The sequence below is a fragment of the Siniperca chuatsi genome, linkage group LG17, assembly GCF_020085105.1.
Source record: "Siniperca chuatsi isolate FFG_IHB_CAS linkage group LG17, ASM2008510v1, whole genome shotgun sequence".
Lineage (NCBI taxonomy): Eukaryota > Metazoa > Chordata > Actinopteri > Centrarchiformes > Sinipercidae > Siniperca > Siniperca chuatsi.
This window is the reverse complement of record NC_058058.1, coordinates 1-62,500: the sequence shown is the minus strand read 5'-3', so window position 1 is coordinate 62,500 and position 62,500 is coordinate 1. Positions and strand designations below refer to the sequence as shown.

Here is a 62,500-nt window from a genome sequence, read left to right as displayed (position 1 = left end):
AGTGTGAATTTGTTGTTTAATATTATTCACGTAATCAAACCTTTTTCTCTCAATGATGATGTGTGATGATTGTCAATGAAGAGAACCATTAATCATTGAAAAGTTAATATTTAACATTAATAAAGTGAATAATATTTATTGTTAATAGTAATAACTTTATTGATAAATGATGATGTCATAGCTTACCTGAGACTGGAGCTGCGAGAGAAATACCAGCAAGAACAACGAGCATCAACACAACACACCTGTAACACACACACACACACACACACACACACACACACACACACACACACACACACACACAGAAAACAGGTTGATTTGACTGCAGCCTGTTTGTAGTTTTCCTTCGTTCAAGAAGAGAGAAGGAAAAAAACTTTGCACTCTGTCAAAGTCTGAAATATTGTTTCCATTTCATAAAGATTCAGAAATATCTTCCATGGTTGTTGACAGCAAAATATAAACATCACATCACAAAATAAATGAACAATATCACAAAAATCTAAACAATCGCATACAGTTTTATCAAGAATAAAGTCTGCAGCATTGATTTAACGTTTCCACTGCCTCCAACAACAAGAGGAGTGAACTAAACAGAAGCTAGAGGACGTAACTGAAGAACATGAAGCGATGACTGTCAGGTGTGTTGAGCAGCCGGTGGCTGAAACCGGTCTTTAGCAGGAAGGTTAAATGACTGTTTCTTTGTGTTTCCTCCACAGAGAAAAAAAACAAAGCGTCTCTTCTTTTCCAATGTATAGAGAGAAACGAGCTGCAAGAGAAAACCAGCTCAGATCCTCAAAGAGACAGAAAAGCTTTAAGGTTCATTATGAGAGTCGAGTGTCGGGTGAAAACCCAGAGAAGACTGCTGCTTTATGCTGAAACACTAAAGTCCTTCTGCATTTATGCAGACCTGACTCACAAACAGACCAACAAACTAAACCTGAATACTGATGTCAGCAGCAGAGAGAACAAAGTAAAAGTCCTGAACTTTAATAAAAGTAAACACATTTCAGCAGGAAAGTTCAGTTAGTTATTAAAGAAGTGTAGGTTTACACGGTTTACTTTAAACTGCAGCTTCTCATCATAATGTGTCAGCTGATCACGTGTGCTGAGTATAAAATCTGATAAATATCACTATGGAAAAAAGTTAAATATTTCCTTTTGAAAAGTCAAATGTCCCAAAAAGGAAAAACTCAAGTTAAGTATCAGACATATAAAAACAGTAGTGAAGTACAGGATTGCTGTGAGATCATCATTAGTCTAATTAGAAACATCAGATAATCATCAGCTGTCATTAACTCACATTAAAAACTAAATGCTTAAACATGAGAGGAATGTCAGATAATTACTTCATTACAGTGGTTATAATGTCACACGAGAAAGTTTCATAAAAATGATAAAGTTTCTTAATGTTTCTCAAAGTTTTATGACGTATTATAAACTTTCAGAAAGTTTTGTTAAGTGTTACGTTTAGCAGCAGTCGTAATTGTGTGTTTGTTACGTAGAATTCATTTTGTTCCTTCAGTAGTCGGATCTGTCAACTGAAGTCAAATCTCTCTCAGAGTCAAACTGTTTAATAAAGTGAATTATTTAAAGTTTATCAGAAGAACCAAACAATAAACTCACCGTTGGAACATGTTGTTGTTCGGCAGGTCGACAGGAAACAAACTTTAATGTGACGAAACTTCAGTGTTGAGTTTCTGAACTCAGCTGAAAGAGAGCAGCAGCTTTTTATATATTTAGACTCTCTCCTCCTCCCATTCTTCCTCCCTCCTCCTCCCTCCTCCCTCTGATCACCTGTCTACCTGTCTGTCTGAACGTCTACACTCAGTTTAACACAGTTGAATCCAGTTTAAATACACGGATTCAATCTGAATGGTTTAAGTTGAAGTATAAAAGATCAGATGACAGCAGCTCTTGTTGTTTCTACTTACATCACATTATTCAGAGCAGATTTACACTGAGTTAGAACCAGATTCAGAACAGAGTTTAGACCAGATTTAGACCACATTTATACTGGGTATAGACCAAGACTGGATTATTAACTGGGCAAAGTGGGCACCTGCCCCAGGGGTCCCAAAAGCTTCACGCCCACATGTCATCTGGTTTGTGTTAATGCAATTGAATATTTTGGGGGAATATTCAGCACTAAAGCATAACAACCACAGGTGGAAGAAGTTATGTTAATTTAATTTCATTTCCCTTTATTTTATCAGGTAAAAGTCTCATTGAGATTAAAATAAAGGCATAAAAACATAGTTACAGCAATAAATACAAACAACTGTCACACATGAGTAAAGGCAAAATCCAGTTAAGATGCATAAACCAGTATGATTTTGTCATGGTTTTGGGTTTGTGTTCAGTCATTTCCTGTTTTATTTTGAAATAGTCTCCTTCCCTCATGTGTCTTGTAGTTTTACTTCCTGTCTGTGATTGCTTTGATTGTTTTCACCTGTGTCTTGATCAGTTTCACCTGTGTCTCGTTGTCTTCCCTAGCTGTGTGTATTTAAGTCTGTGTTGTCCTTTGTTTTGTGGCAGATCGTCGTTGTACTTGTGTTAAGTTTCCTGACTCTAGTGTTCTGTGTTTTGGATTTATGCTCTAGTTCTTGTGTGGTTTTTGGACTTGTTTGCCTCCTTTAGACTGCTCACCTGGTTGTGACCACTGCCTGCCTGTAACCTGAGTAAGCCTTGTATATTCATTAAAAATTGTTGAACTGAACCTGCTCTGCCTGCTGTCTGCATTTGGGTCCTCTCCCTGTTTCTTGACACTTAAATGTAACAGATTTGCCAAAACCTTTTAAAAAATAAAATAAGAACATTAAGTTTAAAGTTTAGTTACATTTTAAGGATCCTTAACATTTAAAGTATTCAGATCTGAGATCTTAGACCAGATTTGCAGTGGAAGCTTCCTGAGTTCCAGTCTGACTGTAAACTGACTACAGACATGTTTCTTACCAGGAAATGTAAAACAAATTGTGTGTGTATTATGTGTGGTGTGGTATGTTCTCATTTAGAGGGGAACTGCTTGGCGATATTTACCAGGAACAGAATTTGAGAAGAATCCCTGACCTTGACACTTGACTTACTTGACCACGTGTTTACATTTAGTTGTCAGATATTACAGGATTTTACACACAAAACATGAATACACACATCTGCTCACACCTACATTAATGTGTTATAAACCAGTTATTACATATTTATATACTGATTATATATGATCAATAGGGGAATGTTACCAAGTTATTAATAATTATATATATAGTGGTGAATAATGATGCACAAACATTAATAACTCAGATTTAGGTCTTTTGTTTTACAATAACTGACCTGCCAATCATGGTGGTGAATGGGACTGCACTATGATTAAGACTTAAACTCTTTACAGTTAAGTGTTTCTACCATCCGTAGCAGCAGTGAGACAGTTTGTGATTTAAAAACCTGAAACACACCTGGGCATTTCTTTTCAGGATTAATATCAATGACCTTGTTTTAATGCTGCAGTCCTGGATTTAGACCAGGACCGAGAACCAGGGGCCTTTATAAAATCGTGTGTAGGAACAAACTAAACACTTACATGGGCACAAAAGACATAAATGATGTAAATCAGATTTATAAAACTTTATTTAACACAAACCTTCCTTCATAAATCACAACTGAGCCTCAGATCCCAAAGTTACAATTAGGACATGCCAGAGGTCTGGGGTCAAAGGTCAGGGGTCAATCATCAGGTTTAATGAAGGGCCAATGTAGTTTAACTGGCACGGTGGAGATGTAGCCCTATATGTTGTCAATGTTTATCTCAGATTATTTTATTTCATTTTATTTTTATTTTATTAAGACTAAAACAGATTTATAAAACTGGTTGTTTAAGGTCTTAAGTTATTACGGTAAGTTCATTTTTCCCTCATTAGGAAGTTAAACAATGACAGCAGCTTCGGTTAAAACCCAAACCCTTTTGGTTCTCGCGCCGTATGAGCGGCAGCCAGCAACAGTTGCTCTGTCTTTTCCTACTCAGTACAGGGGATGTAGGGCAGGAGTGAAACACTGGGCGAAGAAAAGGAGATACAAACCGCATCTGCCTTCCATCACCATGGGAAATGTGAGATTGCTGGCTAACAAGATGGATGAGCTAGCAACCCTGGTTGAGGAGTCAGAGAGAGTATTGTGAGACCAGTGTTTTGTGTTTCATGGCAACATGGACACAAGGACATCCCTGACTGCAACGTGTCTTTAGACGGCTTCCAGACTGTACGGGCGGACAGGAATTACAGGGAAAGTGGCAAGAGGAAAGTTGGGGGATTTGCTATTCTTGTAAACAACAAATGATGCATTCTTGGTCATACCACCGTTAAAGAACGTGTGTGTAGCCTGGACAGTGAAGTGCTTGCTGTGAGAGTTTTCCCATGCAATCATCCTGGTTGTTTTTATTCCTCTCTCGGGCAACGTGACGCTCGTGATTGATGTGATACATTCAGTCATCACGAGACTACAGACGCAGCACAATCCTTCATTGCAACATCTGTCCAACCAGGGGAAATAAGACACTGAATGTGCTGTTTGCCAATGTTAATGAGGCATAGAGCTCCATAGCCCTCCCTCCCCTTGGAAGATCCCCACCTTCTGCCCCGGTATAAGCTTTAGGGCCCTGTTCACTCCTCCCCCAGCTCTTCGACCATCTGCCTCCCTCAACTTCCCTGTCCTACTTTCCCCCCTCCCTCATCTCCCCCCAACAACATTACAGGACCCATCAGTCACTGCACACCGACCATCACAGCAGAGCAGTTGAGAAGAGCTGAGTAGACTCCGCCCAGGCTAGGCTAAACATTTAAGTGTGACAAACACGCAAAAAAAAAAAAAGAATCAGGAAGGGGGCAAACACTTTCACACCTCTGTATATATGCTTCCTCTAGGCAATATTATTAGGAAACACTCCATAAACATTCATTGTCATGCAGATGATACCCAATTATATCTATTGATCAAGCCAGATGAAACTAAACAGTTAGCAAAAGTTCAAGCATGCCTTAAGAACATAAAGACCTGGATGACCTGCAATTTTCTGACAAAACTGAAGTTATTGTACTTGGCCCCAAACACCTCAGAGACACGTTATCTAAAGATATAGTTACTCTAGATGGCATTGCCCTGGTCTCCAGCACCACTGTGAGGAACCTCAGAGTTATCTTTGATCAGGATTTATCCTTTAACTCCCGCATGAAACGAACTTCAAGGACTGCCTTTTTTTTTTTACCTACCTAACATTGCAAAAATCAGGCGCATCCTGTCTCAAAATGATGTAGAAAAACTAGTCCATGCATTTGTTACTTCTAGGTTGGACTACTGCAATTCCTTATTGTCCGGCTGCCCGAATAAGTCCCTTAAGACTCTCCATTTGATCCAGAATGCTGCGGCATGTGTACTGACAAGAACTAGGAAAAGAGATCATATTTCTCCAATATTAGCCTCTCTGCACTGGCTCCCTGTAAAATCCAGAACAGAATTTAAAATCCTTCTCCTCACCTACAAAGCTCTTAATGGTCTGGCACCATCGTATCTTAAAGAGCTCATAATACCTCATTACCCCACTAGAACACTGCACGGAAATATTGGCTGTTGCCCCCAGAGGCTAAAACATCATCACACAATAGCCGATGGGTTTCAAGATTGTCACTACCATTGCTATTACCATTATTTTAAATCTTTATGTGGAATTTGCAATTTCGCCACCAGCTTGCTCTCCAGCAGGGCAAATTGAATGGTGTTGAACGCACTGGTGAAATCAAAGAACATGACTCTCACAGTGCTACGCAGCCCATCCAGGTGAGCATAGGCACAGTGAAGCAGGAAGATAATGGCGTCTTCCACCCCCCACCTTTGGCTGGTAGGCAAACTGAAGAGGGTCCTGTGATGGTTTAACCAGGGGCCAAAGGTGTAATAGGACCAGTCTCTCAGGGACTTCATCAGGTGACTAGTCATTGAAGGTGCTAGGGTGCACCTTATTAGGGACTGGAATCAGGCAGGATTCAATTCAATTCAATTTTATTAATATAGCGCCACTTCGTAACAGAAGTTATCTCATTGCACTTTTCCTATAGAGCAGGTCTAGATCAAACTCTTTATAATATTAATTACAGAGACCCAACAAATCCCACTATGAGCAAGCATTTGGCTGGCATTAGGATGTCTTCCACAGCACAGGCACCCTCTTGCTTATGGTGGAGTCATGAACACTGACCTTAACTGAGGCAAGTGAGGCCTGCAGTTCTTTGGATGTTGTTGTGGGGTCTCTGAATGGCTGAAGAAGAACTAAATGAAGACTTTGGAGTGGCCTAGTCAAAGTCCTGACCTGAATCCTATTGAGATGCTGTGGCATGACCTTAAAAATGCAGTTCATGCTCAAAAACCCTCCAATGTGGCTGAATTACAACAATTCTGCAAAGATGGGTGGGCCAAAATTCCTCCACAGCGCTGTAAAAGACTCATTACAAGTTATTGCAAATGCTTGATTGCAGTTGTTGCTGCTAAGGGTGGCCCAACCAGTTATTAGGTTTAGGGGGCAATCACTATTTCACACAGGGCCATGTAGGTTTGGATTTTGTTTTCCCTTAATAATAACAACCTTCATTTAAAAACTGCATTTTGTGTTCACTTGTGTTATGTTTGACCAATATTTAAATTTGTTTGATGATCTGAAACATTTAAGTGTGACAAACATGCAAAAAAATAAGAAATCAGGAAGGAGGCAAACACTTTTTCACACCACTGTATAAGGTGAATAGAATCGGTCCAAGCTCCGAACCTTGTGGAACTCTGTGACTAACTTTGCCATGCACGGATGACTCACCGTTAACATGTACAAACTGAGATCGATCTGATAGATAGGATTTAAACCAGCTTAGTGTTGTTCCTTTAATGCCAATTAAATGTTCCAGTCTCTGTAATAGGATGTGATGGTCAATGGTGTCGACTGCAGCACTAAGATCTAACAAGACAAGTACAGAGACAAGTCCGTTGTCTGATGCAATTAAAAGGTCATTTGTCATTTTCACCAGTGCTGTGTGTGTGCTATGATGCACTCTAAATCCTGACTAAAAATCCTCAAACTATTGTTATGTAGAAAGTCACACAACTGATTGGCGACTGCTTTCTCAAGGATCTTAGAGAGAAAAGCAAGGTTACAAGAAGGGCCAGAGCCGACTTTACTTTCTGCGAAGGCTCCGTTATTCAATGTCTGCAGTACCATGCTGAGGATATTCTACCAGGCTGTGGTAGCCAGTGCTATTTTCTGTGCTGTCATGTGCTGGGGCAGCAGGGTGAGGGCAGTCGATGCCAACAGAATCAACAAGCTCATCAGAAAGAGTGGCTCTGTCCTCGTGGAGCTTGACTCTTTGGTGGTGGTGTCAGAGAGGAGGATTCTGCTCAAACTACGGAGCATCATACACAATGACTCTCACCCTCACAATGCTGGTCAAACACAGGAGCACCAGTAAGCACAGAGTACCACAGGAAGTAATTTTTTCCTCAAATTTTACAACTTATCTACAGGCAGAGAGATGGACAGCAGAGGCCGAGGGGCTGAGGTGGCTCCAGCCTCCATTTCAGTTCTGCTCTGTTTAGTCTTCCTCTTTCTCTGTGGATTACTGTCTCACTGTAGATTACAATCATTACAACTCTCTAATTTACAGGACACTATGGGTCATAATGTGTAGTATGTAGTGTGCCTGACTGCTGACCAGGTGAGAGGACAGCTGATGAAACTCGACTCAAACAAGGCTGCAGGCCCTGATGGTTTGCCCCGGGGTGCTAGAAGCCTGTACCCTCCAGCTATGTGGAGTCCTTCAACATGTCTTCAACCTGAGCCTGAGTCTTCAAAGGGTCCCTATTCCGTGGAAGACATCTTGCCTCGTTCCTGTGCCGAAGACGCCACGTCCCAGTCTCTCCAAGGACTACAGATCGGTGGCACTGACCTCCCACATAATGAAGACCCTGGAGAGACTGGTGCTGGACCCCCTTCTGTTCGCCTACCAGCCCTGACTGGGAGTTGAGGACGCCATCATCTTCATGCTGAACCACATCTACACCCATCTTGACAAGCCGGCAAGCACGGTGAGGATCATGTTTTTTGACTTCTCCAGTGCTTTCAACACCATCCGGCCTGCCCTGCTGGGTGAGAAGCTGGCAGCGATGCAGGTGGATGCCCCCCTCGTGTCCTGGATTGTTGACTACTTGACTGGCAGACCATGGCATGTGCGTCTGCAGCACTGTGTGTCGGACAGCGTGGTCAGCAACACTGGGGCCCCTCAGGGGACTGTCCTCTCTCCCTTCCTCTTCACCATCTACACCACGGACTTCAGCCACCACATAGAGTCCTGTCACCTTCAGAAGTTTTCTGATGACTCTGCTGTGGTGGGATGTATCAGCGGTGATGATGAGTCTGAGTACAGGGCTGTGGTTGGTAACTTTGTCTCATGGTGTGAGCAGAACCATCTGCAGTTCAATGCGACAAAGTCTAAGGAGCTGGTTGTGGATCTACAAAGGGCCAAGGCAACAGTGACCCCGGTTTCCATCCAGGGGGTCAGTGTGGACATTGTTGAGGACTACAAGTACCTGGGAGTACACATGGACAATAAACTGGACTGGGCTAAGAACACTCAAGCTGTTTACAGGAAGGGCCAGAGCCGCCTCTATTTTCTGAGGAGGCTGAGGTCCTTCAACATCTGCCGGACAATGCTGAGGATGTTTTATGAGTCTGTGGTGGCCAGTGCTATCCTGTATGCTGTTGCATGCTGGGGCAGCAGGTTGAGGGTAGCGGACGCTAACAGGCTCAACAAACTGATCCGTAAGGCCGGTGAATTGTGGGGATGGAGCTGGACTCTCTGGCGGTGGTGTCAGAGAGGAGGATGCTGGCCAAACTACATGCCATCTTGGACAGTGTCTCCCACCCGCTCCATGACGTGCTGGTCAAGCAAAAGAGCACCTTCAGCGGAAGACTCATCCCCCCACAATGCACCACAGAGTGCCACAGGAAGTCATTCCTGCCTGAGTCCATCAATCTCTTCAACTCCTCCCTCTAAGTGTTAGCCTATATGACCCTAAGTCATTAAACTGGAAATTGATCATTAACATCTCTGCCATATTTGAAATAATTGTGCAATATTCTCTGTTTAATACTGCTGTGCAATATACTGTTTTCAGTTTAGAATTCCCTATTTATTGATATTTATTAATACTTTTATTACTGCTGTGCAATATCCACAGTCTCATAATCATCTTAATAAGCTACACTTAACTTGACAGTACTCATTATTGCACTATTAGTTATTACTTAAATTATTACTTTGTATTATACCATACATACTTATCAACCTCTAAATCCACTTTGGCAACTTATTTTAGCTTTCATACTTATATCCACTTTGTACTTAATTTATCTTACCTGTATTAAAGTGTATTATATTCTGATTTGCTTAGTACTTCTATTCCTGTGTGCACTGACGTGACAGTGAGCAGCTGCAACAAAAGAGTTTCCCCTCTGGGATCAATAAAGTATTTCTGATTCTGTATCATGGACATAATCATTGAACATTTTGAATTAACCATATACACTTACCTCTATTTCAGATTTGATATTGTTTATGCATTGCTAAATGCACTTGTCATACATATTTGTGGTCCTTACCATTAACCTGTTACATTTCTGGCATTGTGTACGTTTGGTTTGTGCACCTTATTGATAATCTTTGTTTATATTTTGTTTTTATTTGCACTCTTTCCTACTTACTGTAACTGCAACTGCTGCAAAACAATTTCCATATCCAAATTTCAAAAGTGGCCAGTTTCATTTATAATTGATTAAAATAAAATGTTGCCGTTGAGGCTTTTATCGTTATCAATATGCTTTTCCACTAAAAGTACCAGAAACTTTTATCCCCAGGAACTTTTCAAGGAACTAAAAAGTTCCATCAGCCCATTGTTGTGTGCGTTTCCACCGTAGTCTAAAAACCCAGGAAGATTAGGCAAATTACACCCATTAGGTTACACCCATCACACAAATGCATTTTTATTCGCTTTGGTACTATTTTCACAAGTAAGGTGTACAAACTCTTAGTACAAAATCCAAACTGATCACACTTGTAACGCAGCTAGTCATTCTTTCAAAACCTGATGGAATGCTTTCAGTCAGTTGCACATGTTTTCAGTCCACATAATCATTGTTTCAAACACATGTTTATTGTAATATGTAATGGGAACATTTGGTTTAATCACCGAAACACATGGAAAAAAAGTTTATCAGCAACTCCATCCCTTTTAAGCAACAATGAAATATTCAAAGTTTTTCAATCTGGTTTTAGGGAGCACCATAGCACTGAATCGGTTAACAATGATTTGTCACTAGCAGCGGACAATCGGGACTGTGCTGTTCTAATACTTCTAGACCTTAGCGCAAAGTTTGATATGGGCAATCATTAGGTACTTATTACCAGACTTGAGCAATGGGTTGGGATCCAAGGAACAGCCCTAAAATGGTTTAAGTCATATCTGGAAAATAGAAGCTTCTCTGTTAGTGTGGGGAATGCTTCTTCCTCCTTGGCCCCCTTTACCTGCCGGGTTCCTCAGGGTTCTGTTCTTGCGCCTCTTCTCTTCTCTCTGTATATGGTTCCACTGGGCCCTCGTATTAGGAAGCATGGCATCTCCTTCCATTGTTGAGGATGATAACCAGCTATACCTCCCTGCTACAATGCCAAAACCCTCGGTTATTACGGCCTCTATTTGACTGTTTCCAGGACAAGTCTGGATGTCCCAAAGCTTCTTGATGCTAAACAAACTGGAAACTGAGGTGGTTCTCTTTGGCCCCCCCAAAATCCACCAGCATTCTGTGTGGGAAGCTCAGCCCACTGTCAGCCTTTGTGAAACCCTACGCAGAAAAACCTTGGGATAATTCTTGATTGTGCATTTAAGTTTGACAAACAGAAAAACTCTGTAGTGAGAGGCAGTTTTTGACAACTGCGAGTCTTAGCAAAAGTAAAACTCCTCTTATCATTACAAGATTGTGAAAAAGTAATCCATGCTTTTACTACTGACTACTGCAACTCCTTGTACATGGGAGCCAGTCAGTCTTCACTCTCACGTTTGCAGTGCTTGGTCCGTTTTCAAGCAGGAAAAATGGCGGTCTGATCACAAACCTTCTCACATTACAGCTAAACAGTACACTAAAATGTGTTTCTGAAAACATTTGAAATAGATGATGCAGTAACAGAATATTGATTCATAGTTGATCAGCACTCCTAGTTTGACAGTTTGATCTGAGTTTTGTGAGCCTGGTGCGTTGCACTGGACAGACCTGCAGACTGGACACAGGCCCAGACCTACAACCAATCAGAGCAGCGAATGTGTGACATGTGACTTTTCAAGTCTGGACTGGTAACGCTCCTCTGTCATTGTATCAAACCCACCCCATATTAGATAAACGGTGGTGATTGGCCTGACCAGATCCAGGGCGGGTGGAAATATGTCTGAATGGGAGAGGGGCCAGAGCAAATGAAACATGAGCATCTGCAGATTTTTCTGGTTCCCAGGCTACCTCTTACTTATCTGACCTTCAACTTCCTTTTACCCAACCCAGGTCACTCGGGTCCTCTGACCAGTCATTTCTGCTCATCCCTCGGGCTTGGCGGAAGCTCAGGGGTTGCGAGCCCCAGTTTGTGGAACAAACTGCCCCACCACATCAGATCAGTCCCCTCTACTGAGTCTACTTGATTATATGTATTACTGTCCTCATACCTTTGACCATATAGTGTCTGAGCATACTGTATATTTAATTGTAATTTAAACATGCATTCATAAATGATATATTTACTATTTAACTTGTGTGTGTTCTGATCTATCTGATTTATTGTTTTGTCGTGAATTTGTTTCTTGTTCAGCAACTATAAACTGTTCATGTAAATAACTTTTATTTGAACACACACAGACACAGAAATTGAGACTGAGTTTGTTTTTAGAAAGAGTTGTTCAGTTGATTAATCTGTCAAACTGAAGAAGATTATCTTTCAGATCTCCTCTTCCCTCCATCATCCTGTCTAATGTAAGGTCTCTCTGGAATTAAGTGGACGTACTACACACTAAATGGAAAAGGGACTTCAGGGACGCCTGCATCATCGCTGTGACTGAGACCTGGCTCGACGAGGTAGTCTCAGATGCTGAAATCAATCTCGACAACTTCACCATCTTCAGGGCGGACAGAATGAGGGAGTTGGGGCATGAAAGGGGCGGTGGAGTCTGCATTTGTGTTAACAAGAGGTGGTGTAACAACATTAAAATCCACAGTCAGATCTGCTCTCCCAACTCTGTCCCTCCGCTCCTTCTGTCCCCCAAGAGCTGTGTTTATATTCCACCTAGCGCTAACATCAAGGCAAGCAGCACAGCGGTTAGCTGAAGGGGCTAATGGTATGCTAGTCAGATACCCCGAGGCACCCCTGTTTATTATGGGGGACTTCAACAGTTGCAGACTGGACAGTGTTTTGCCATCATTTCATTAGTATGTCGACACTTTGACAAGGAGGGAAAACCCCCTGGACTTATGCTATGGTAACATTACTTTCACCAAAGCTCACCCTCCACTTGGTTGTGCTGATCACAATGTTATTTTCCTGTTTCCACGTTACTGGAACTGAAGCTTCACAAGCCCCAGACATCAACAAACAACAACAGGCATCAACAGAGACCAAGAGAAAGCAACAGACAGCAAAAGGCATTAACAGACATGCACAGACATCAACATAAACCAACAGAGAGCAAAAGGCATCAACAGACACAAGAAACACAACAGACATCAACATAAAGCGACAGACAGCAATAGACATCAGCAGACATCAACATGTATTAACAGACACCAGCAGAGAGCAACAAACAGGACTAAAGAGAGGATTATTGGTGCTGACCACCTCTCCAGGAGTTATACACTTCCAGAGTCAAGAAATCATCACACACCCTGAACATGAACTGTTCCATCTTCTTTCCTCTGGGAGGCACTATGGAGCTTTGAACACCAACAACAGCACTTTGTTTCTTGTATTACAGATACCCAATAACCACTTGTTATAACCAAGGCATGCAGAAGAGCATCTCTGAACGCACAACACGTCGAACCTTGAAGCAGATAGGTTACAGCAGCAGAAGACCACACTCCTGCCACTCCTGTCAGCTAAGAACAGGAAACTCAACAAAACTGTACAATAGAAGGTTGGAAAAACATTTCCTGGTCTGATGAGTCTCTAATATCTGCTGCAACATTCAGATGGTAGGGTCAGAATTTGGTGGAAACAACATGAAAGCATGGATCCATCCCTTTATGACCTCAGTATAACTATCTTCTAATGGCTACTTCTAGCACGATAACGTGCCATGTCACAAAGCTCAAGTCATCTCAAACTGGTTTCTTGAACATGACAATGAGTTCACTGTACTCAGATGGCCTCCACAGTCACCAGATCTCAATCCAGCAGAGTACCTTTGGGTTGTGGTGGAATGGGAGATTCACATCATGGATGTAAAGCAGACAACTCTGCAGCAACTGCATGATGCTGTCATGTCAATGTGGACCAAAATCCCTGATGAATGTTTCCAGCACCTTGTTGAATCTATGCCACAAATAATTAAGGCAGTTCTGAAGGCAAAAGGGGGTCCAACCCATGTCTTTGAGTAAAACACTGAACCCACAACTGTGTGTGTGTGTTATGTTCAAACGCCACTTGATTCAGGAACATGTATAATAATATGATCTCAATGTCTGCTGCAGATCAGTTTATATTAAAATTTTATGGTTTCAATTCTGAATGTTTAATTTAATTAAATTCATGACCAAGTGAAGGAATCTGAACCTGCTGCTGTGAGAACAGACTGACGACAAATCTGTCTGAACATCTTTCATTTTCACTTCCTGGTGTTTTGAGGGAAAATCCCTTCACCCCTGGGTGATGCTGGATAATTTGATCCTGACAGGCAGAGCTGAGGGTAAACTGGGTCAGAGGTCAGTGGGAGTTCATGTTCAGTTAAACTTTATTCAAATATGACAAAAGTAACAAACAGAACATGTGAACATCATGTTGTTTAAATGTGTTTGTTTATAGTTATGAATTTATGAATGAATGAAAGTAAAAAACATATAACAGCATATAAACTGAGCTGATTTAACACAGTAATGTCTGCAGGGAGTCCAGGGGCCCAATTAATTAACATATCAGGGGACAAAGTGGCTCCCAACTGACAGACTGAGAAACTGACTGAAAATAATTAAATCAGTGTGAACTTTGAGTCAGAAAACATTTTAGTTTATTTCTCTAAGTCATCTGATGAACCTGTTTGTCACAACTTTGACCAAAAAATCAAACACAAACTCACAAACAGTTCAGATAATTAATTCATTAGTTTTTTCTCACAGCTGTGATTAAAATAAAGTGACTTTTATCTCCTGAAGATTATTTTCTTTTTTTAGAGGAGTAATTGTGTCCAAACACGCTGCACAAATAAACTTAGTTCGAATACAGCCCCTGGATCCTGGACACCTGTAATCATTCTGGTCGACCAATCAGACGACCAATCAGATGGCTCGGTGTGTCTGCAGAGTGGAGTTTTTCAGACTGAAGGTGAACATGAACCTGATATGTGTTTATCTGAGTTTATGTGTTCACATGTGTGACTGTTTTTATACCTACGTGTGTGTTACTTTGTGTGTTACTGTGTGCGTTGATGTCTTATATCTGACGCCGGTTGGTCCTGGATCGTCTCTTGGACGTTCGGTTTCTCACCAGAGCTTTCGGCTGAGGAATGATTGGCTGGGGAGGAAGGGCGGGGCTCTGAGGGGTGTGGGCGGGGCTTTGGATAACATGGGCGGGGCTCTGTGGTGGGAAGGAAGGGCTCTGAGGTTTGGCTGAGCGAGAGCTGAACTTTTTCTTTCCTCCTTCTTCAGAGTCGGAGCTCTCATCCTCTGTGAGAAAAACAGTTTGAAACAAACAGAAGTGTTCAATATTAAATCATTAAAAAAGACATTGTGAAATAAATAATCATATGAATAGAATTAAATATATAAATGAACCAAGAATTTGTGAAATACCGTAAGAAATAATGAAACTTAACTTATTATTATGAAATGTTATTTCATCCTTCTCATTTTCATAAAACATTTTTATTTCATTAAACATGTTTTTATTTGAAAATGTCCTTTAAAAGTCTGTTTTAATTTCAGAATTGCATTTTTCATGACAGTGGTGATGTCACCGCCCTCTTACCTTTCAGCCAGTCACATTGCTCCTGCCTCTTAAACTAGCAAGCTCAACAACGGCTACCAGAATTAGCCCGTTAGCTCCTGTTAGCTAGAGCAACAACAATGTCAAAGTAATTCTGAATCTACAATCTGCTGTAAATAAACACACAACACAGACACATAAACTAAACCTCTATAGATTTTCAGCCTCAGCTTAAAAAGGCTACTAATGCTGCTAACTAGCTAGGCCAGCTCTTTGGCTTGGTTTATTACTCAGTATCAAAGTGATGAATTTTATCAAACTAACACTACACTGTGTTGTTTCTGATAAAGTATATGTTATGTTACAGTGCGTTAAGTCAAACCCTCTCTTACATGTATTCCTGTACATATTTATGTAAACGTAGGTCATGATAACCCTGTGTGGAGTCTGCTTCCTTTATTTTCTGCTGTACTGTGTTACGTGGTGTGCAGGGACGTAGACAGGATTTTAGAAATACTGAGGTCAGGAGTTTAAACCCTGCTCCCCCCAAAAACTAACCCAAAAACAAAAATGAAGTTTCAAATATAGATATATTTTTTAAAGATTATTTTTTGGGCCTTTTGCCTTGATTTGACAGGAACAGCTGAAGAGAGACAAGAAATGTGGGAGAGAGAGAGAGTGCAGCAAAGGTGAGCTACCGGGCGCCCAAAGTTTCAAATATATCTTTACTATTATTTGTTGATTTTATTTTATTCATTGAGTGTTCAGTCATTTTGTTCTCTGTCCAGTGAAAACTATGTCGCCTTTTTATTTGCTGTTGTCAGTTTTTTGACGATGTATTTCTCAGATAATCTGATGGGTTTCTGGATATTTTATTCAACCAGAGAAGAAGATAATTCTCTCAAACCAACACTTGAGTTCATGTGAAAAATGTTGAAGTACTGTCAGTAAGTTTATTTTAACACCACCTTTCTAGTGTTTCACAAGTCAATAAAAATCACCAAATCTGGAGATACACGGTTTTCACTGGACATGGACAATGCACACTGCCCCTAACCCTGTATATAAATATTGAAGCCTTAAAATAGTTAAAATTGAACTGACTCTATAAAAACAAATGAATGCAAAATATAAACTCTCCAGCAGGTTCTTAAAAGACATAAATTAAAAATAGAGTAGAACTATCTACAGAACATAAATAATAATTATTGGTGATATTGTGTGATATGGTAAAATGTAGTATAGTATCTTAGAATATTTATTATTATAACATTTTGTCTCACCATCTTCTTCCTCCACACTGTTTGCAGCAGCTGCAGCAGGTTCTGAAACCAACAGAAACGTTTAGAAACTCACTCAGATTTAAACAGATATTCAGAGGTAGAAGAAGAAAAAAGGACGTACCAGGTGCTGTCACCTGATTGGCTGGTGGAGCTACAAAAAACACAACATTAAAATCAAATGATTGAATGAGTAAATACATGTAGGATAGGTATCGAATGGATAGGTGGACGATGAGTGAGCAGATTTCTAGATGAATGGATGAATAAGTAGATAAATGTACGGAGGATTCACCCTTTAGATATATGAATAGATGACTGGATGAATTAATGAGTATATATTATGTAGCCTGGGTTATACACATATATATACGTACAGTGTATATATATATATATAGTGTTCTCACCCTCTGCAGTCTCTGAACTGGAGCTGCTGGTATCTGAAACACATCAACGCACACACATGAACAGGTGAGCAGGTGAACAGGTGAGTTTCAGCATCAGGTACAGAAATCTGACCAACCAGCTCACAGGAACGTGATCATGAATGTTGGAACAGAAACTTTGCTGCAAGATGCTCTGATGTATCTGATATCAGGAAATAACTTCCGCTTCAGGTTCTTTGCTCAGTTTATTCATCCTGACAGTAACATCATCATCATCATCATCATCATCATCATGTTCCTACCTGAAGGTCCTCCTCCATAATACTGGGATTCATCTGGAATCAATCAATTCAAACAAAGATTATTTATAAATATATCTATTCTCTTTTATCTGGAAAGACAATTGATTTTTGACATTAAAGCTGTAAACGTTCATCAGACCTCATTCTCGATTCAGTGCCGACTATTAAAGAATCCCTCACCGTGTATGTTTTTACGTGGTAAAACTGCAGCCCTGTTTTAATAACCCTGCTTCCATCAGACATGTTGAACATGTGACAGCAGGTAAATCACAGGTGTGAATAATCAAATGAATTCAGTTTCAGGGTCCTGGTTCATGCGGATTCAGTGTCACACTGTTGTGGTTTATGTGGACACTGTTAGTAACACTTTACTACTGAGACAAGTCAAAATGTCTGCTGTGAAGGAAAAGGATCATTTATCAGGTTAAACCACTAGATGTCAGAGTAACACAGGAAGGAAACCTCCGTAGAAACTTCATGAACAGCCACACACATCTGAAGAATGCACTTTGACTCTTTATGACATAATGTACGCTGTGTTGTTGGATATTGTTGGTCGGCCGCTGCCATTAACTCTTGTGTATTTCAGCTTTCTAACGTTGTCATATTTGTATTTTTTAATCAGTTTTTCTGTTTGTAAATGAATCGTTTGTGTTTTCAAGCCCCTTGAAGGATGAATAACATATTTTTAATTGAACTGATACTTCTGTGGGACGTTTAGTGTGAACTCTGCTCCTGTATTTATCAAATTTAAGTGAAAGATAAAAGTAAAAATCCTTCTCTTTTACTTACAGACAGGAATACAAGTTATTAATTTATGGTCCTAAATATCTGCAGGACACAAACAGAGGAGAACATGGACCCTGTAAAATAAACAAAAGAAAATCACTTTTGTTTGTGTTGCATATTGTTGGTCAGTTGCGGATCAGCCGCTGCCATTAACCCTTCAAAATTTGTATTATCATCTTTTTAGATTGTTTTTCTGTGTGTGAATGAATATGTGGTCGCCTACTGAGATGAATAAAGTAAGAAAGTTTACTGATCCTTACTGGTCAGTGGATATTTGGTCTTTATTCCACCGGTGTGTTTCTACTGTGACTGTTAAATTTCACTTTATTGATCCCTGTTTGGACATTCATTCGTTCATCCACACTCTAAATTTGACATGTGATAAATTCTCTTTATCTTTGCCTTTATTTTAGTCAGATAACTCATCAATAAATGTTTTATAGAAAATAAAGTTTCTTTTTAAACCTGCACTAACTGATCGTTTATCTGTGTGTTCACCAGCTAATGTCTAACCCACTGTCTCTGACCACGAGCTATGAGAGCAGAGAGAGCCAATGAAAACAGTGAAGTCGTGGGCCGGACAGATAAACAGTGAGCTGAAACTCACTATAAAGCTGCGTAAAGCCGAGGGACACTCCCAGAGACCCGACACACAGTTAGTTCCTGCACTGCTATTATAAACATATACATTATAGCTGCTGTAACACTGGGTTTGATATTTCTCTGCAGAGTTCAGTCTGATGAAACTAACAAAAAGGTTTCAGATCTGTAGTCTTACCGGGCTGATCAGGAGAGACGGCGTTCATACTCTCTGAAACAGCAAAAACAACATCATCATCATCATCATCATCATCATCAACGACAGCGTCACAGCTCAGTCAGAACGTGTTCAGACGTTACACTCAGCAGAAACTGACTACATGTCGATGATGGTGACACAGTTTCATCCTGTTTGTCTGCGGTGCGAAACTTCGCTCATATGGAAAGGTTATTAAATAAACGTTTGAATCAGCGGACTTGACTGAGAAACACTTGTGTCTGGTGTATTGCTGACTGGTTCCGCTCATAATGTAAGACAAGATGAAGATTACTGACAAACAAGATTTGGTTGATTAAAAAAAACGATTCTACTTGTTGGATCAAAAGCAGGATGACTGAAAGTTTCTGGCCACTCAGATTCAGACACAAGTGACTCTGACAAAACTTTAATTTCTCATTTTAACAACAAAAACCATCTTTTTTAGATCACAGAAACATCTCCAGTGAGAACATTTGAACTTAGAACGCAGCTGAAATGCTGATTCATGATTTTATTGCACGTCGTTTATTAAGTGGACGGTTTGTGGCTCACCTGTGGGGGCTTCATCAGAGGTGGAGTCTTTATCTGACAGACAGAGAGGACAGACAGGTGAGACAGAGACAGGTTAGAGGACAGACAGACATGTCCAGTGTATCTATGGGTGATGGGAGACAGACAGGTGATTTACCTGTCGACATGGCTTGTATTCCAGCATCTGCAAACACAAAACAGTTTCAGTACATCAGTCAAATTACCTTCTAATCAAACTGTGGTGTCATCTGATTTACTCTGAGTCAGGGTTTAGTCTGATCACCAATCAGAAGAGATTAGATTTACTCTGACCGTTGGAGTCGAGGTCTCCCTCCACCAGCAGGACGAACAGAGAGAACAGAAGAACAACGTTCCTGCAGAACAGACACAACCTTCAGTGTGACACATTTGTGTCCTCCCAGGGCCACCGTCCACAGGTCGGACCGAACACTCTGCAGCAGCTGCTTCATGTTGTGTTATGCTTCAGGCTGAGCTGTGACTGGCTCGTTACATTACTACATTTTCTTACTTTGAGAGCGAGGTGCCGGCCAGCGTGAGCTTCACTGCAAGTCCATCAAAATTAAAACGCGTCTACAACTCTTCTCCAGTGCACCACGCATTATTCACCACACGTTAAAATCTAACGTTTGTCCTGAAGGTGGCACTAGAGGAAAGGGCATGGGTCATTAACTAAAGAACAGGACAAACTGAGAGCTGGTTTAAGACTTTAAGAATAAATAAATCATCAGGATGCTGTTTGTTCATATTGTGGCTGTAATGACGTCTGCAGCCTGTAGAGGACACTAACGGCACTTTAGCTGTAAACTGAAGAAGTTCAGTACTGACACAAAGTGGTCCATCATATAATCAGATAATTATGATTAAAACCAAAGAGATGAACAGAAACAGACTCAGAAGGATCAATTTAATAAAACATGCATTCTGACAGGAAACATCTGTATGAGCTGATTTAAATTTGGTCACTGTGAAGTTTTATTTAATAATTAGACATTTGTTACAAAGTTTGAAAAGTGAATTTGATCTCTTTGAATCTGTTCCACCATTTCAGTTTTTAACATTCAAAAGTGAATTCAGTTTGATCAAATTTATATTAAAAATAATTCAGAAACATTAAAGTTCATTAAAGAAACTAATTTAACTGATTTATGTCTCTGTTTCAGCCTATCAGCAGTCAGAACATGATGACACGCCTCTGATGTCACATGTCTCGTTATTATTTAAATAGTTTTATTTTTAAATGTTTCTGAACAAACAAATCTCATTTTCTACTGGATTCAGTTCAGCTTTAAAATTAATACATTCACAATTTACAATTTCATTACATTACATACATTACATTACACAGAAGTCTGCTGACCTTTGACCTCTGAATCAAACTGACAACTTGACAAACACAACATGACAACACACACACACACACACACACACACACACTAAAACAGTGAACTCATGTAACAAACAGTAGAAGAGAAACATTGAAGTCAACGTAAAAAACGAAACACATATCAGACAAATGTTTCTGTTTCCTGTTTGTATTCTCCTCCATGTCTGTGGAGCATTGCATTGTGGGACGAGACACACAGAGAGGAAACGATGTACATACCTAGTGAGCATGATGCTGTGAGGTCAGACGGTCCCTGGATCAGTGTGACAGGTAGGCAGACAGGTGAGTGTTACAGTACTTCAGTATTGCACTGCAGGAGTCTTCTGGCTCTGAGCGTCTGGCACGGCGGTTTATATATCTGCCTAAATGTCAGCGGGACAGAGGACGGCCCAGAGACTGTGTGAGTATCAGGTTTCTGTGTTAATATTCTGCTGGAAGAGTTGAAGAAGACTCCCACACAGGTTAGTAGTTCTGAATCTGTGTGGACCCGGACATAAACTCAGCATAAACTCAAGTCTAACTTTAGACTAAAGGTGGGCCAGGTTTACACGCTGTTTTCCATTCTCTATAATCCCCCACAGCTGATCTCATCTTTGATCGATTTTCAAATTCAACGTCAGTTCTCAATTCCTAAAAGTTTATTTAGATATTTGTATGAACGTGTCTCTGCTTTGTTCGCATCATGTCAGAAAACTGTCAGCATTATGTTTCTGCTGAGTGAAACTTTCCAAAGAAAAACATCCTCCGCACAAGAACAGAGAAAAAATCAAAAGCAAAGCGATTAAAAATAATTTCCATATGTATTCAAAACCTTAAGAAGACCTTAAAAAATAATTTGATAATAACTTCACACTAACTGATTTATAGATTTAGGTTTTAGTAAGGTCTGTGCCAAACGCTGCCCTTTAACTTTGAAGGCGTAACAAGGATTTAAGTTATATGTCCTCACCTCATAGAAATGTCCTCACCTTATAGAGATGTCTCATTGTATAGAAATGTCCTTAGCTTGTGTAAATCTCAAAGTGGTCCTCACAGTGGCAGAAATACAACACACAGACACACACTATGCGTCTTTGTGGAGTTTCCTGACGTCCTCACAGTTCAGGGAATTCCCCCCGAACAAACACACCCAGTGAGTCTGAACATTAGCAGCAGGTCAAGTTACAACAGAACACCGAATCCTCCAGACTCAGATCCATCTGATAGAACCTGATAAACAATTAGAGCAGAACAATGATGCTTCACCTGGAAGTCCTGAACCAGTACAGACCAGAACCAGACCAGGTCCTGTATATGAAGTATCTCAGATTAGGAAATCAGTCTTAACTGCCCCACAAATTCTCACTTGGTCACAATTTCATGGAGGAGAAAAAGTATTTTAGAAAATGAGTGTTTCTGCTGATATTTATATTATCATTATTATTTAATATTTAGGAGACGTCAGAGCTGTCCTCACCTGTCCTCACCTGTCCTCACCTGCCAGAAGTCTCAGTCTGATGAAGCACAGAGACTTTCTGTAGGAGCATAGACAGTTATTAATGACACTGATGAACTTACAAATGAAAAGAGACAGTTTGGACCAAAACTGAATGAATTTTGTGACAGAGCTTGTGTTGGACACGGAGGGGGGCGATTCCCGTTCCTGTGGAGAGTACTGTAATCACCCGCAGGTAGTTTGGACAAACAGCGGAGTGATAATAAAGGCATAATACATGCAGCGCTACTTGTCAGCACTAATAGTTCACCTGTCTGTCATCAGTGATAGCTTACAGGTGTGTACAGGTGTGTACAGGTGCGTACAGGTGCGTACAGGTGTGTACAGGTGCGTACAGGTGTGTACAGGTGCGAACAGGTGTGTACAGGTGCGTGCCCTCGCCTTGAGGCCATCTTGTTTTGTCCTCAGATTGGTTGTTAATGTTTAGACTTTTCTGTTTTCTGTACTGTTTCAACATAAACCCAACTGTTAGCTGTTGCTATGGTTACCTGCAGTTTAATAAACATTTACTCCACATGTATTCCACATTACTGCAGCCAATCAGAGAGCAGTATCTTCCCTGACATGAATTGTGATTTATAGTTATATAGATAGATATATATGTATTTGACATTAATAGTGCAAAAACAGCTGTCAAAAGCAGACACAGCAAAGAACAATAGTCACACACACACACACACACACAGCTGCAGCAAAACATTAGAAATATAAATACAATAAATACTTATATTAACACTAAATATTTATTATTATTATTATTATGTTTAATTGTAGCGTGTGGAAAGATGCAGATAGTTGTGTGTGTGTGTGTGTGTGTGTGTGTTGTAAAGGAAAAGCAGGTAGATTGGCTTCTGTCCTAAAGGAAAAGCACACACACACACACACACACACACACACACACACACACACACACACACACACACACACACAGTGATAATGGCGGCGGGGGTGGGGGTGGTATTTGAGTATCAAAGCCTCTTCTGTCTGAAAACGTCTTTCTGTGTAAACGGAGAGTCGACTGAACGGCTGAAGAAGCTTTTTAAAGCAGCGCTGCTTCATTCAGCCAACGCTGCGGCTTTGAAACACTGTAAGGTCAGATTTACATGTTTATAGAGCTTCCATCCATTAATCAGTCCACCATCCCTCCATCCTCTGTTTGTCTGAGGGCGTCCCACAGAAGGAAGGACGGACCTGAAACACAGGATGACTGTAAAATACCATCTATGAACACGAGTAAATACACTGTTTCATACCTGAAATAATCACTGTTAATGTGACGTGAACCAGGACCATAAGAAACTAATAAAGACTGGTAAAGACCAGTAGAGAACCTTACAGACTAGTAGAGACTGGTGTCGTGCCAATCAGAAAACCTGATGCTGTCTAGTGCTGAAGAGATGCTTCTTCTTTTCCTTTCGGCTGTTCCCTTTCAGGGGTCGCCACAGCGAATCATGTGCCTCCATCTAACCCTGTCCTCTGCGTCCTCTTCACTCACACCAGTTAGCTTCATGTCCTCTCTCACTACATCCATAAACCTCCTCTCTGGTCTTCCTCTAGACCTCCTGCCTGGCAGCTCCAACCTCAGCATCCTTCTACCAATATATTCACAGTCTCTCCTCTGAACACGTCCAAACCACCTCGATCTGGCCTCTCTGACTTTATCTCCGAAACATCTAACATGAGCTGTCCCTCTGATGTCCTCGTTCCTGATCCTGTCCGTCCTCGTCCCTCCCAAAGAGAACCTCAACATCTTCAGCTCTGCTGCCTCCAGCTCTGCCTCTTGTCTTTTCTTCAGCGCCGCTGTCTCTAAGCTGTCCAACATCGCTGGTCTCACCGCCGTCTTCAACACCTTTCCTTTCATTCTTGCTGAGACTCTTTTATCACACAACACACCTGACACTTTTCTCCACCCGCTCCAACCTGCTCGCACTCGCCTCTTCACCTCTTCTCCACAGTCTCCATCGCTCTGAACCGTTGACCCTAAGTACTTAAAGTCCTGCACCTTCTTCACCTCTGCTCCCTGTAACCTCACCGTCCCACCTGGGTCCCTCTCATTGACGCACCTGTATTCTGTCTTACTGCGGCTGAGCTTCATTCCTCTGTTTTCCAGAGCAGACCTCCATCTCTCTAGATTTTCCTCCACCTGCTCCCTGCTCTCACTACAAATCACAATGTCATCCGCAAACATCATAGTCCATGGAGATTCCTGTCTCTCATCTGTCAGCCTGTCCATCACCAGAGCAAACAAGAAGGGGCTCAGAGCCGATCCTTGATGCAGACCCACCTCCACCTTGAACTCCTCCGTCACACCTACAGCACACCTCACCACGGTCTTACAGCTGTCATACCTGTCCTGCACCACCCTAACATACTTCTCTGCCACTCCAGACTTTCTCATACAATACCACAGCTCCTCTCTCGGCACCCTGTCATACGCTTTCTCTAAATCTACGAAGACACAATGCAACTCCCTATGACCTTCTCTGTGCTTCTCCTTCAGCATCCTCAAGGCAAATACTGCATCTGTTGTACTCTTTCTAGGCATGAAACCATGTTGCTGCTCACAGATGCTCACCTCTGCCCTTAGCCTAGCTTCCACTACTCTTTCCCACAGCTTCACTGTATCATCGGCTTTATTCCTCTGTAGCTGCCACAGCTCTGCACATCTCCCTTGTTCTTAAAAACTGGCACCAGTACACTTCTCCTCCATTCCTCAGGCATCCTCTCACTCTCCAAGATCTGTTAAACAAACTAGTCAGAAACTCTACTGCCACCTCTCCTAGACACTTCCATACCTGCACAGGTATGTCATCAGGACCAACTGCCTTTCCACTCTTCATCCTCTTCATCGTCCTCCTCACTTCACTCTGCTAATCTTTGCCACTTCCTGCTCCACACCAGTCACCTCTTCTACTCTTCGTTCCCTTTCATTTTCCTCATTCATCAACTCTTCAAAGTACTCCTTCCATCTTCCCATCACACTCCTGGCACCTGTCAATACATTTCCATCCTTATCTTTAATCACCCTCACCTGCTGCACATCCTTCCCATCTCTATCTCTTTGTCTGGCCAACCTGTACAAATCCACCTCTCCCTCTTTAGTGTCCAACCTAGCATACAAGTCCTCATATGCTCTTTGTTTGGCCTTTGCCACCTCTACCTCCACCTTACGCTGCATCTCCCTGTACTCCTGTCTACTCTCTTCAGTCCTCTCAGTGTCCCTCTTCTTCTTAGCTAACCTCTTTCTCTGTATACACTCCTGAACTTCCTCGTTCCACCACCAAGTCTGCTTGTCCGCTTTCCTCTTTCCAGATGACACACCAAGTACCCTCCTACCTGTCTCCCTGATCACATTAGCTGTAGTGGTCCAGTCATCTGGGAGCACTTCCTTACCACCCAGAGTCTGTCTCAGCTTCTCCCTGAAAACTACACGACATTCTTCCTTTTTCAACTTCCACCACTTCGTCCTCTGCTCTGCCTTTGTCCTCTTCATCTTCCTTTTACACACTACCATCCTGTGTTGTCTGGCTACACTCTCCCCTACCACTACTTTACAGTCACTGGTCTCTTTCAGATTACAACGACTACACAAGATGTAGTCCACCTGTACTCCACCTGAGTGCTTCTACCTCCGCTCTTATATGTCACCCTATGTTCCTGCCTCTTCTGGAAGAAAGTGTTCACTACAGCCATTTCCATCCTCTTTGCAAAGTCTAGCACCATCTGTCCTTCTGCGTTCCTGTCCTGAAGACCAAACCTGCCCATCACATTCTCATCACCTCTGTTCCCTTCACCTTCATGCCCATTGAAATCTGCACCAATCACCACTCTCTCACCTCTGGGGATGCTCTGCATCACTTCATCTAACTCACTCCAGATTTTCTCCTTCTCTTCTAACTCACATCCTACCTGTGGGGCATAACCACCCACAACACTGAACATCACCCCTTCAATTTCCAGCTTCAGACTCATCAACCTGTCTGATATTCTTTTCACCTCTAGAACATTCCTCACAAACTCCTCTTTCAGGATAACTCCTACTCCGTTTCTCTTCCTATCTGACCCATGGTAGAACAACTTGAACCCTGCTCCTAAGCTTCTAGCCTTGCTACCTTTCCACCTGGACTCCTGGACACACAGTATGTCCACCTTCCTTCTCTGCATCATGTCGATCAACTCTCTAGCCTTCCCTGTCATAGTCCCAACATTCAAAGTCCCTACTGTCAGTCCTACATTCTTAGCTTTCCTCTTCTCTCTCTGCCTACGAACACACCTTCCTCCTCTCCTTCTTCGTCTTCGACCAACAGTAGTCCAATTTCCACCGGTACCCTGTAGGTCAACAGCACCGGTGGTGGTCGTTGTTAACCCGGGCCTCGACCGATCCGGTATGGAAGTCATTGTCATGATTCGCATTTTTAATTTGGCATGTGTTTTACGTTGGATGCCCTTCCTGACACAACCCTCTGCATTTATCCAGACTTGGGACTGGCACAAGAAGACACTGGCTTGTGCCCCCTTGCGGTTGCATTTAGTGCTGATGAGATGATGGTAATGAAATACCCAAACACAATACCTGTCTTAGTCTCTCGTTCCTAATAATTCTTTATTGCCTGCAAGCAGCAGTTACCCCATACATAACCAGGAGAAACTGCCTGACAAACACCAACATTATCATTGGAGGTGATTTTAACACAGTTCTTAACCCAGCAATACACAGATCAGGAACAGCAAGCAGAAAATGTCAATCCACCGAAATAATAAAACGGTATGTGGAGGAGTTTGGACTAAATAATCCAACAACAAAAGTATTTTCACATTTCTCATCATCCCATATAGAATTCTTCCTCATAAGTAAGTATATCATTCAAGACATATACCTCAATATGGGATTATGCTGCTATCTCCTTAAATCTCCATAGCAAGCAATTCCATAAACAACCCCCAGATGGCGCTTCAACGTCTCACTGCTCCAGATCCAGATTTGACAGTTTCTTAAGGAGAGAATGCGAATAACTGTTTCAACAATACTACCATAACTATAGCTCTGACAGCTTGGTGGAAAGCTCACAAAATCATGCATTTTACACACACACACCTTGTAAATACACACCACTATGGAATAATCCAGACTTCCTTCAGGACAAAAAAACCACTGAATTTCACCACTTGGACAGACAAAGGCATCACACAGCTCGGATGGATAGACCTCCTTAAAGAACACATAGCAATGGAAAACCTGACTGCATCTATTAACCATGAAACACATCAGTTCCAGAAAGCATGACATGCTGGTACTGGTTGAAAATTTTATGCGCTGTAATCCTGACCTCAGCCAAAGGAAACTGGAAGCCCAGGGATTAATGCCACAGCAATTGAGAAATGGTTCCAGCAGTATCAAGATCTTCTTACTGAGCTGGGAATCAAGGATGTGCCTTCCCACATTTGGAATTACGATGAGACAGGAGTGCAGGACCATTTTCTGTCGGCCACTGTGATTTCAGAGGTTGGGAGTGCCTGCTGCGAGGTCACGTCAGGCGAAAAGGGGGAGATGACAACAGCTTTGGCCAGCTTTAATGCTGCAGGGGACTACTGTCCCCTCTTGGTCATCTTCAAAGCCAAGAGGCTAAAAGCAGAATGGTTTATAACGTTACCCCCAACACAGTGGTGAAGGTGTCCGATAACGGCTGGATAACAACTGCGCTGTTATTGGTTTGGGGGAAGCAGTTTGTGGACATGCTTCCTAAGGATGACCACACCAGCCATGTATTCAACATCAATTCATGCGACTAACAGGAGGGAGAAAGCTCCTTAAGGGGGAGGTTTTTTTTCCATGTTTGGGAGGGCATGGAGGAGGGCAGTCACAGTCCAGACTGCCCAAGCTGGCTTGCTGGTGGACTGGGATGTAGCCAGTAAATCCTACAGCCATACACCCCACTGTGTATAAGCCAGAATCGTTACTCATGCAACTATTAGCCCCCTGACACGCATAAACATACAACAAACACATTACTTTACATTACAACCCTCTCCTATTATCACTATTATTGATGTACACCATTGTGAAATACATACAAACTAATCAGCACACCAACAGCACTCCAGTATCTCTTCATTACTTATTTATTTTTAACCCTAACCTTTATATGTCACTGTCCACCTCCCCATCTCACCTCCACTTCCACTCTATCAAGTATTACCGTCCATCACTGTAATATGTGAACATATTTACCACCCTCCCCTTTTCTAAATGAACTACTTCATTTTTTAAACTAATCTTTTCTTCTCTTTTTTTCTGTTTAACTGCATCATTCATGCTGGGGGTGGCCTGAGAGAACATTAGAGACTGGTAAAGTCCAGTAGAGAACATTAGAGACTGGTAAAGTCCAGTAGAGAACATTAGAGACTAGTAGAGACTGGTAAAGACTACTACAGACTGGTAGAGAACATTAGAGACTGGTAAAGTCCAGTAGAGAACATTAGAGACTGGTAAAGTCCAGTAGAGAACATGAGAGACTAGTAGAGACTGGTAAAGACTACTACAGACTGGTAGAGAACATTAGAGACTGGTAAAGTCCAGTAGAGAACATTAGAGACTGGTAAAGTCCAGTAGAGAACATTAGAGACTAGTAGAGACTGGTAAAGACTACTACAGACTGGTAGAGAACATTAGAGACTGGTAAAGTCCAGTAGAGAACATTAGAGACTGGTAAAGTCCAGTAGAGAACATGAGAGACTAGTAGAGACTGGTAAAGACTACTACAGACTGGTAGAGAACATTAGAGACTGGTAAAGTCCAGTAGAGAACATTAGAGACTGGTAAAGTCCAGTAGAGAACATGAGAGACTAGTAGAGACTGGTAAAGACTACTACAGACTGGTAGAGAACATTAGAGACTGGTAAAGTCCAGTAGAGAGTGTGTGTGTGTGTGCACGTGTGAATGTGAGAGTGTGTGTGTGCGCGTGTGAATGTGAGAGTGTGTGTGTGAGCGTGTGAATGTGAGAGTGTGTGTGTGAGCGTGTGAATGTGAGAGTGTGTGTGTGAGCGTGTGAATGTGAGTGTGTGTGTGTGTTTCTTTGTCCTGCCTTCGTATGTTCTGCATGTACGGGAAGGAGCACACGTGTTAGGTCAGGAACGAAAGAGTGTTTAAACTGTGTTTAAAAGGGAATAAGATGTGACCAGCATTTTAGTTTATAACATTTTAAAAAATGAACTAACTTTATCAACAGAATGTGAAGAACTGTTCTGACGTCATGTCAAAGACGTCTATGTATTGTGTTGCAATTTATTGAGTTCAATACAATAAAATTTTATTTATATAGCGCCAATTCACAACAGAAGTTATCTCATTGCACTTTTCCTATAGAGCAGGTTGAGACCGAACTCTTTATAATGTTATTTACAGAGACCTAACAAATCCCACCATGAGCAAGCATTTGGCCACAGTGGCAAGAAAAAACTTCCTTTAACAGGCAGAAACCTCGAGCAGAACCAGATTCAGGGGGGGCAGCCATCCGCCGCTGCCGTGTTAGGTTGAGAGGAATAATAATGACAATAATAGTAACAGAGCCAATAACAACAACTGTAGTAGCAGTTGTCGAGCCGGAACACGGGGCAGCAGGTGGCCACAACCACAGATCCAGACTCTGCAGGAACACGGGGGCAGCAGGTGGCCACAACCACAGATCCAGACTCTGCAGCTCCGGAGGCAGAAATACCTGCTGAAAGCGACAGAAGAAGAGAGGAGAGAGACGAGAAAGCACAGAACTACGGGAGAGAGAAGATGTCGAGTTAGTAACATGCAGTAATGGGATAAAAATACATACAGATGGAGAGGAGGAGAGGGGAAAGAGGTGCATCATGGGAAGTCTCCCGGCAGTCTAGGCCTATAGCAGCATAACTAAGGGATGGTTCAGGACTCACCCGAGCCAGCCCTAACTATAAGCTTTATCAAATACATTTGTACCGTTTGATGGCAGGATGGGATGAATTTAGTCTCTAAGAGTCAAAATTTTATCATTAAAGAAGCTCATGAAGTCCCTACTACTGAGAGCTATAGGAATACATGACTCAATAGAGCTGTGACTCTCTGTCAGCCTGGCTACAGTGCTGAAAAGAAACCTGGGGTTGTTCTTATTTCCCTCTATTAATGATGAGTAGTAAGCTGCTCTGGCATTACGGAGGGCCTTCCTGTATGTTTTAAGACTATCTTGCCAGACTAAACGAGATTCTTCCAGCTTGTTGGAACGCCATTTCCTTTCAAGGTTTCATGATGTTTGCTTTAATTTTGCAGGTTTGGGGGTTATACCATGGAGCTAACCTTCTTTGTTTTATTATCTTCTTTTTTAGAGGGGTGATAGAATCGAGTGTCGTTCGCAGTGAGCCTGCAGCGCTATCAGCTAGATGGTCAATTTGGGAGGGGCTGTGATTTGCATAAGAGTCCTCTGTTATATTGAGACATAACACTGAATTAAATGCATATGGGATCGCTTCCTTAAATTTAGCTACAGCAATATCAGACAGACATCTAGAGTAGGAGTTTTTGCCTAATGGCGTGTAGTCCAGTAACAGCAGTTCAAAAGTTATTAAATAATGGTCCGATAATGAAGGATTCTGTGGAAAGACTATTAAATGTTCAATTTCAATGCCATATACCAGAACAAGGTCGAGGGTGTGGTTAAAACAGTGAGTGGGTTTATGGACACTCTGACAAAAGCCAATCGAATCTAATAATGAGATAAATGCAGTACTAAAGCATCATTTTCATTGTCCACATGAATATTGAAATCACCTACAATAATTACTTTCTGTTTTTAGGACTAAACTTGATAAAAGCTCTGAGATTTCAGATAAAAACTCAGAATAAGGACCAGGAGCGCGGTACACTATAACAAATAGAACTGGCTGTCATGTTTTCCAGGTCGGGTGTGAAAGACTAAGAACAAGGCTTTCGAATGAGTTATAATTTAGTTTAGGTTTTGGGTTGATTAATAGGCTTGAGTCGAAGATGCTGCAGGTCCACCTCCTCGGCCGGTGCCTCGAGGAACGTGAGTATTAACATGACTGGGCGGAGTGGATTCATTTAGGCAACATATTCTTCATGACCCAGCCAGGTTTCAGTGAGACAGAATAAGTCAATATGAAACTCTGATATTAAATCATTCACCAGTGCAGCTTTAGATGACAGAGATCTGATGTTTAAGAGTCCACATTTAATTCTCCTGTTTTGTTGTGCTCTTTCAGCGTTTTTGTTTTTATGTATAACTCCTCTCCTGTTAACTTAATTAATTTAAGTGGTTGGGGGGCAGACACTGTCACTATGGAGTTTTGGGGGGTAACAGCTCTGGAAGCACAGAGAAGCGTGCAGGACTGCAACTCTGCCTCCTGGTCTGAACTCTGAGTTGTCATGGTTTAGGTCCACTAATAAACTCGGCCAGATTTCTGGATATGACAGCTGCTCCATCCAAAGTGGGATGAATGCCGTCTCTGCTAATCAGACCAGGTCTTCCCCAGAAGGTCCGCCAGTTATCTACAAAGCCCACATCGTTTGCTGGACACCACCTCGACAGCCAGCAGCGGCATGAAGACATGCGGCTAAACATGTCATCACTGGTCAGGTTTGGCAGGGGCCCAGAGAAAACTACAGAGTCCGACATTATCTTTGCATATGTACACACCGACTCAACATTAACTTTAGTGACCTCCGATTGGTGTAATTGGGAGTCGTTACCGCCAACGTGAATAACAATCTTACTGTATTTATGTTTTTCCTTAGCCAGCAGTTTTAAATAGGATTCAGTGTCTCCCGCTCTGGCCCCAGGACTACATTTGACTATGGTCGCTGTTGTCGCTAACACGTTTCTCAAAAAGGAGCTGCCAATAATCAGAGTTGGTTTCTCAGCGGGTGTGTCGCTGAGTGGGGAGAACTTGTTAGAAACGTGAACAGGTTGGTGGTGAACCGTGGGCTTCTGCTTAGGGTTATGCTTCCTTCGGACAGTCACCCAGCCTACCTGGAGACGGCTAACAGGAGCTACCTCTGTTTGGTCCGCACTGGCTACTGGAAGCTGGCTAACTACTGCAGCTAATGATTGAGTTCCCATGGTATGGAACCGCGTTTCCAATTACTAAGTAACTACATTTATTAAATGTACCATTATCACTAAAGGAGGCAGAGGAATAGCTAAACATTTGACACACCGAGCAGGAGAGTGAGAGAGAGAAGCCATTGCTAGCTGCTAAGCTACAGAATGGTAGCTAGCAAAAATTAATAGCGTGTAAACTGTGGGATCAACGAGAAAACCATTAAAATAAGGAGAGAGCCATGAGTGCTTGAGCAGAAGTAGTGTACGTTTAAATGTATAGCAGATAGCAAAACAACATATATGTGCGTTGGAAAGTACCAGTGACAGGAGTACCGCTTAAGTACGTTACGTATGTCACGTGATTAATGTTGTGCAGTTTGGGTAGGTTTAGGAAACAAAACTACTACTAAGATTGTGGTTTTGGTTAAAATAAATTACGTAAGTCACTTATGTAACGTGATTTAACTTAAATTTTTAATTAAGTCAAAGTTGACTTCATTTCACACTCGAAACAAACCCCGGTCTCCTGGTTGAAAGTCCTGTGTTTGTTTGAACCATCCACGACCCCAGCCACCTCCTAATGTTAACTTTGTCGCTCTTTATGCTCCGTCAGCTGACTTCCTCCTTTGTTCCCATCATAATTACTATGGCCACTAGAGGTTGTGGCCTAACATTACACGTAAATATGGGTCTTAATAACCGGCTTGCACAATTGACCTATATGGCCGTTTTTCTGGTAAGGACGGGCTGGTTGTAATACCACTTGTGCCTCGAGAGGCGATAGTCTGATAGAATAGCTCAGGACAGGTAGTTCCAGCTAGAAGATGTGTGCGAGTTGCATGGTCGCTATGTTACACAGGCTCTCTTAGCTTTTTTTGTCTAATAAATAAACAAAATAAATATTCTTACACCTATTTTCCTTATCAAATTGAAAAATACAGCTGTACACCTTCTGAATTCATGTTTCTCTCTTTCACCGAAGAGACTTTAGACTTTAGAGACATTAGAGACTAGTATAGACTGGTAAAGACTAGTAGGGAACATTAGATTCAAGATTCAAGAATGTTATTGTCATTGTGCAAGCCCATTGAAATTGCAATTGCATCAACCTTAAATGGTGCATTTGTGTTTAAGACTTTACACATACACAAAAAATAAATAAGACAAGAATGGAATAAGAAAAATAAAATATCAGCGATAAAAAGTACAGAATCTAAGCAATGAAAGTACAAAATGTAATCAATATATAGTATAAAATACAACTAACAAGGGTGCAAAAAGCATCAGCAGCAAAAGTGCAGTAAAGGTGCAGTGCGACAGATATGGAGTGATGGTGTATCGCCGTGTTGAATGACGTGTGGTTGGTGTATAAATACTGCACATAATTAGTGGCTTGAAGTGACATGTAAGTAAATATTGCATGTGCTCCAATGATGGCAGCACATCTGTCTTATCAGGCTGAGTAGATGTCTGAGTTCAATAGTGCCACAGCTTTTGGGAGAAAAGCTGTTTTTCAGTCTATTTGTGTCTATTTGAGCAGATTGATCTGAAGCGCCTGCCTGATGTGAGGAGCTTAAACGGATGGTGTCCAAGGTGTGTAATGTCTTTTACGATGTTCTTAGCCCTCCTCACACAGCGGGGGCTGTGAAGATGTTCTGGTGATGGCAGCTCAATGCCAACAATGTCTTGTGCTGTTTTCAAAACCCGCTGGAAAGCTTTTTTGTCAGCTTTGGTGCAGCTGCTATAGCAGGCTGTCATGCAGTTTGTTAGGATACTCTCTGTGGTGCATCTGTAAAATCTGACAAGCAGCTTTTGGGGGAGGGTGGCTTTCCTTAGCCTCCTCAGAAAATTAAGGTGGTGTTGTTACCTTACCCACCACTGCTGAGGTGTTGTGTGTTACTAGAGAACATTAGAGACTGATACAGATTGGCCAAACCTGGTACAGACTAGTGGGGGTTATTGCATCGTGGTATAGAGAGTGGTAGAAAGTAGAAACTGGTACAGGCTGGTAAAGACTAGTCGAGACTATTAAAGAAAATTTGAGCTGAAAAGTCCAAAAAAGACTGAAAAAAGCTGAGCGTTGGGTGAGATCCTGGATGGAGCTGAATGAACTTTGTAAAACAAAGCTAACTTCAGGTAAAGCTGTTTATTTACAGGTACGTCTCCCTCTCCAAAACACAAGTGACGTCATCGGTCGTCGACGTCAGTCACAAATATCAAACATGTTTGAAAAAAATCAAGAAAGTAGTCGACAGTAGAATCATTAATGATAACAGCCTGGCCGTTAGCTGCGGCACTTTCCCTCGACTCTCTCCGCTGACCTCAGATCTGATCTGTGTCTGACGCAGCTGACTGTCAGGTTAAAGGTCAAACTGCTTCAAGGTCGAGCTGGCTGTTTATTTTACCTGATGTGTCACATGACCAGATAGGACGGCCTTATAAGGAAGTGTTCTCTGAGATGTTTTAGTTCTTTTCATTAAAGTGAAGAATTCAGACTGTCATTAGTTTTCTGGATGGTAACTGATCTTTAACGTGAGTCGGCGAACGTTCGGCTGGACGGCGGCGAGCCGGAGCGTCTGCCAGCAGAGTAATAAGTCTCATCTCTCAGATCTCCATCAGCAGGATGAATTACAGACATACCAGACAGGATCACTGTAGGAAACTGATCCGGGATCAGCTGATATGAACCTGAAGCACACTGTGTCTGTCTGCGTCATCCAGGCTGAAACAACAACACTAACTGATCAGACACTATCAGTGTGTGGAGAACTGATCAGGTTTATTTTACCTTCAGTTTACTGTCACTTTTTATTAGAAACACTCACACTGACACAGTGAGACCGTCAGTCTGAAGGGGAACTCCAGTCAATAGTCTGGTTCATTTTACAGACATGTTTTGAAGCCACCTGCTGTCCCCATGTTCCTGCTCGCCAACCAATTCTACACTTATTATTATTAGTCGTATTACTATTATTATCATTATTATTGCTGTTATTATTTTTATTAATGTTAATATTGTTACCACTATCATTACCATTACATTACTATTATTTTAAATCTTTACGTGGAATTTGCATTGTGCTACTGTATGTTCACTTTCCTCCTGCTCAGACGACAGTAAAACAGAGAAATACAATTAATAAAGATATTAAATTATCTAAAAGAATGTGAGTCTACTAACTACTACTTACTAACATAAAAAATTATAACATGATTTTATTTTGATGGTTTCTGTCTGATAACATTTTTAAGGATGCAACATATTTCTCAAAATCTCTGATAAAAGTTTATTTAATATTTATGTTGACAGATATGTGATATTATTGTTAATATTGAGTGATAAAACCATCTGTGGAGGTTCTGTTGTAACTTTAGTGTTTAAATGTTAATAATTTTATTCAGTTTGAATCCAACATGTTATAAACTTTAACTTCTTCATGTCTGATTATTGTTTATAGACTCATTAAACAGCTGGGCTAGTGTGACGCAGCAGTGCATTGTGGGATACACTGAGCTCTGAGCTGATGTTAGAATGAACACACCTGTTTACTACCTGCCATCAGGTGAACATGTTTCACCTGTAGATCCGTAGAATTGTGTGAAACCAGCAGCAGGAATCAGGCTGAATCTAAAGCCTGTTCACTGTCATCATGTCAAGTCTGTGAGGCTGCTAGACCACGAGGGGTTAAACTGAGCTCAGGACTGAAGACCTCACTCATTTAAATTATTATAATATTATATTATATTCACATTGAGACATCTTTTACATGGTCACATAATGCTGTGGATTAAAGGTCATTTTCTGAGTGAAGTCTGGTTCAGTCGATCTTTAAACAGTTACTAAAAAAAGCTCCATAGAGCAACTAGAGTTCAAAATATTCATGTCTGTGAATCTTTTCAGACTCATTTGCTGTAAACTCAGACACTTTGAATCTCAGAGTATAAAATAAAGTTGTTTTAATCAGTCGTCAGAGAGAGAGGAATAAATATATTTATATACATTATATTTTTATCGAATATATTCATAAAGCTGTGTGTGAACACAGATCAGTTTTATAAATATAAATCATTGATAATCCTCTCATCAGCTGTTTATTTATCTGTGATTTCACTGTGTCACGTCAGAGCAGCTCCAACACTGGCATCATTAAAGGGCACATTCACATTATTTTAAGCCGCAGACGTTCCTGTAAAGACTTTTGTTCATACTGTATACATCTTAGCGTAGTAATGTGTACCCCTTACGGTTTACTTATATATACCTCTATACATATGTACATTACTGCTTTTTGCACTTCTGGTCAGATGCTAAACTGCATTTCGTTGTCTCAGCACTTTTACACAATAAAGCTGAATCTACCTGTCTTATAGGTAGGTAGCTCTTTATTTAACCTCGAGGGGAAATTTGAGTCTCACAACAGCAGGGATATGTAGGGAATAGAAAATGAATAATAAATAATGAATAGATAAGGAATACAATAAAAAATAGTAAAAAATACTAAGAAAAATATGTAAGATACATGTGCAGTGGTACGCATCAATATAATATAAAATGTATAAAAACTTATAAATCGTGTCCGCATGTATAGTCGGCACAGTGTAGTACGGTACCATCCTGCTGTGGCCTCAGAAACCACAGAGTTGGCTGAGACTGAAGTCGTTACGGCGTTACGTTGGTTCGAAGGAACGCTTCAAACGCTCAGCAGGACGAGACGGTTACTGCCGGTACATGCAGGGGATGAGATGGGTTCTCCAGTATGTTCCTTTAGTCTTTATATTCTGTGTTTTCTCAAATCACATTTAATGTGATTTAAAGGACGTATAACCAAATCACATTCATTCCATTCAAAAGCTAGGAGTTAGCTGTTTATGAATAGTATATATATAAATTATGACCATTTGAACTTATGTAAAGTGTCTGTGAGTGCCCTGAAAGGCGCTCTATAAATAAAATGTAGGCCTATTATTGTCATTATATGAATGATACATATTATATATATAATATAGCCTATGAATTACATAGAAATAACACATTTAATATACATACATATCTGAGATGAAAGCTTTTAAAATGATCACTGAATAAATTAGATGTTTCCATTAAAACATCATCGACCGTCTGAATGTTTGTTTTTACTCTTGAAAACTTTCCGTGACAATGACAGAGTCACAGCGCCACCTGCTGCCCGTTTACTGCCACTACACCTACACGCTGAACTACTACTCTACACTGTAAAAAACACTACGACACCTACACCGTAACACCTACACTGTAAAAAACACTACGACACCTACACTGTGAAAAACACTACGACACCTACACCGTAACACCTACACTGTAAAAAACACTACGACACCTACACCGTAACACCTACACTGTGAAAAACACTACGACACCTACAGCGTAACACCTACACTGTAAAAAACACTACAACACCTACACTGTAACACCTACACTGTAAAAAACACTACGACACCTACACCGTAACACCTACACTGTGAAAAACACTACGACTCCTACACGTAACATCTACACTGTAAAAAACACGACAACACCTACACTGTAAAAAACACTACGACTCCTACACCGTAACACCTACACTGTAAAAACACTACGACTCTTACACTGTAACATCTACACTGTGAAAAACACTACGACACCTACACCGTAACACCTACACTGTAAAAAACACCACGACACCTACACCGTAACACCTACACTGTAAAAAAACACTACGACACCTACACCGTAACACCTACACTGTGAAAAACACCACGACACCTACACCGTAACACCTACACTGTGAAAAACACTACGACTCCTACACGTAACATCTACACTGTAAAAAACACTACAACACCTACACTGTGAAAAAGACTACGACTCCTACACCGTAACATCTACACTGTAAAAAACACTACAACACCTACACTGAGGAAAACACTACAACACCTACACTGTAACACCTACACTGTAAAAAACACTACGACACCTACACCGTAACACCTACACTGTGAAAAACACTACGACTCCTACACGTAACATCTACACTGTAAAAAACACGACAACACCTACACTGTAAAAAACACTACGACTCCTACACCGTAACACCTACACTGTAAAAAACACTACGACTCTTACACTGTAACATCTACACTGTGAAAAACACTACGACACCTACACCGTAACACCTACACTGTAAAAAACACCACGACACCTACACCGTAACACCTACACTGTAAAAAAACACTACGACACCTACACCGTAACACCTACACTGTGAAAAACACCACGACACCTACACCGTAACACCTACACTGTGAAAAACACTACGACTCCTACACGTAACATCTACACTGTAAAAAACACGACAACACCTACACTGTAAAAAACACTACGACTCCTACACCATAACACCTACACTGTAAAAAACACTACGACTCTTACACTGTAACATCTACACTGTGAAAAACACTACGACACCTACACCGTAACACCTACACTGTAAAAAACACCACGACACCTACACCGTAACACCTACACTGTAAAAAAACACTACGACACCTACACCGTAACACCTACACTGTAAAAAACACTACGACACCTACACCGTAACACCTACACTGTGAAAAACACTACGACTCCTACACGTAACATCTACACTGTAAAAAACACTACAACACCTACACTGTGAAAAACACTACGACTCCTACACCGTAACACCTACACTGTAAAAAACACTACAACACCTACACTGTGAAAAACACTACGACACCTACACCGTAACACCTGTACTGTAAAAAACACTACGACTCCTACACCGTAACATCTACACTGTAAAAAACACTACGACACCTACACCGTAACATCTACACTGTAAAAAACACTACAACACCTACACTGTGAAAAAGACTACGACTCCTACACCGTAACATCTACACTGTGAAAAACACTACGACACCTACACTGTAACACCTACACCGTGAAAAAACTGCAACTCCTACACCGTAACATCTACACTGTAAAAAACACTACAACACCTACACTGTGAAAAACACTACGACTCCTACACCGTAACACCTACACTGTAAAAAACACTACAACACCTACACTGTGAAAAACACTACGACTCCTACACTGTAACACCTACACCGTGAAAAAAACTGCAACTCCTACACCGTAACATCTACACTGTAAAAAACACTACAACATCTACACTGTAAAATCAGGAGTCTGGAAATGCTTCTTCTGTCTGAGACACCAGAACTTTTTACTCTGTTTATACATCAGTTTCCAGCTGAATTCAGTCAAACTGTGAGGCGGAAAATACAACCTGAACTATGGCTGGGCGATTGAGTTTTACTTTCAATCAAGATTTTGGCTTTCACCAATTATGAAAACAAGATAATCAAGATAAAATGAGTATTGGCATGTGAGTATTTGTCTTGTGTTATAAATCCATTCATCAACACTAATTTAAACCGGGTACAAATATTATGTTTCATTAAAATAAAAAGTAAAATTACACAAAAAACAAAGGTTAACAGATGAAACATAAATATTTAAATAGGCAGACAGTCACAGTAACACAAATTTAATAATTTTCTTAAATGTGAAGTAAACTGAACCTCTTTGGGTTTTTAGACTGTTTGTGGTACAAAACATTTGAAGACATCAAACTTTTACTATTTCAAAATGTTTTGTAGACAAAATGTTTATTTAGATTAATAAAGAAAACACTCAGACCTCAGTTGTTGTTGTTGTGCAGTCACATGATCAGACAGAACCTAGTTTTAAGAAGAACCACAAAACAACATGTTTCGTGTTTAAGTTTAGGTGTTTAATTTCATATTTCCTCAGTTTATTTTCACAAACAAACAGAGACCCCAAAAAACATAAAATCTGATTTTCTGAAAGATTTCATCCAACAGTCTGTTTTCTGGTTGATCTTATTTATTCACCCAAAAACATCACTGACTGATCAACACTGATGAACTGACTGACACCTGCAGATTTCTTAAAACCAGCAGCTTTTCAGTTTCAAAGTAGAAACTAAAAATAAATTTCTGCTGATTTCTGAGCCGAATTTAACAGTACACTTTAATAACTAAAGTTTAATGTAAACATGTGTTTTATGACTTTTGTAGATTTTCAAATCAACAAGGAAATAATAAATTAAATGATTTCTTTAAGGAGTTTAGTGTCACAGCAGATATGATTGCTCTGCATCACTTAATAATCAAAGTGATCGATAAAGTGATCAATACTGTCAGTCCAACAGTTCCTACAGATTAGTGAGGTCATAACCAAACTGAATACTATATATAATCGATATGTTTATCAGATCAAGGCAATAAACCAAACTTCTCTTCTGAAATACCAGGTTTTTTTTACGTCTTTTTATATCGCCGCCATGTTGTCGCATGTGATGCAGAAATATGACGCAAGCACACCCGGAAGCTACCGAGAGCGCACGCGTCCTGTCTACAGAGCACCGTGAGTTTATTATTTTATTTTTATTAACCTTTAAGACATTTTTCACGTTAACACCGGGTTTAGTTCTTGTTTATTATCAGCTGACACATTTAAATCCAGTTCGTGTTTCCGGCTGGTTCCGGTTTATCTCAGACTGAATGTTTTATTTAACTTGAGGAGTGTTAGCCTGCTCACAGCTAACAGCTAACGTTAGCGGTTCAAACTGAATACATTCTGAATGACATTATAACAGGTTTGTGTGTTTCTCCTGATAGTTTAACTAAACGCAGCTCTGTTTCCTCTGTAAGTCACTGATGTAATAACCAGTCCTCTCCACTGGACCTCCCAGTAACAGTACCGGTCAGACCATTTCTACACAGACCAGTCACATGTTTCTGTTTACTGTTTGTGTTCAGTTCAAGTGCACAGAAATCTGATTAAGAACCAACAGAGACGCTAAACACACACCACCACCACCACCACCACCATCATCACAACTATTATAACAATCTGCTGAGGTCACGACAGTAATTTGAGAGCTGCTGTGATCTATTTATCTGGTTGCATGGGGGAAATTCAAAGAATGTGGGTGTCTGTAATGCTGCCAAGAGCAACAAAAGAGTGTACTACTCGGATCTATAAGTATATATAACCAGAGGTGCAGTGCACCTGTGACACTCGCATGGTTAATCTGAATCAGAATCAGCTTTATTGGCCAGCTATGTGTACACATACATTTTTCATTGCTCTCTATGTACATACACAGAAATAGACATGAATATGGCTAAAACCAAAGGACAACAAGCTCAACAAGGTAGACACCAATAGTCTATTTCAATAGTCTATTTTGCCCCCTTCCGTGCCCGGAGATTTGCAGAGATGTGGGTGAAAGAGGGGCAACACGCCGCAGATGACCCCTCCACAGGAAAGCAGAAAAAGAAGACAGAAGTCCATCGTCAAAGCAGACTGTTTTCTCAATCTGACAAATAGGCATTTTGTGATTATTTCCTATTAAATATTGAAGTTTATAAATAAGTGTTTGGGCACGCCTGGCTGAGTGGCGCTCTCCATGTTACTGAAAGGGGGATTTAATTCTGGCATGTTTAAATTAGCATTTAACCTTTCGTTTTGTTGTGTACGATTGCGTCCCCTATCTGTCCACATGATGAAAGGACAAGGCAAGAGTGAAAATATCGCACTACTTGATGAATTTAATTTTTTATTTTAAATAAATATTCTTGCAAATGCAGTGGTTAAGTTCAAGTTCCAAAATTGTTTTATTAAATTTGGCAGCATGTCTTCAAGTTTCGACGTCGAAACAGATAACCAATAGTCGATTGAGCTAAAAAATCCCATAACCCTGCGAACTGCCGACTTCTAATGTGAACTGCGAACTGCGAGAGAGTGTAGCCATGTTGCTGAAAACCAGCCATGAAAAGTGCATTATTTCTGGCTGCAGTGCATCAAGCAAATCACTGCACAGCCTTCCAAAAGGGAAAAAAGGTCACAGACTAGTGGATGGATTTATTTTTGGAGACTTGCCTCGGCCTGTCCCAAGTCTTTTTGAGAGTGTACAGCACATTTTACACCAGAGTGCATAACGTTACAGAATCAGGGGCTGTACGATGCTGGACGACTATCGAAATAATAATATCGAATATTGAAGAAAGGATCCATTCCAATGATCCGGGACCCTTCCCCAAGCATTGATACGGTGAGTAAAAAACATTTTAATAACGTAGATTACTGAGTTGATGATTTCGTTTTTGCCAAGGGTTAGCTAGCTAGTACATATGTGTGCGAGAACATGGCGTGCTCGCTGTGTGCATGTTATAACATTAGTTTGTGCTGTAACTGTAATGTGACTCCAAAGCAAACACTATGATGGTGTCGCCTACTATTTTAGTTGGTTTGTAATATTGTAAGTCTTGGGCCAAGAGGACTAGATATTGTGAGTGCATCACTATCCGCTGGAGGGAAAGACAGCGTAAACAAACTTATGTTGGTAACTGTAACGTTAAGGGCAGAAAGTTTTGTTAGCAGTTGTATTGAAGAGCAAGGACTTTGCCATTTGCGCGGCCATGACAGTTTTAGGTAGCAGTAGTGTTGTAGCTGCAGTGTGCAGGCCAACGGTAAACCAGCGGAGTGAGGGAGGGGCAGGGTGGACAGAGGTGTGCTGATTGGCGCAGAGCTGGGTGAGCAGGAAAGTGTGACTGTAGCTATGTTATGATCCACATTTTGCAATAAAAATAAATTATGCAGTCCTTGGAGCAAAGCAGAGTTTCTGAACTTTGTGTAGATACATTTTGCTGATTGTAGTGACAGGAATAGTAATATTACCACCCTATCTCCAACCCGACCCATTTCCTAATGTTTATTTAAATGGATCCATTAGACCTTGTTCCCAGGCCAGACCTTCCTGGAGTATTGGCTGCCAGACCAAAGGACACTGAAGAATCACGTCAGAAGTAGAGGTTAATAAAATTGAATGAATGTTTATTTTAGTTTAGCTGCTAAGTTTTATTATTTCCTTTACATTTTTGTTTATAATGGGCAATAGTTCAACTTGGCACACAGTTTGTCATATATGGTTTTGCTATCTGTAATGTTAAAGCTAAAATATAAAGTTTGTAGGTATCCAAATGTTAAATATTGCTTCAGGTTCTCTTGATACTTTTGACTGAGTGCTGGAAATAGTTATTCCCAAATCATATGTCTATGGACTAGGCCTGGGGCGGTATCAGGGTATTACGGTATACCAGGGTATTTAGAAATCCCGAAGGTATGATTTTCAATACGTTCAAAAATGTAATTACCTTGAAATTAGTACTGTGATCACTACAGACCTACATGCTTCTCCTTAATTCAAGACCAGATTTATCTGCAGTTGTATGTGGTTGGCACTGATAAAACATCATGACAGTATAATGTACAAGTAACACTGACTCTGCCATGTTTTGCAGGTTATCTTAGTGACCCGATGAACTTCGTGTTTGTAAGGTGTTCCTGGACCCACCAGACTCCTCACAGTCTGAGAAACCATCAGAGGAGGAAGTTATTGCTGGGCAGGTGTTGTGCTTCAGTCAAGGCCTGACGATAACACAGCGTCCAGCAGCATCAGGAAGTCTCTAAATCCACAGCACACGTCAGGATGACCACTGTGACCCGAGAGCTCCAGTACCAGCTGACACAAGAAACCCTTTACCCCGATGGAGGACATGATCTGGACTTTTTACATAAAAGTTACAGCTTTTCCACTCTGTGCATTATATATACACTGTTTTTATATTTCCATTGCATTGGCTATGAATAAAGTTTATTTTAAAGGAGAGATTTGGTCATTGTTAAATTTAGTAGTAGGGGTCCTGTGGTATTAGAGAAATATACCATGTTCTTTCACAAATGTTTTTACGAAAATCTTATTTGATTTCATGCATGTAGATGTGTCAAAAAGCCTTGTCCATTTAACAGCTGCCTATGAAAATGTGAGTTTTGCTAGTAATCCTTTACTACAGGTAGTAAATAGTGACTGTAAGCAACACAAGACATTTCTCTGTTTCACAGTCAAACTCTATTATGGTGTTGACAAATCAATACAAGTTATACATTCTCTACAGTATTTTGCAAGGATATCAAACAGAATCTGCAGCTTTGACAAATTTTAAAACATAAATATGGTTAATTTTCTGACAAGTAAAATAGCAATTTACTTTGTAAGTATTCCACCTTAAGTTATGTTGACATGGTACAGCATGAAGCCTATTGGTGTCACTGGTCTGATGTAACATGTGTACATAGAGGATAACACGGGTGGCTACAGCCATCACTATACTATTATTTTGATAATATTTATTAGGTGTGTTTTTACTAGACATAATTACTTGACTAATGATAAATATCTTCTTTTTGTTTCATATCATACTTTCCACCCAACATTACAAGCTAACGCGTTACGTATCTCTTCACAATGGCCTCTACTTCACTGGGCTCTGTAGGTCATTTCTGATAAATGTCCCTGTAAAGACGAACTTAAAGCAGAGTGTACGCTTTAGAGCCTTTATGCATAAATACTACGCTAACATTTTATAACAGACATATAAATAGCAGTATTTACCTGAGGAAAATGTCAGGGAAACCTGTAATCTTGATTGCCAATGTTGTTCATTTGCCCACTATTTCGGGTCAGATTCCCGCTCGAACATGCTGTTGTGAAGTTTTTGGTTTAGAAGCGGTTATTGTGGTGATATTCACGGTAGAAGTGCAACTGTTAGCCACAGTGATTCCCTGGCGGTAAAAACACTGGCAGAGCTGATGCGGACGTTAGTGGGCGGTGCCTATGGGAGCTGACCAATCGGAGCAGACTGGGCTTCTCGGAAGGGGGGCCTTAAAGAGACAGGCACTAAAACGGTGTGTTTCACACAGAGGCTGAAAAGAGGTACTGCAGCAATAGGCAGTATAAGAAAAATAATGTGTTTCTATATAGACTATGAAGTCTATATAGGCCCACTGTGGTTAGTGATTTATTTTCATGAGTAAAAACGTTTCAGAAACACCCCACAAATCACACCTTCGTTACTGGGCAACAAGCAGCTTGGAGCTTAAAAAATATAGCTTTTCTGTGTAATAAAATAAATAAAATTTTACAAAATAAAAATTTGAATTTAAGCTAAACAATAAATTATATATACTGAGGCAACAAAAATCAATTCCAGTAGATGGAACAAAACTCAATTCTCAATCCAACTTTAGAGACTATAAAAACTGCAACAAAAAAAGCCTATAGCCAGAATATTGTTGTCATTTACGCTCCTGATAGTTTCTGTTTCCTCTGTTTCGCCAAGGGCCGGGCCCATCCACACATGCAGCATAGCAGATAACGGTGTCGGTACTGGTTACAAAGAGGCTCGGTATTGAACGACACGCTAATGTGCTGACGGATTCTGTGTTTTTGTGTGTTTAGCTGAGCTAGACCAGAGAATATGCAGTTAAAACAGACCAGTGATGCTGTTTTTCCCTCATTGTTCTCCGTGAAGTTTGCAGTAACTGAGATAAGTATATAAACCTGAGACATGTTTAACTATCATCTCTTGATCTCTTGTTTGTGTGATTTCAGTGTGAACGATGGAGCTTCAGTCTGTCAGGACAGAAACAGTGAAGGAGGAAGAAGAGAGACGGAGGGGAGGAGAGGGGGAGGAAGGAGTGACTCCAGGAGGAGGAGGAGGAGGGCAGAAGGCGGGGATGAAGAGGAGACATGAGGAAGAAGAGGCCTCACCTACCAAGAAGCTGGTAGATTTACTGACTGATTATCAATCACTCTGATGGATCTGATAGATTATTGATGGTCTGAAGTTATTATGTGTTATTGATCTGTCAGGTGATGGATCACAGTGTGAAGGTGGCGAGTCACTACAACAGCCTGCAGGAAGTTGGTCTGGCTGCACGTAGTCGAAGCAGAATCTTCTTCATGAGGAACTTCAACAACTGGCTGAAGAGCGTCCTGATCGGTAACTGATAATTAATCAGTACAATACATCAGTCCTCATTGATCAGATGTTATCAATACCACATACATATGCAGATAAAGATCAGGCTATCACCGCTTTTTACAGAAGAAAAACACCTTAACACACCTGACAAACACTGAAGTTTTTTTTTTGATTGGCTGTTTGTTTGATTGACAGGTGAGATCCTGGAGCAGGTGCGGGGGGCGGGGCCTCAGCAGGTGTCTGTGTTGGACCTCGGCTGTGGGAAAGGAGGAGACCTGCTGAAGTGGAGGAAAGGAGGGATCAATCACCTGGTCTGTGCAGGTAATCGTTCATTGATTAATTGTTACCATCAGATTTCTCCAGGTTCACACACCTGTCAGGGGCTCACCTGTCAGAGACAGGTGCTAGTCCATAGCTATTCCACAGAACCTCTACATCTTACAACAAGAACAAGGAATGATATCTTCTAGAATCTCTTAGACCCCATCAGTCTGGTCTGGTTTCATAGCAGGACCCTCTGGTCCTCATACTTCTGGACCCATCCATTGTGTTGAACCCAGTGAACCACCTGACCCTCCTCTCCACCCTTAAGGGTTAGGTGTCTCAGACTCTCAGGCTGACATGGAAAGGATAAGTGTCTGAACCACACAGTCTGATAACAGGAGGTCCACACGCCTCAGTCCTAGTCCTGTTATATTCACATGACTTCTCCTACCACTGCTATGCTGACGACACCCAGCTATTCTTCTCATTACCCCATCTGACCCTCAGGTGGAGTCACAAAACGCTGCTCACCTGGCAGATATCTTAGAGTAGACCACCTAAAGCTCAACCTGGACCAGACTGAGCTTGTGTTTCTTGCTCACAAATATGCTAATCACTATGACAACACTGTGGTGATGTCAGCTTGGACTCTTGTGTGACCCTTAGTGACAAACTGTTTGTTGTTTTCAACATGGCAGCAGCAGCTCTGTAGATTCCTTATGTTCAACATCAGTACAATATTACCCCTTCCTCACATGGAACACAGCCCAGGTGCTCATCCAGGTACTTGATATCTCCCACCTGGACTACTGCAACCCCTCCTCACTTTCTGCCACCAGACCTCTGTAGCTAGTCCCCAGACCTCTACAACTAGTCCATCTACCTCTACAACTAGTCTCCAGACCTCTACAAGTCCCTCTTCCTCTGCAGCTAGTCCCCAGACCTCTACAACTAGTCCATCTACCTCTACAACTAGTCTCCAGACCTCTATGAGTCCCTCTTCCTCTGCAGCTAGTCCCCAGACCTCTACAACTAGTCCATCTACCTCTGCAGCTAAATAAGCTTTCTAGTTTGATTAATCCCCAGTGGTGAAACCTATTTCCCACCAAATCAACTCATACAGACAACTAACAACATAGACATTGCATTCACAGTACACAACAAATAAATAAATAAATAAATAATACCATAAAAAGCCATTTGAGACATGATTAATAGCTGAAAGGTGCTATGGATCTGGACTAGGGCTGCACAAATAATCAAAATATTATCGAAATTGCAATATGGCCATGTGCAATATCGAAATTGCAGAAGCTGCAATTTTTTGATGAAGGTAAAATGTGTGACAAAACAGCAATATAATGAAGTACTGTGCTGCAGAAATGGCCAGGCCTATAAATCTTGTTCTCCAGATGTAAGAAAACATTCAATTTAATTCAATTTTATTTATATTGCGCCAATTCATAACAGAAGTTATCTCATTACACTTTTCCTATAGAGCAGGTCTAGACTAGACATATTAATATTAACATGTTTGTTTGGTACAGAGATTGCTCTCCACCTGTTTAATTCATACTCCACATCAATAGGGGGCAGCATATTATATATCAGGTCACAACTGCTGCTAACTGCCATTAGCTAGTTAGCTCAGTTAGCCGTACAGCTAACTTAGCGGTTCTATTGGCTGACTGACAAATCTGTCCTTCAACCCTTTCCTTATATTTACGCTTTACCTGTTTGATTATTGCTTTCAGCTCCTTTTGAACAATTTTACTCTTATCTTTGCTGCTGGTCCCCAGACCTCTGTGGCTGGTCCCCAGACCTCTGTGCCTGGTCCCCAGACCTCTGTGGCTGGTCCCCAGACCTCTGCATCCCAGACCTCTGTGACTGGTCCCCAGACCTCTGTGGCTGGTCCCCAGACCTCTGCATCCCAGACCTCTGTGGCTGGTCCCCAGACCTCTGCATCCCAGACCTCTGTGACTGGTCCCCAGACCTCTGTGGCTGGTCCCCAGACCTCTGCATCCCAGACCTCTGTGGCTGGTCCCCAGACCTCTGTGACTGGTCCCCAGACCTCTGCATCCCAGACCTCTGTGGCTGGTCCCCAGACCTCTGTGACTGGTCCCCAGACCTCTGCATCCCAGACCTCTGTGGCTGGTCCCCAGACCTCTGCATCCCAGACCTCTGTGGCTGGTCCCCAGACCTCTGTGACTGGTCCCCAGACCTCTGCATCCCAGACCTCTGTGGCTGGTCCCCAGACCTCTGTGACTGGTCCCCAGACCTCTGTGACTGGTCCCCAGACCTCTGCATCCCAGACCTCTGTGGCTGGTCCCCAGACCTCTGTGGCTGGTCCCCAGACCTCTGTGACTGGTCCCCAGACCTCTGCATCCCAGACCTCTGTGGCTGGTCCCCAGACCTCTGTGGCTGGTCCCCAGACCTCTGTGACTGGTCCCCAGACCTCTGCATCCCAGACCTCTGTGACTGGTCCCCAGACCTCTGCATCCCAGACCTCTGTGGCTGGTCCCCAGACCTCTGTGACTGGTCCCCAGACCTCTGCATCCCAGACCTCTGTGGCTGGTCCCCAGACCTCTGTGACTGGTCCCCAGACCTCTGTGACTGGTCCCCAGACCTCTGCATCCCAGACCTCTGTGACTGGTCCCCAGACCTCTGTGACTGGTCCCCAGACCTCTGCATCCCAGACCTCTGTGACTGGTCCCCAGACCTCTGTGACTGGTCCCCAGACCTCTGCATCCCAGACCTCTGTGACTGGTCCCCAGACCTCTGCATCCCAGACCTCTGTGGCTGGTCCCCAGACCTCTGTGGCTGGTCCCCAGACCTCTGTGACTGGTCCCCAGACCTCTGCATCCCAGACCTCTGTGGCTGGTCCCCAGACCTCTGTGGCTGGTCCCCAGACCTCTGTGACTGGTCCCCAGACCTCTGCATCCCAGACCTCTGTGACTGGTCCCCAGACCTCTGCATCCCAGACCTCTGTGGCTGGTCCCCAGACCTCTGTGACTGGTCCCCAGACCTCTGCATCCCAGACCTCTGTGGCTGGTCCCCAGACCTCTGTGACTGGTCCCCAGACCTCTGTGACTGGTCCCCAGACCTCTGCATCCCAGACCTCTGTGACTGGTCCCCAGACCTCTGTGACTGGTCCCCAGACCTCTGCATCCCAGACCTCTGTGACTGGTCCCCAGACCTCTGTGACTGGTCCCCAGACCTCTGCATCCCAGACCTCTGTGACTGGTCCCCTCTCGCTTTGTACAAAAGGGTCTTAGAAATCAATGCACTGTAATTGATTTTAGTGCTAATAATGTTCTGCAGATGTTGTGACAACATAAAATAATAATCAATAATGTTTTTATTTTCAGATATAGCGGGAGTGTCTGTGGAACAGTGTCAGAGTCGGTACGAAGACATGAAGAAGAAAAGTCACGTTAACGAGAAAATCTTCAGCGCTCAATTTATCACAGCAGACTGCACCAAGGTAGAACTACAATACCTAGATCAGTTCATCACCGCAGATTAAACCAAATATTTATTATTTCCTTTGTTTCCCCTCTGGGTCTCCGTAGTTTCTTCTCACACTTTGTGAATCACTTTCAAACAGTAGAAATGTTACTGTAACTCCTTTTAACTTTCCTGTGTGCACAGGAGGTTTTGTCAGAGAAGCTGGATGACCCTGAGCTGATGTTTGACATCTGCAGCTGTCAGTTTGTTTATCATTACTCGTTTGAGAGCGAACAGAAGGCCGACATGATGCTGAGAAACGCCTGCGAGCGTCTGAAACCTGGAGGTTTCTTCATCGGAACGACTCCAGACGCCTTTGAACTCGTGTAAGAACAACAAACATTTATCCATAACACTACGCTGTGTTTCCTGCTGCATCCATGCTGCCTTCAGTCTGTGAAATTATCACATGATGAATTTAAAACTGTCTGAACCTGTGGAGAGTTAATGTGACTCTGAATGTCTATCTGGAAATATACAAAGATTAGTTAAGAATGACAGTCAATGACTCTCATCTCTCCTTTTTCTTCTTTTGCTGCTCCTCTTCGACAGTAAACGTTTGGAGGCGTCGGACTCTCTGTCGTTTGGTAACGAGGTTTTTAAAGTTTCCTTTCAGTCCAAAGGTGTCTATCCTCAGTTCGGATGTCAGTATCACTTCAGCCTGGAGGACGTTGTCAACGTTCCAGAGTTCCTCGTCTACTTTCCTCTTCTTGAACAGTAAGATTTTATTTTTAATAGTGATTTAATAGGGCTGTTTCATTGCTGTTTCAGGACTGTTTTAATGCTGGAGAGGTCTGTTCAGAAGACTTTTGACTAACGAGTAAAACAAACAACTGCTGACTAAAATCTGAGCAGCCCTTAACTGTAAAACTAGTGTAAAACTCCTTTTAAAGAGTGTGACTCCACTTTATTGACTCTAGTGTAAAGACTCTACTGTTCTTGTCTCTCTCTGTTTCAGCATGGCGAAGCGTTACAACATGCGTCTGGTGTTGAAGCAGAGATTCTCTGAGTTCTTTAATGAGAAAGTGAAAAAGGAGCATCATTGCAGTCTCATGATGAAGATGATGGCTCTGGAGGTAAAACTTATCAATAAATAATCAATAATAAACATCGGCTCTGGCGGTAAAAAAACTTAATTATCAATCAATAATCAATCATTAGCATTGGATTTGGATTTGGTGAGCCTTTGTTTCGGAATTGTGTTGGAGCCGGGTATACCTGCTTGCTGTGGTTTTGTTTTTTGTTTATCAGTTTATGTATCATAAACAACAATAAAAACATAGAAATAAATTTAATCTGCATTTTGTTCAGATGAACATCAAACAAACACGTCAGATATATAATTTGCACAATTAATGTGCAGTTAACATGCAGTAATTGTGTTTAACATGTAGATGTAGATGTCATTTCTGCGTAGTGAACGTGTACATTTTTAAAGGCAGAATAAGTAATAATAATAATAATAATAATAATAAAACTTTATTTATAGAGCACTTATCAGAACAAAGTACAAAGCGCTTCACAACAGGAGAAATAAAACACCACAGTGAATGACGAAATATAAAGCAATAAAATAAACAGTTCAGGTAAAATCAGGATCTGCTTTCAGATAACAATGCGTTTTGAGACGAGACTTAAACGAAGACTCTGACTGACTCTGTCCCCCTTAGTTTCCATCCTGGACTCAGGAACAGACAGGAGACCCCTGCCCGAAGATCTCAGACTATGTGAAGGTTCATAAGGGATTACAAGGTCTAAAATATAATCTGGAGCCATGAAGAGCCTTAAAAGTAATCAACAAGATCTTAAAATCAGTCCTGAAACCAACAGGGAGCCGATGTAAAGAGGCTGAACCAGGTGTGATGTGGTTGCACCTCTGGGTCCTGGTTTACAGCCGAGCAGCTGAGTTCTGTACAGTCTGCAGTCTGTCAGAGTTTTTAGATTAAGACGAGTGAACAGGCTGTTACAATAATCGAGGCGTGAGGAGATAAAAGATGTACAACAGTTTCTGCATCACTAAGATTTAAAATGGGTCGGATTGTTGCGATGTTTCTGAGGTGATAGAAACATGTTTGGACAAGCTCAGTGATGTGTTCCTCAAAACATAAACTGCTATCAAACAGGACACCAAGATTTCTTGCAACAGGCTTGATATGTTGCGACAGGTTACCTGTAGATGGCAGTATTTGTTTAGTGATGTGTTGGAGCCCAATGAGCTGAAGAAAATTTAGTAAAGAAAAAGTAGGATTTGTCGGTTGCTGTTTGTAAGGACACGATTCAAAGTTGGCCCCTCCTCCCCAGGTCAGAGCGAGAGAGAAAGCTAGAGAATGAATGAAGAGAGGGAGGGGCGTTAGCAAGAAGAAAGCAGTGAATCAGATAAATAAAACGTTATTTTCTGATTGTTTCACGGCAGTTATGTTCTAAAGCACAAATAAAATCTCCCACACCTCCGCACAACCCTGCAGGAAGGAGCCAGCTTCATCCTGTTGTTGGGCCTCACCACGTGTGGGGAACAAAGAAAGGCCTGCTTGAGAGAGTTGAACCCTTGACCAGGGGTCCTGTTTGTGAAACAAGTTGGAACTAGTAGAAACAGCGCTGAATCTCCTCAAGTCTGTTAATTCACACCTGAGTGTGAGATTGACTTGAATCCAAACCCTCGATTTCTCCTGGACGAGCCATCACAGGAGCGCAGGGATCCCAGATGACGTCATAATGCCTATAAATTCAGAGCGCACTGGTCACTCTCTGCCTTTTCCATTGTGACTTCGGTTGCTGCAGGGGACACTCAACGTTGAACTTTGAAAATTCCTAGGTCAAAGTCTCTACTCGCTGGATGAGAAACGTCTTATGTTCGTTGAACACCCTTTGGATCTTAAACGAGATTGTTATACTCCACATAACAGTCTCCTGCACCTGCAGAAGGAAGATACGGATTTCCCGTTTTCTTCACAGAGGAAGGCATAACCTCCGACACGCTTCCTCCGCACCAAGTCGACTCCGCTGCCTCCCTCCTCGAGGGACATCTTTGCCGTTGAAACCGCAGACAAAGCGGCATCCTGGGCCACTGTTGGTATCTGAGCCTGAAAGTATTCCGCCGGATAATTCCCAACAGACTGAACTCATCAAATCGCTATCAAGAAGCAATATCAAGTAAGAAGCCTGTGTCTGGGCAGAGATAGGTTTATAACTTATTTTTACCTGAGCTGTACCTGAGTTTTACGAATTCGCGCATTTTGGATCTTCGTGTGACGACCACCCACGTGGTCACGTCTGCCATATTCCTCATGTTTGCGGATTGTTTATTGTGTTTAGAGTAGATGATAGTGGTTTGTTGGTTTAAGTTATTGATTGGTGCTAAAGTTTAAATAAACTTAAAATAAACTCTATTGTACCTTTTTTAAAAAGTAGTTGCCTGTGGTTATTTTGTGTATGTGTTGCAACAACAGCTGGTTGTGACAGTCAGTGCTCGGATTCACCCTTCACTGTCCACCTTATTAATGTAAAATAGTACTTAAAATATTGACATTTTAAAGTGGATAGCCACTTTTTGAGACTGTTTTCACATTTTGGTTATTGGTCGTACCCCGTAATTATTAATCCATATTAATAATTTTGAAACATTAATGTATTAGTATTAATAAATATTTTCAATATTTGCTAATAACCAAACCTGCGCCACCAGATCCCAATACTGGCCGCTGCTGTGTGTGTGTGTGTAGCTCAGACCTGACCTATCTCCACACTTCGTTTTAGCGCTGTGCCAGTGCCGGAGATACATCTATGACACAGAAAGCAGAAGAGAGAGACGGAGACGGCGATGTAACCTGGTCGCTACGTTTTTATAGAGTCCCAACCTCACACTCTGCATGCTGCTATTGGCTGGGGGCTACACACCACTGCCCAAACGTTGACACCCAGAAACGTCCTGAACACAGCAAACTAAGAAACTAAGAAACTACAGGCAGAGGGCAGCAGCTCTGCAGATACAGACACCACACACTTCTAGTGGGTCATAAGTGATGATCGAGAGGGATTATTTTTGTATGAACCTATACATTGTTTTGTAGGAAAATCCTACTTATTCTGCCTGTGGTTTATATGCATTTAATGTGTGAATTACCCATGTACTGTATAAAAACATGGACGTAGTGTCCGTGACGTCACCCATAGGTTTCTGAAGAGCCATTTTGAACCTCAAAGTGGGCGGCTCCTGGCTGCTTTGGCCATCGCCCTCTTGGCAGTGCCTGACTCGGGTAATCAAAAAATGGGCAAAGACGTGGAGCTGAGGCGGCCGAATGAAGCCTGGTTGATGAACCACCTAGCGGCAAGCCACCTGATAGGGCACTCATAGCAGCCACGTCCTTAATTATGCATAACTTATAAGCCTTAATATAATTTAAATGGGTGAGTTATAAAGAAAAAATCACCCCCTCACAGTTGTCATGAAGGGGGAAATTAGCTATAGAGACCAAAACCATTTTTTTGTACCAGGCCGTAAACATGTTTATTTCTGCTGTAAAGCTGGGCATTTTAACATGGGGCTCTATGGGGACTGACTGGCTTTTGGAGCCAGCCTCAAGCGGCCATTCGATGAACTGCAGCTTTTTACACTTCCGCGTTTGCTTCATTTTTGAGCCCCGGAGGTTGCCACTTGGAATTAAGATGTATTTACCATGCAGTTAATATGAAATTACTGTGTAGTTAATATGTTGAACTTTTTGTATATTTTCAGCCGTTTCCCATTGAGGATGGAGGTCGACAGGCTACAGACAGCAGAGGAGAGTACTGCCATGCCAAAGAGCACTGTAGCAGAGCTGGAGTCAAACTACCACTGGTGGGTCTTCTGACAGCACACAGTTCGAGTATGGTTCCCACTGATTCAATCTGGTTTTGCCTGGTTAGGTCCTGTTTGATCTAACAGTGTTTGTTTGTTTGTGTGCAGGGCACTCTGAGCAGATCTGAGTGGGAAGCCACCAGTAAGTTTCTTTAACGTTAATTTCACTGTTATAGTTTAATCAGTTTAATCTTCATCTTAACTTCAGGGATACAGTTTAATATTTAAGGTACAATGTACATTTATTTGTCATTCTACAACATAGGGCTGCACAATGCAAATTCCACATAGAATTTTAAAACAATTTTATTTATATAGCGTCAGCTCACAACAGAAGTTATCTCACTGCACTTTTCCTATAGAGCAGGTCTAGACCGAACTCTTTATATTATGTACAGAGACCCAACAATTCCCACCATGAGCAAGCATTTGGCCAGAGTGGCAAGAAAAAAACTTCCTTTTAACAGAAAGAAACCTCAGGCAGAACCAGACTCAATGGTGGGCTGCTATCCGCCGCTGCCGTGTTAGGTTGAGAGAGAGAGAGGGGGAGAGACAGAGGGATAGAAGGGGGTGGAGAGGGAAGCATAATGCAAATTCCACCTAGAATTTTAAATCATAACAATGTAATGGTAGTGGTAATATTAATATTAATAAAGTAATAATATTGGGAATGATAGTCATTGGAATAATAATGACAATAATAGTAACAAAGCCAATAACAACAACTGTAGTAGTAGTTATCGAGCAGGAACACGGGGGCAGCAGGTGGCCCACAACCACAGATCCAGACTCTGCAGGAACACGGGGGCAGCAGGTGGCCCACAACCACAGATCCAGACTCTGCAGCTCTGGAGGCAGAAATACCTGCTGAAAGCGACAGAAGGAGAGAGGAGAGAAACAAGAAAGCACAGAACTACGGGAGAGAGAAGATGTCGAGTTAGTAACATGCAGTAATGAGATAAAAATGCACACAGATGGAGAGGGAGAGGAGGAGAGAGGAGAGAGGTGCATCATGGGAAGTCTCCCGGCAGTCTAGGCCTATAGCAACATAACTAAGGGATTGTTCAGGACTCACCCAAACCAGCCCTAAGCGTACTCTTAAATGTGGAGATGGTGTCTGCCTCCCGAACCCAAACTGGGACCTGATTCCACAGGAGAGGAGCTTGATAACTGAAGGATCTGGCTCCCGGTCTACTTTTGGAGACTCTAGGAACCACAAGTAACCCTGCATCCTAGAAGCGCAGTGTTCTAGTCGGGTAATAAGGTATTATGAGCTCTTTAAGATACGATGGTGCCAGACCATTAAGAGCTTTGTAGGTGAGGAGAAGGATTTTAAATTCTATTCTGGATTTTACAGGGAGCCAGTGCAGAGAAGTTAATATTGGTGAAATATGATCTCTTTTCCTAGTTCTTGTCAGTACACGTGCCGCAGCATTTTGGATCAACTGGAGAGTCTTAAGGGACTTATTCGGGTGGCCTGATAATAAGGAATTGCAATCCAGCCTTGAAGTAACAAACGCATGCACTAGTTTTTCGGCATCATTTTGAGACAGGATGTGCCTGATTTTTGCAATGTTACGTAGGTGAAAGAAGGCAGTCCTTGAAGTTCATTTCATGTGGGAGTTAAAGGACAAATCCTGATCAAAGATTCCTTACGGTGGTGCTGGAGGCCAGGGCAATGTCATCTAGAGCAACCATATCTTCAGATAATGTGTCTCGGAGGTGTTTGGGGCCAAGTACAATAACTTCAGTTATTTCAGAGTTTAACATCAGAAAGTTGCAGGTCATCCAGGTTTTTATGTCCTTAAGGCATGCTTGAAGTTTAGCTAACTGGTTAGTTTCATCTGGCTTGATCGATAGATATAATTGGGTATCATCTGCATAACAATGAAAGTTTATGGAGTGTTTTCTAATAATATTGCCTAAAGGAAGCATATATGAGGTGAATAGAATCGGTCCAAGCACAGAACCTTGTGGAACTCCGTGACTAACTTTAGCGTGCACGGAGGACTCACCGTTAACATGTACAAACTGAGATCGATCTGATAGATGGGATTTAAACCAGCTTAGTGCGGCTCCTTTAATGCTAATTACATGTTCCAGTCTCTGTAATAGGATGTGAGGGCCAGTTATGGTTTGACCCTTTTACAGTGTCGTCTCCCCCAATCATCACAACACTCCACAGGACAAGAACTGGAATAGTATTTCCATACAATGAGGAAATTTGCAATAACATCTGTATATAATGTGCAAAAATATCTTTTATAAGGTGCAATAGCATTTGGTACAATGTACGATAGTAGCTTCTGATATGCCACTTCTTTTTATTTCTTTTTTACTTCTTTTTATTACGTATTACATTTCCTGTTGTGCATTTTTTGAATTCGTGTCTCGGGGAATCTAAACAGCAGCATCAAAAACAGTGGTGAACTCTATGAGCAGATAATATGGTCGACATCTTAACATTACAATCTTGACATCTGGGGTACATGGTCCAGCAACTTTGACTACATGTGAGCACCAAGCATCATTGATGTAAACACAGTCCGCCTTGTCAGAGTCTTGTGTTCTGTCGGCATGGAACATGGTCCGAGTGCAATAGCTTGATCCGGGATGTTGTGATGCAGCCAGGTCTCTGATTTCTCTTTGCTGAGTCTTACATCATCCATTTTATTTTCCTGCGACCAGACATTAGCCAGAAGTAGGCTGGGTTGTGGAATAGCCTTAGGAGGGTTAGCTTAGCTCTTATTCTAGCTCTCTTCCTTCTCTCCCTGGGGCGATCACACTGTTTGCGATGACGTTTGGTCCGGCTGATCTGGTTGAATGGTCGGAAGATGTGAGCAGAGATCATCTCAAGGTCCACTGCGCTTAATCCAATCCCTGCGCTTCCTTTTCCAATGTTGATGAGTGTATCTCTGTCATATTTAATACATGCTTCAGTAATAAAGACAAAAAAATAACAAATTAAAACAAATATGTAGCAAAGTTTGAGGGAGCTAGTCGCCACATCTGCAGGTAACTTCACTGTATTCACTTTCCTCCTGCTAACCCCTAACCCTAGACCTGCTCTATATGAAAAGTGCAATGAGATCATTTCTGTTATGAATTGGTGCTATATAAATTAAATTGAATCGTTACAGTTTAATCCTCACGTTAACTTCACAGTTTAATCGTCATGTTTCTCGTCAAGCCAGTATCTTGGTTCAGATCTGAGTTCTATCACAGAAACTGGTGATGGAACAGATCCACACTTTGTTAATCCAGAGGTGATAGAAACCTGGTGCCTTCATCATCCTCCTGTGATGAAGATGAGCAGTTATGACTGAGGTTTAGAGAATGACTGAGATATTCAGGGGTTAAAACAAACCTGCAGAATAACCAGGTGACTTCAAACATTTACACATACTGAATGTAATGGATGACTGAGTCCTGACTCAGTTAAATCACTTTCTGTTTATAATGAACTAAAACCTTCACCTGTCTTCTCTGTTCCGTCCAGGTATCTACCTGGTGTTTGTCTTTCAGAAGATGTCCTGATGCTCAAGCTCTTCTTGGGTTTTTGATCTTGCTTGCTGCTCACCAGCTCACCTGCTCTCCATCTTGTGTTTGTACAGTGTTTATCTGTTTTCTTTTCAAGTCAGTTTTTGATAAACTATGAACTGTGTTGGGTTTTTTGTCGAAATGAATTAAAACTAAATTTAAACCTAGTTCTTGTCTTTTTCTTCATCGGAACAAACAGTGAGAACAATAAAGTTTCTCTTTTGTTTTAGAACATTTAATTTACTTTATTTTAGTTCATATAGGGATGAAAATTGAACAACTCAATGAGTAAAACTCATGGTGATGGATGGACCGTGGTACGCCACGGCAGAGGACGTCGTCAATCCCTTGAACGTTATCGTCAACGTACGAACTATGGCGGATATCACCATCAATCCACCTTTGATGGGGGGGGGGGGTCACCGAGGGAAGGACCGTGCACCTCCTGCCTCCCACTTTGTTGGGGGTCAGGTTCAGTTCCCCTATCCTAACCCTAACCCTTTTTTGTGGTTGAATGGGAAATCTCAGCTTTGGCATCTTACTCCAAAAGGCCTTTACATTATTATATGTTCGTGGATGATATCTGGGGTGTGTGGACACATTCAAGTAAAGAATTTAATGTATTTTTGAGCACTCTGAACAATCACAATTGTTGGTGACCCCCAGCACGGTCCTTCCCCCGGTAGACTGGCAGAGATGTTGACGCTTTGATGGTCCGAGCAAGAATGAAAGAAAAAAAAAAGCCTCTGCGCTCTATTTATACCCTCCTTTGTAAGTTGCTTTAACTTTGGTTTGTGTTATAAGTTTGTACTTGTGTTTTACAATTTGTGTTTTAGCCACTTGTTTTAACCCCTTATGTCAATATATATATTTTTAATTCAAAATTAAACAGATTTTAATATTGTATATAATCAAAGATGGGGTGCACGGTGGAAGAGCGGCTAAAGCTCCTGCCTCCCAATAAGGAGATCGTGGGTTCGTGGGATCGATTCCCGGACCAGACCAACATCACACAATCTCTCTGGGTGGAGTCTGCATGTCCTCCCCGTGTTACCGTGGGTTCTCTCCGGGTTCTCCGGCTTCCTCCCACCGTCCAAAGACATGCATGTGTAGGTTAATTGATAACTCTAAATTGCCCGTATTGAATGAATGTGAGAGTGAATGGTTGTCTGTCCTTGTCTGTGTCTGTGTTAGCCCCTGCACGAAGTTGGCCACTGTCCAGGGTGTACCCTGCCTAAGGCCCAAAGTCACTGGGATAGGCTCCAGTCACCCGCGACCCCTAACGGGACTAAGCGGTAGAAAATGGATGGATGGATGGATATAATCAAAGATGAAATAATAGTTTTTATTTAAAATATATTTATGTATTTTAAGTCTATAAGACTTTTATTGAATATCGTTAGGGATCAATTGTAGGAATAGGGTGGGGGTGGGATTTGGTAAAGGGATGGTGGTTAGGGTTAGGGAAAGGAGGGGTGTGGTTAGGGTTAGGGAAAGAGGTAAGGGGGTGGGTTAGGGGTTAGGGTAGGGGAACTGAACCTGACCCCCAGCAAAGTGGGAGACAGGACATGCTCGGTCCTTCCCCTGGTAGTCTCTACCCCCACCCCCTCTATCAAAGGCGGATTGGTGGTAATATCCACCCTGAAATGGTCTTTGTCAATCCCGCTCAGGGGATCGACGACGTCTTTTGCCGTAGCGCACCACGGTCCATCCATCATCATGAGCAAAACTCACGATGAAGGAGTTATTGTTTTTAAATCCCAATAAATAAAATAAAATACAACAAAAGTCAAATTTTAACTCAAATTTTAAATTGTGAACGTAAAATATATTTATTTATCAAACTAAATAATATATATTTTTTAACAAACTAAATAATTTTTTTTTAATAATAAAGTGTGCCTACGCGACGTTTCGACCTCTTTGGGTCTTCTTCAGGCAAAGGCACAACTGAAAAATAAAAACAATGAAAAGGCTTGCAGATCGGCAGAGATGTTGGCTGTTCGATGGTCAGAGCAAGAATGAAAGAAAAAGCCACTGCGCTCTATTTATACCTTCCCTTGTAACTTGTTTTAACTTTGGTTTGTGTTCTTAACTTGTATCTGTGTTTTACAATTTGTATTTTGTCCACTTGTTTTTTAACCCCTCGTATGTCGCTAAATATAAGTTTTTAATCAGAATTAAACCGATTTTAATATTGTATATGTAGTAGGTTGGAAAAGGCTCCATCTAAAGTTTTATGGATAAACAGACACCCCCTTTATTTTTTTGTATTTTCTAATGTGTGTTTTATTGTGGGTACATCCGCACCACTAGAGGGCGCTCTAAGCGCTACTGTGGGGACCAGCGGGACGAAGCACAGGTGCCGCTTCAGAATTAAACGAGCTGTGGCGACACTGACACGTCTCCTCCTCAGGTATGACTAAAAAGTTATTTTATTAACTCAAACTTGGTCCAAACACACTTCAAATTGCTGTGTAAAGGTTTTGTACAAACTGTAAATGTGTCAGTTTAGTTTAAAGTAAAATGTATTTGTTTTTGCTACTGTTTCATGTCGTCTTGTTTTCACCACAAGTCCGCCATGTTCAGTGTAGCTATAATGTGTTTAAAGCCTTATTTAAGCGATCCAATTCGCTCAAGTGCTTAGTAGTGCACATTTAGAGAGTTTTAATTGTAAATGTTACGAAATTTCAAGTTTAAGGCAGCCGCCATGCCGACTGTTCAGACTGTAGGGAGGCAGTTTTGGCGCCATTCGGAGGCGCTTTGTCTTTATGTTGCCGACCTTCGTGTGTGTGTGTGTGTAAAGATGATGAAAGAGACATGTTAAAGTATTTTTATTTGCACTTTATGGTTTATTTTGTGGTCTATTATTGTTTTTAGCCAATTTAGATATTATTTTAGGGTTAGGGGGTTAGGGTTAGGGGGTTAGGTGAAGAAAAGGTTAACTCCCCACAGGGAGTTATAATGCACTGGCACTAGTTTTTCTTTGAATTATAAGTTCATAAAATCAACATATTTCTACTATGTGGTTTATAAAAGCTATAAAACAAAACAACAACAAAAAAATAAAATTAAATATATAAAAAAAAAAATAAATAAAAATAAAATAAATAAAAAAATAAAAATGTTTTTTTTCTTTTAATAAAAACAAAAGACTAAGAGTAAAAAGATAAAAAAGGTAATTGTTTAGACCATAAGAATCCAAATAATCAAATAAAAAGGAGGAGCTTTAGACTCACTGGGATTTCTAAGCTTGTTCTGACATCTGGTGGTTTGTTAACCGAATTACACCCTTAAAACAATCACCAACTGAGAGAAGGTGTGTTAAAACAGCTTTGAGTGTACAAACAAACTTTAAAACAAAAGGAGGGAAGGGGGGGAAATTAAAAAAGAAAACAGTCTTGTCCAAGGTGGGAAAACAGTTCAGTAACCTGGGTTAAGGGTTAGGGGTTAGGGGGTTAGGGGTTAGGGTTAGGGGGTTAGGGGTTAGGGTTAGGGTTAGGGTTTAAGGGGTTAGGGTTTAAGGGGTTAGGGTTTAAGGGGTTAGGGTTTAAGGGTTAGGGTTAGGGTTAGGGTTAGGGGTTAGGGTTAGGGTTATCTAAAACAAAAATCAAAATTTAACTCAAATTTTAGATTGTGAACTAAAATTATATTTATTTTTTATATTTTTAATTTTTTAACAAACTAAATAATATATTTTTTTTAACAAACTAAATAATATTTGTATTAGGGTTAGGGTTAGGGGTTAGTTTTAGCCACTTGTTTTTAACCCCTTATATGCCAATATATATATATTTTTTCATTCAAAATTAAACAGATTTTAATATTATATATAATCAAAGATGAAATATTAATATTTTTTATTTAAAATATATTTATGTATTTAAAGTCTATGTATAAAACTTTTATTAAATATCTTTAGGATCAATTGTAGGATTAGGGTGGGGGTGGGATTGGGTAAAGGGATGGTGGTTAGGGTTAGGGAAGGAGGGGTTGTGGTTAGGGTTAGGGGCAGAGGTAAGGGGTTAGGGTTAGGGTTAGGGGTTAGGGTTAGGGTTAGGGGTTAGGGGTTAGGGTTA

At 41.4% G+C, this 62,500-nt stretch overlaps 3 protein-coding genes across 11 annotated transcripts in view; 1 reads left to right on the top strand and 2 right to left on the bottom strand.

Moving 5' to 3' along the window:
- Nucleotides 1–1,755, bottom strand: part of stm (starmaker) — a 19,066-nt gene extending 17,311 nt beyond the window's left edge. For all 6 annotated transcript variants that reach the window (XM_044172371.1, XM_044172378.1, XM_044172377.1 and 3 more), the window contains exons 1-2: nucleotides 1,627–1,755; nucleotides 187–245 (exon numbers count right to left, since the gene is read on the bottom strand). In XM_044172371.1, coding sequence (XP_044028306.1) covers nucleotides 187–245; nucleotides 1,627–1,637 — 70 coding nt within the window. In that variant the 5' untranslated portion in view covers nucleotides 1,638–1,755. The remainder of the gene's footprint in view (nucleotides 1–186; nucleotides 246–1,626) is intronic.
- A 12,288-nt stretch (nucleotides 1,756–14,043) lies between these two features.
- Nucleotides 14,044–21,849, bottom strand: si:ch211-133n4.6 (uncharacterized protein LOC797776 homolog). 4 transcript variants are annotated; one of them, XM_044172534.1, is made up of 11 exons: nucleotides 21,709–21,847; nucleotides 20,960–21,136; nucleotides 19,648–19,709; nucleotides 19,493–19,519; nucleotides 19,357–19,389; nucleotides 18,784–18,816; nucleotides 17,217–17,249; nucleotides 16,936–16,968; nucleotides 16,653–16,682; nucleotides 16,532–16,573; nucleotides 14,044–14,989 (listed from the first exon to the last, which is right to left on the bottom strand). In XM_044172534.1, exons 2-11 carry the CDS (start codon nucleotides 20,968–20,970, stop codon nucleotides 14,757–14,759), a joined length of 537 nt encoding a protein of 178 aa, XP_044028469.1. In that variant the 5' UTR covers nucleotides 20,971–21,136; nucleotides 21,709–21,847; the 3' UTR covers nucleotides 14,044–14,756. The 4 variants fall into 4 exon arrangements, with proteins under 4 accessions (XP_044028469.1, XP_044028468.1, XP_044028470.1 ...); XM_044172533.1 differs by having other exon boundaries at nucleotides 20,960–21,102; XM_044172535.1 differs by having other exon boundaries at nucleotides 20,960–21,098.
- Nucleotides 21,850–40,751: 18,902 nt separating this feature from the next.
- On the top strand, nucleotides 40,752–58,588 carry rnmt (RNA (guanine-7-) methyltransferase). Its single transcript, XM_044172203.1, has 11 exons — nucleotides 40,752–40,811; nucleotides 45,904–46,076; nucleotides 46,165–46,294; nucleotides 46,472–46,597; nucleotides 49,909–50,024; nucleotides 50,192–50,373; nucleotides 50,600–50,764; nucleotides 51,006–51,123; nucleotides 54,780–54,881; nucleotides 54,990–55,023; nucleotides 58,381–58,588. The coding sequence occupies exons 2-11, from the start codon at nucleotides 45,912–45,914 to the stop codon at nucleotides 58,416–58,418; spliced, it is 1,176 nt and encodes a 391-aa protein (XP_044028138.1). The 5' UTR covers nucleotides 40,752–40,811; nucleotides 45,904–45,911; the 3' UTR covers nucleotides 58,419–58,588.
- Nucleotides 58,589–62,500: the final 3,912 nt, after the last annotated feature.

Bases quoted from the DNA above. Each gene is read 5' to 3' on its own strand.
- si:ch211-133n4.6 (XM_044172534.1), bottom strand. The intron at 17,250-18,783 runs GTAAGACTACAG...GATTGATTCCAG, and splicing joins CGTCTCTCCTGATCAGCCCG to ATGAATCCCAGTATTATGGA. The intron at 16,683-16,935 runs GTGAGAACACTA...TGTTTTTTGTAG, and splicing joins CAGTTCAGAGACTGCAGAGG to CTCCACCAGCCAATCAGGTG.
- rnmt (XM_044172203.1), top strand. From the start codon at position 45,912: ATGGAGCTTCAGTCTGTCAGGACAGAAACAGTGAAGGAGGAAGAAGAG. The intron at 46,598-49,908 runs GTAATCGTTCAT...TTTTATTTTCAG, and splicing joins CAATCACCTGGTCTGTGCAG to ATATAGCGGGAGTGTCTGTG. The intron at 55,024-58,380 runs GTAAGTTTCTTT...TGTTCCGTCCAG, and splicing joins ATCTGAGTGGGAAGCCACCA to GTATCTACCTGGTGTTTGTC.